This window comes from Humulus lupulus, chromosome 5 (assembly GCF_963169125.1).
Source record: "Humulus lupulus chromosome 5, drHumLupu1.1, whole genome shotgun sequence".
Taxonomy (NCBI): Eukaryota; Viridiplantae; Streptophyta; class Magnoliopsida; order Rosales; family Cannabaceae; genus Humulus; species Humulus lupulus.
Window position 1 is genome coordinate 220,886,644 of NC_084797.1, and position 72,089 is coordinate 220,958,732.

A 72,089-nucleotide genomic window follows, 5' to 3' on the forward strand; every position below is an offset into this window, starting at 1 on the left:
TAATACGATGCCAATACCAGCCCCTTGGGAATTGGATGCTCCGTCAGTATGCATCGTCCACACCCATTAATCTTCTGACTCTAACAATTCTGGCAGAGTGTCAGGGGTGAACGACTGAATTTCAACCAGGAAGTCAACCAGTACCTGTCCTTTTTTAGGTTTTCGTGGCGAGAACTGAATACCGTACGTCCCTAGCTTAATTGCCCATTTAGATAACCTTCCAGAGAGGTCGGGCTTACTCAATACTTGCTTTAATGGATAGTCCGTATATACAATGATGGTGTGGCTTTCAAAATATTGTCGTAACTTCTTTCTTGCCGTAAGGAGTGTGAGTGCCAATTTTTCCATCATACTATAGCGAGTTTCAGCGTCCAGGAGCATCTTGCTGCAGTAGAACACTGGCCTCTGTCGATTAGCTTCTTCTCGGAAGAGAACAGAACTCACAGCGAATTGTGAGACGGACAGGTACAAGAATAAATCTTCATTAGCTATGGGGGAGCTCAAATAAGTTTTCAGTTCTTCCAACGCTTTTCTTTGCTCCGGTCCCCAGGTGGTGTTGGTAGATTTTCTTATGCACTGCAAGAAGGGCTGGCAACGGTCAGACATTCGTGATATGAATCGGCTTAATGCTACTATTTTGCCCGTCAGAGCCTGTATGTCTCGGATGATTTGGGGCTCTTTGACTTCTGAGAGGGACGCAATCTGTGTTGGGTTCGCCTCGATGCCCCTCTGACTGACGATGTACCCCAAGAACTGTCCAGAGGACACCCCAAAGACACATTTAGAGGGGTTTAATTTCATTTTATAAGCATCAAGGATGTCGAAGCACTCGGTCAAGTCGTCAATATGTGAAGAGTTTTGTTTGGACTTGATGACCATGTCGTCAATATAAACCTCCATATTTCTCCCGAGCAATGAGGAAAATAGCTTGTGCATCAGCCTTTGGTACGTTGCGCCTGCATTCTTTAGACCAAAGGGAATAACCTTGTAGCAATATAAACCACCTACTGTTATGAAAGCCGTGTGAATCCGATCTTCTGATTTCATGGGGATCTGATTGTATCCAGAGTAAGCATCGAGGAAGCTCATTCTTTCATATCCTGCCGTGGCGTCTATCATCTGATCGATCTTCGGTAGAGGGTAGCTATCTTTGGGACATGATTTATTTAAATTTGTGTAGTCTATGAATACTCTCTTTTTCCCGTTCTTCTTTGGGACCACGACGGGGTTGGCAAGCCAACTGGGATATAAGCATTCTTCTATTGCCCCTGTGCTCAGGAGCCGTTGGACCTCCTCTTGTATGACTTGATTCACCTCTGGAGTGAACCTCCTCTGCTTCTGCTTGACAGGTGGGAAGTTGCTGAAGATATTTAGGCTGTGACTCATGACGGAGGGGTCTATTCTGGGTATGTCATGTGGAGACCAGGCGAAAGTTCTCATTCTGGTCTTGAGAAATCGTATGAGGGTCTGTCTCTCTTCTCCAGAGAGCTTGGTACTTACCAGCACTGTCTTAGAGGGGTCAGCGTCGTCTAGACCCACTTGTTCTAAGGTATCTAGTGTAACTAGGGGTTTTTCTTGGTCTTCCTCTAGATTGATTCCTTTTAGGCATGCTGGTAGGTCCTGCTATAATTGCTATTTGTCAGGGGAGTTGTTATGGGAAGCAGTGCCAGAGCTATTTATTTATTTCTTTCAAGGTAAGGAAGCACTTTTTGGCCTGCTTCTGGCAGCCCTTGATGTCGACGGTGTAGCGCCCGTTGAGTGATTGACACCGCATCACCTGATGTAGAGTTGAGACTACCCCCTGCATCTGGTGGATCCAATTTCTCCCCATGATGGCGTTGTAGCTTGTGGTGGAATCTATAATGAAAGATTCTACTGGCAGGGCACGTTCTGCGGCCACCACAGTTAATCGAACGACGCCCTTTGGATATACTCTTTGGCTGTTGAATCCCAAAATGGGTGTGGTGGAGGGCCGGATTTGATTCTCCTCTAGCCCCATCTTCTGGAAGGCTTCCCAGAAGAGGATGTCGACCCCACTGCCCCCGTCGATCAGAACTCTGTCGAGCTGGAAATGGTCAACCTGTAGGGAAATGACGAGTGGATCATCATGGGGTAGGTGTACGCCCTTCAGGTCATCATCGGTGAAGGTGATTGCAGAGGCTGGGTATCTTCTGTCCTCTGAAGTGACGAGATTGACCACGTGGCCTAATGATTTGTATCGTTTCACTCGTTCTTCCATCCTTTTATGGATTTTGGTTGTATGCTCTTGATTGTCAGTGAGTTCTACGATCCCATGGATCATAGGGACTTGCTTAAGAGGCTCCTGGGTGCTGTCAGAGGCTGCGTGCACGGGGTCTGACGCTTGTGGAGCGAGGGCAGAAGAGGGATTATGCCGCGAGGCGCCTGGTCTGCCCGTCTCCTTGATGTATTGGGTAAGCCTCCCACTCCTCATGAGGGCTTGGATCTGATTGTTCAAGTTGTGGCATTCAGCGGTCGTATGACCGTGATCTTTTTGGAAGAGACAGTATCTGCTTCTATCCCTTCTGTCAGAAGGAGTGGTAATTTTGTAGGGCTCTCGCCAGATAGGTCTGTCTTTATTTTCTTCATAAATGACTTCTTGCGGGACGGTGTATTCGAAGGACGGGTATCGTGATGACTGTCGATCCTGTCTTGGCCTTTTTCCTTCCTTCGTGTGATCTATTTGGTTCCGCTTCCTCTTGTCATCCCTAGTAGGTGGCGGAGGATTATTTGTTGGTGGAGCAGAGATGAGTGCAGACTTCTTCTGTGTGCGTTCTCGAAATTCCAAGACCCTGAAGACGCCCTCGGCTCGAGTCTGCATGTCTGCCATGTCGTATGGAGGCGTCATGGTGAGATTCTCATGTAAGAGAGATCCCACCTGCAAGCTTTTGACAAAGAGATTTGCTGCGGTGAGTGGGTCGACGTCGTGGATTTGATGCACGAGGTCAATGAAACGCTGTAAGTATGTTCTCGGATGTTCATTCTCCCCCTGTTCAATCCGATAGAGATCAGCCATTGTTCTGGGTGCCTCTCGGTTCGCACTGTATTGCTGTAAAAAGGTCCGTCGGATATCACTAAAACTATTGAGCGACCTGGGTTTTAATTGTCGAAACCATAACAGAGTTGGCCCGGAGAAAGTCGTTGAAAAGACTTTGCACTGAATAGCTTCGTTATTAGCTTCTAATGCCATCTTCTGTTGAAATTGGAATAAATGGTTTAGTGGATCTCTCTTTCCATTGAACGCAGGCAGGGAAAGGATGACGAAGTCTCGAGGCTTTGGCTCATTTTGAATCCATTCCGAGAAAGGCGATTTCTCAGAGGTTCTTGATACTAGGTCCAAATGCTTGGTGGCGTAGGCTGATCGCCCATCTGAGAATTTCTGCATCATTTCCCTTATCATGTCTTCTTTCCAACTGTCCAAGAACCGGATTGAGGGAACCCGACCTTCAGAGGGAGAATCGTGCGTAGCTTGAGGTGTGGTGCGTTGAGGCCGGATTTCGGCTGCTGGCTGAGCGGGTCCGGTGGGTTCTGCTTCCGCCCGCCCATGCGTGTCAGAGGTTGGGGCTCGTCACTCTTCGGCCCTGGAGGATGGCGGGATGCCATGGGATCTTTCATTACCTGGGTTCATGTTTTGATGAGGGGAATTAACGCGGTCGATTAGAACTTCAGATATGCTAGAATCAAGATTGTCGTGGGCTTGGGTGTTGCGAGTTATGTCAGCGGATCTGCGCAGCTCAGCAATCTCGGCTTCGAGCCTAGCTTGGGCTTTGGCCAATGTCTTGATTGCTTCGTCGGACCGCTGCTGGCTCGCTTCCAACATGCGACACATCCTATCAATCCGGTCGCTCACGTCCGCCGGAGGGACGCTCTGTGTGACTGGGCCCGAAACTCCGTTGCCTTTTGGTGGCATGATTTCTGGGTTCATAGTGGATCTTGATTTCTTGGTTCGATGACGTGGCTAAGGCCGAAATGTTTTTCGATTCCCACAGACGGCGCCAATTTTTGGAGTAACAATTTGTCTTTCTATATATGGAGGCTTCTCCCGATAATGGACGATGCACAGTCACTATTCCGGTGATGAAATTTGCCTTTGACTCGTCGGGATCACCTGCAAGAAAGACACTCCGATGCTTAAGTCAGTTCAAAGTTCGATCCATTTCCCTTCTGTGAATCTTATATTTATAGGACAAAATATGCAAAGCAGTTAGTTGGTTCAAGCGAACCCTGGAATGGGGGGGGGGGGGGGAAGAAATAACTGAATTTCCCTCCAAAAATACCGACTTTGAATTTCTCGCTCAGGGGTCAGAGGCTCGGATCGCCTCTGACCCAGAGCTTTTGCCTTCGGAACTTTTATATGCCAAAACGTTCTATTTTGAATATTTGATAAATGAGGAAAGGGTTTTTGGGCTGAAAATTTTGGGCCCAACAATGGGATTTGGGACTTTATTGCCTACTAAGGATCTAGTAGTCTCTAGGATATGGATCAGATCATTATCGGTAGAGGTGGATAGTAGAGAGTTATCAATAGATCTGATTAAACTGGTCATGGATGACTTTGATATGATTATGGGTATGATTGGCTAGCCAAGTATGGAGCAACCATAGACTGTAAGAAAAAGATGGTAACCTTTGAACTTGAGGGTGAGGACCCATTCTTATTTGTGGGAACTGTGTACGGAACTCGTATTCCTAGAATATCAGCATTGAGGGATAGAGACCTATTGCGAGGTGGTTGCATAGGATTCCTAGCTAGTGTGGTGGATACCACTAGGGTTGTGTCAGTTGGACTCGAGGAGACTAGGTTAGTTTGTGATTTTTTGGATGTATTCCCAGAAGAGTTACCAGGGTTGCTGCCCCACAGAGAGATAAAATTTTTCATTGAATTGGCATTGGGGATAGAGCCAGTGTCTAGAGCACCATATAGGATGGCTTCAGCAGAATTGGAGGAACTGATGGTTCAGTGACAGGAGTTACTGGACTTGGGGTTAATCAGGCCCAGTTTTTCACCATTGGGTGCGCCAATTTTATTTGTAAATAAGAAGGGTGGTTCTCTAAGGATGTGTATTGATTACAGAGAGATGAATAAGTTGACTATTAAGAACAGGTATCCACTACCAAGGTTCGATGATTTGTTTGATCAGCTACAGGGCAAGATTGTATTTTCTAAGATTGATCTTCGATCTGGTTATCAACAGCTGAGGATCAAAGATGAGGACATCATGAAGATGACCTTTCATACCAGGTATGAGCATTATGAGTTCTTAGTCATGTCATTTGGATTGACTAATGCTCTAGAAGCCTTTATGGACCTAATGAATAGAGTGTTCAAGGATTACTTGGACATGTTTGTTATAGTCTTCATCGGTGACATCCTGGTTTATACTTAGTCAGAGGTAGAGCATGAGCAGCACCTCCGGTTGGTATTGCAGAAGTTGAGGGAGCACAAATTGTATGCAAAGTTCTAGAGGTGTGAGTTCTGGTTATATCAAGTGACGTTCCTTGCTTAAACAGTTAGTAAAGATGGAATTAAGGTGGATCCTACCAAGATTAAGGCAGTCAGAGATTGGCCAAGGCCAAGGAGTGCTTCAGAGATTAGTAGTTTCCTTGGTTAGCAGGGTATTATCGGCGTTTTGTGGAAAGGGTTCTCAAGGATTGCGAACCACTGACGAAGCTGACACGCAAGAACCTGAAATTTGTATGGTCAGATAGGTATGAAAACAACTTTCAGGAGTTGAAGCGATGGTTGATCACTGCTCTGGTTCTGAGTCTTTGATGCGTGTCGTATTGCGTACCAAATTTAACAAATATTTTATTTACTCTCAAACCAATTATTTAGTATAACGGCAAATAGAGGTCGAACCCAAGGGAACTATATTCAGTTTATTATTCACAAAAGCTTAACAAAGTTAAATTGGAAAGGGGGGTTTTGGAAAGTAAAAGTAAAAGCAAAAATTAAGAAAACAATTGATAGCAAGAAGAGATTAACAACGATTTTAAAGATGGTTAAGAATTATTCTCCACCTCAGACAGTCATGCAATTATATCAATAATGAATATTATTCCGATTCCCAATTAAACTATTAACCCTACAGATAACGCTTAAGCAGTCAATTATCTCAATCTCCCTATCACAATCAATTACGGCTAAGCGCTCAATAATTAATTCTTTTTACCAAACAACAAACCTATTAAGCATACGATTCATTTAATTTAGTAAAAGCATTAACAACAGTGGAGATAGGTTAATCTAGGCAATAAATCAATGAAGCATTTAATTCATTTAACCTAGGTTCTATTCTTCATCACAATCAACAATGTTTTTGACCACATCATCAATTGCAATTTATCACAAACACTTAGAATCCTAAACTATTAGGTGAATAGAAATTCTAAGATGACAGTAAATAATGCAAGCCCTAATTAGTTGTACACCCTAACAAGGAATCACAATATTTCATACAATAGGCATAGAAGAATAGAAACAATTTAACATTATGGAAATCAAGAACAATATTCACATCTCAAATCAAACATTCATGTCTGGGTTTTGAATAACCCTTAACTTAAAAGAAACTTAGCCAACAATCATGATTAAAAACATAACCAGAATCAAAGAATAAAAGAGTTTAGAGAAGAAGAAAACTATTGAAAAGGTTGAATGCGATCCTCCTTCTTCTCCTCCGCTCTCTCTGTGTTCCTCTCTCTAAAATCGTGTATCTAAAACTTAATTCACGAATATGACCTAATCCCCCTTTTATTTCCCGTCTAAAAATTAAGAAAAATCGAATTTGGATTTGAATTTTAACGCGTGCCGCGACATCCATATTTCCTTGCCGCGGCACGAGGCTTCAGATATGCGATATGGGCTTTGCGTGCCGCGGTATTCAACTTTCCTTGCCGCGGCACGAGACTCTCTGTTTCTCTTGTAGCGGCAGGGACTTTTCTCTGTAGCGGCAAGGACCTTTCTGATTTCCCTCGTAGCGGCAGGGACTTTTCCCTGTAGCGGCAAGCTTTCAGATTTCTGTACTTTTGTTCTTTTCTCGATTTTTCTCCTCTTTAACACTTTACTCCAATGGTTAGAATCCTACAAAATCATCATTCAACCAAAAATCATCAAAAATATACAATTATCCTTAAAAATAATAATTTAGATTAAATGAATCAAATTAACAAAACGATTCTAACTATCCCCAAACACACTACTTATGAACACAAAATCTGATAAGTAGAAAGGTAAACTTTATACAAAAATATACTTATCAAATTCCCCCACACTTAAACTTTGCTAGTCCCTTAGCAAACCCACTAGACTCTAAACAAAACTAAAAACTATCACAGAGGCGGTCTCACTGAATACGATGATTGTCTCAGAGAATTTCACTAAAATATTATGCTATAGTGACTTTGAATTTCATAACCATCAGATTTTCAACTCCCAAATTGATGAACCACTTGAAATTTGCCTTAAACCACGAGTTATAACAGTCATACTTACCAGTTCACTTGAATCAAGATGAATTTATACATGTCGTTTTATTCAAATTTTTTTAAGCAAACTAGCCCCTCATCAGAAAATGAATATATATATAAAGGGCAACCACTCCATAGACACTAACCAATTACTCTCCACTAATATAAACACACAGAATCAAGAATCAAAAGGTCTTTATCAGCTTATAATGGATGGCTAGGGTACAGGGTAGATGAGAAAGATACATTTTAGGCTCATATTGCACCATAGCATACCTAATATATACTTTTTCTATTTCTACTTTGGATCTTCTTCAACAATTCCCTCATAAACTTCATACATTGTTGATCTCTCTATTTTCCCCCACACTTATTTTCATGCAAGAAAACAAATTTCTTTTCTTTTTCTCTTTTTGCTTTTAACATATTTCGTGGGGATAAATAGGAGATCTTTACACTTATAACCACATCATATACAGAAACTCTTACTATACTTCTCTTTTTTTTTTTTTCTTTCTTTCTTCTTTTTTTTTTTTTTTCATATAACCTTTCATCCCATAGTAGAAATTTAACTAGCTAAGCCATGGTGCAATGGGTTATCAACACAGATAAAGAAAAACAAAGAAGTTTAGGGTTAAGTAATGAGTTTTCATCGAAAAAATATATGGTCAATAAGGCTCAAAACAGGGAACTAAGGATACATTATTGATAAGGTAGGCTTGAAAGGCTCAAACGATCCAAAGAAATTGCCTTTATCATTTTCCTAATTCTGTGCACTTATGATTTCGCCTCAAGCAATTTACTAGTGTGTTCTAAAGTGGCGGGGGCTAAGTTGAATATATCTATATTTCTTTCTTTTTTTATTTTTTATTTTTTCTCTTTCGACATGCATAAACTATTCCTAACACAAGTAAGTAGCCAATCTAACTGTAATAAATCGCTATTTAAATCACAAATTCAAGTAGTCATCAAAACAGGAGTCAATCACACGAATCATAATCTATCCATCATCTTCTAGCATTCAAGTTTAGTGTCACTCATAAACTCATCATCGACCATTGCATTCAATAAGACCAGCCCAAGACACAAGACAAAACAACACACACACAAACACTTATAAACAAAGACAATTAACCAGACAAACAATTTGTTACCTTTCCCCCACACTTAAATTGAACATTGTCCTCAATGGAGATAAGTACAAATTGAGACAAGAACAGTAAATAAAAGAAAATTAAGAAAAGAAAATAAAAGAAAAGAAAATAAAAGAAAAATAAGAAAATACGAAAAAAGAAAACTCCCTCATCAGTTGCGACTAAAAGTGTCATCCTCATCATAGTTGAACTCCTCTGTGCCAGCTGCTTCATCAGCATCTCCATATTCCTGAGTGTTACTCGGCTGTACTGGAACAGCTGGAGGATAAGGTGGCAACCAATTTGGGGCCGGTGGGAATGCAGACATATCCGCCCCTAAATAGGTTTGCTGCATCCTGAAGCATAGGTCTTGATAAGCAGCAATCTCCATCATCCGTTGGTTGTGGGCCACCATTTCATCATGATATGCTCGCATGTCAATGCGAGCTCGGTAAAGTTCCGTCTCCATGGCGGCAACCCGATCAGTAAGTGACCTGGATCGGCCTGTGTGAGGCTGCACAGGTGCATGTGAAGAAGATGCAGGTTGCTCAGAAGATGTGGCTGCGGGTTTGTCAAACCGCTGAATAGTATTCCTGTCAATGATATGCATTGGGTTTATGACCTCTTCATTATCATTTCAGCGCACACCGGCTTTCTTGCATAAGTCTGTGATTAATGAAGGATGGTAGAACCCGTACTGTGTGCTAGCCATACTCTTCAGAATAGAGGCGTGAATGATCTTGCCAACGTCAATAGTCTCGTTGGTCATAATAGCCCTCAACAAATTCCCACAGGCCAAATCAACTGTTCCAAAATGTTTTGTTGGGAATAGTTTTGCCCCAACAAAACGATGCCATGCCTTAAGTTCATAGTCCATATACTTGGACTCCAGTTTGTGTGACAAGGCATTCTCTGTCGCCCTCCACCGTGCTCCTTGAATGCCAATAGCTTGGATAATGGCATTAGGGTCCAGATTTGATTCAGAAGCATTAAATTCGTCATTGGGAATGTCTGGCAAGCCATAGTAACGGTTAATGGCAGAGGCAGAATAGGTAACGGAAACACCCCTAACCATTACCTGTAAATTCTTGCGGTCGATTGCATTAGCATAGAACTCACGAACAATCGAAACAACCGCGGGCTGTGGTTGGGCACACAGTCTTTGCCAACCCCTCTGCTCGATGATACTCATCAACTTTGGGTAAGGATGATGCATGTCTAGATCAAAGCCCCGTTCTGCCACCCATGCCTTCTTCTTATCAATGGCATCCTTGTAGCTTTCAAATGCTTCTTTAGAAGTGAATTTCTTTGCATCATACTTGACTTTGGCTGTGGTAGACGGGCCTGCATGGTCAGTGCGTGATCTCTTGCTCGACATTATATTACAGGCAATAATTGAGGATTAACGGCTTCAAAGTGGTAATGAGTAATAATTAATGGCACAGCACAGAGTAGAAGATGTAACACGCTCAAATCTGACTATTCAACTCACTGTGGCATTTCATCGAGCATGTAGAGTGCACAGTTTAAACTTCAGAGATCACAAGTTGATGGCTTGATCAATTACCCCCAATATGTAGATACACTCAATATACAAACATTGTCACCACAGAAATCAAAATCAAAGAAGGAGATCCAACAAAACCCGCCCACTCTAATGATCAACACCCATTCTCAATCAAAGAGCAAAATAGAGGAAAATACCTTCAAATGATGAATCCAATCTAGACACTGTAAAATCGTGCGTGAGTTGCCCTTGATATTGCTTTTAGCCCGTGCAAACACTGCTTAAAGGGGTAAGAATTGGTAATGGGTGTTATGGGTGGCCAAGGATGATGATCTTGAGGAATAGGAATGGATGATGGGTATGGTGGGGTTAGGCAATGATGTTGGGTTAATGAGGGTGAGGAAGTTTGAGGATTAGAGAGATTTGTGATGGAGATGGGAGTGATGTTTAGGGATGAGGAGAAGAAGAAGAAAGGGGATTGGGAGAATCGGTTTGTGTTTTGAGAGATGGGTGAGTGAATGGGAAAAATGAAAGAAAAAGGGGTTTTAGGGATTTCTGGGCACGTGCCGCGGCACGCATATTTACGTGCCGCGGCAGGGAAGCTTCGGTTTCTGGGGCTCGATAACGTGCCGCGGCAGGGGATTTGCTGTGCCGCGGCACACTCCTCTCGGCTCAGTTCGTGCCGCGGTAGCCTTTTTCTTTGCCGCGGCCAATGGGTCTCGGGTCTGGCATTCTGGTGCGTGCCTTCTTATCGTGCCGCGGCAGGGCTTTTATGTGCCGCGGCATGGTGCCTTTTTCTTACTCCCTCTTTTTTTTATTTTTTTATTTTTTTTATTTATTATTTTTTTTTTCACGTTTTTCACGGTTTAAAGAGAGAATCAGAGTACATAAAATTGAAATACTAAATGTTCAACTCAAAAATAAAAAAAATTAAAAAAAAATAACTAAAACTGAAAACAATAAAGATGGCTACGTTTAACGTCGCTAGCTCGACTCAGAACTTCAATCTTCATCAACATAAACTGGGTCTTCAAGGTACATCACATGAACTTGCTCCTCCTTGGCCATTGACTCATAATAAGGCTTCAGTCTCTGGCCATTCACCTTGAAAGATTTCCCCGTGCTTGGGCTTACAACTTCGACCGCTCCATGAGGAAAAACCTTGGTAACAATGAACGGACCTAACCAGCGAGACTTCAACTTCCCTGGAAAGAGTTTAAGGCGAGAGTGATACATGAGGACTTTCTGACCTTCCACAAAGCTCTTCCGAAGAATATGTTTGTCATGAAAAGCTTTGGTTTTCTCCTTATAGATTTTCGCGCTCTCATATGCTTCATTGCGTATTTCTTCTAACTCATGCAATTGAAGCATTCTTTGTTGTCCTACAGCAACCGTGTCCAAGTTACACTTCTTTACAGCCCACCACACCTTATGCTCTAGCTCCACCGGTAGATGACAAGGTTTACCATACACCAATCGATAAGGTGACATACCGATAGGTGTTTTATATGCCGTTCGATACGCCCACAAGGCATCATCTAGCCTTGTACTCCAATCTTTCCGGTTTGAATTTACAGTTTTCTCAAGGATCAATTTGATTTCACGATTAGAAACCTCCGCTTGCCCGTTGGCTTGTGGATGATAAGCAGCTGTCACCTTGTGAGTTACACTATAGCGTCGAAACAATGCTTCTATACTCTTGTTACAAAAATGAGTGCCTCGATCACTAAGTATAGCCTTAGGTGTACCAAAACGCACAAAAATGTTGGAGCGAATGAAATCCACTACTGTTTTGGAATTGTCCGTTCTAGTTGCAATCGCTTCCACCCATTTAGACACGTAGTCTACCGCCAATAAAATATATTCATAGCCGAAAGAGGATGGGAATGGTCCCATGAAATCCATACCCCAAACATCAAAGATTTCAAGAATTAAAATGGGAGTTTGAGGCATTTGATCCTTGGCCGTTATGTTACCCACTCGTTGACAACGATCACATGCCTTACAATAAGCATAAGCATCTTTGAAAATTGTGGGCCAATAGAAACCGCTGTCAAATATCTTACGAGCTGTCCTCTTAGGTCCAAAGTGTCCACCACAAGCATAAGCATGACAAAAAGCAAGGATGGAACGAAATTCAGATTCCGGTACACATCTACGAATGATTTGATCAGTACAATACTTCCAAAGATAAGGTTCATCCCATATATAGTGGCGAGCATCATGCTTAATCTTGTTCCGTTGTGCTTGTGTGAGATCACTTGGTAACTCCTTTGAAGCAAGGTAGTTTACAATGTCGGCATACCAAGGAATAACTTCTTGCATGGCAAGGAGTTGCTCATCTGGAAACCGCTCATGCAATGGTAAGAACTCCTCCTCCCGAATCAACCGACTCAAGTGATCAGCCACTAGATTTTCCGAGCCGCTTTTATCTTTTATCTCCAAGTCAAACTCTTGTAACAATAAAATCCACCGAATAAGTCTTGGTTTTGCCTCCTTCTTTGCTAGCAAATATTTAAGAGCAGCATGGTCGGTATATATGATTACTTTCGTCCCAATCAAATAAGAACGGAACTTCTCCAAAGCATAGATAACCGCCAATAGTTCCTTCTCAGTGGTAGAGTAATTTAACTGTGCATCATTTAGAGTTCTAGAAGCATAGTAAATCACATGAGGAAGCTTACCAACCCGCTGCCCTAGGACTGCACCCACTGCATAATCACTAGCGTCACACATAAGCTCAAAAGGCAACTCCCAATTCGGTGGCTGGATAATAGGAGCTGTAGTCAAAGATTCTTTCAATATATTAAAGGCCAGTAGACACTTCTCATCAAACTCAAACTTAACATCTTTTTGGAGGAGCTTGCACAGTGGCGTAGAGATTTTAGAGAAGTCCTTTATAAATCGTCGATAAAAACCCGCATGACCAAGAAACGACCGTATTTCCTTGACACTAGATGGAGGTGGTAAAGACCGAATGAGATCAACTTTGGCCTTGTCCACTTCAATTCCTTTTTCTGAGATAACATGTCCCAAAACAATCCCCTGCTGTACCATAAAATGGCATTTCTCCCAATTCAAAACTAGATTGGTCTCAATGCAGCGTTTGAGAACCAAAGTAAGATTATGCAGGCATTTATCAAATGAATCGCCATATACACTGAAATCATCCATGAATACCTCAATAATGCTCTCAATGTAATCTGAAAAGATACTAACCATACATCTCTGAAATGTAGCAGGAGCGTTGCATAAACCGAATGGCATTCTCCGAAAAGCAAATGTGCCAAAGGGACATGTGAAAGTCGTCTTCTCCTGATCTTCTGGGGCTATGACAATCTGATTATACCCCGAATAACCATCTAAGAAACAGTAATAGGGGTGGCCAGCCAATCTCTCGAGCATCTGATCAATGAATGGTAGGGGGAAGTGATCCTTTCGAGTTGTCGAATTTAGCTTGCGGTAATCAATACACACCCGCCACCCTGTTTGAACTCGAGTTGGAACCAACTCATTCTCATTATTCTTCACCACAGTAATGCCAGACTTCTTGGGTACCACTTGAACTGGACTCACCCATTTACTGTCAGAGATTGGGTAAATCACACCCACACTAAGGAGCTTCAGAATCTCCTTCTTCACAACTTCCATCATTGGTGGGTTTAATCTCCGTTGCGCCTCACGTGTTGGCTTAAACCCTTCTTCAAGTAAGATTCGGTGCATGCACATGGAAGGGCTAATCCCCTTAATATCCGCTATAGACCAACCAATGGCTGTTTTATACTCTCGGAGTACTCTCATTAATTTGTCTTCTTGGCCTTGGTTAAGATTTCTTGCAATTATAACAGGAAGTGTCTCGTTCTTCCCCAAGTAAACATATTTGAGATGCTCCGGAAGAGGCTTCAATTCAAGTGTAGGAGCTTGAATAATTGATGGCTGCAATTTCTCATTAGAAATCGGCAAATCAAGAAATGCAACCTTCTTAAAAGTCTTGTCAAAACCACTATTGAGTGTGGTTATGACATCCATGATCTCATGAGACAAATCTTCATCGGTCAACACAAGATGCTCCCTCAACACAACCTCCAAATCATCTTCACTATGCAAATCTAAAACTCGTTGAGAAAGACTATCCAACACATCAATAGAGTAAACAGCGTGCACATCACTTGGATATCTCATAGCCTCAAAAATATTAAATCGAATAGTTTCCCCATCAAATTCCATGGTCAACGTACCGTCATGCACATCAATTTTAGTTCTCGCAGTTTTCATGAATGGCCTTCCCAACAAAATTGGAGTGGAGCATGGAATAGATTCATCTTCCATATCAAGAACATAAAAATCAGCCGAAAACACCAATTCATTAACTTGAACTAAAACATCTTCTATTACACCCCTGGGATAAGCATTCGACCTATCAGCAAGTTGAATAATCACCCCCGTTTCTTCAAGTGGACCGAGATTCAATGAAGCATAAATGGAGAATGGCATGACATTGATAGAGGCTCCCAAATCCAACATACACCGCTCAATTCTTTTATTCCCAATAGTGTAAGGGATAGTAAAAGTACCAGGATCCTTACACTTTGGTGGAAGCTTCTTTTGTAGAACTGCGGAAACATTCTCCCCCACACTAACTTTTTCATTACCCCTCAACTTACGCTTATTAGTGCACAACTCTTTCAGGAACTTGGCATAGCGCGGCACTTGTTTAATAGCGTCAAGAAGAGGAATATTCACTTCTACCTTTCGAAATGTATCAAGAATCTCCTTGTCAACCTCTTCCTTTTTTGTCTTTTTCAGTCTGCTTGGGAATGGAGGTGGAATGACAATAGTAGGCTTAGGCCTGAGTTGTGTAGGGGTGGTTGGCTTTGGTGGAACATCATCATTGACTGAGCAATCAACTTGTGGCTTGGATGACAATGTACTGGGCACTGGAGGATTAGGTGGATCATATTGCGTCCCACTACGCAAAGTTACTGCACTAGCATTCTCTTTGGGATTCATCTCAGGTTGTGAAGGCAATTTATTTGACAGATGAGCCTCCAACCGGTTATATGATGCCGCTAATTGTCCCACCTGATTCTCCAAACTCTTGATGGAAGCTTGGGTGGTTTGCTGAAATTGAAGAGTATTTGTGGCAAGAGCATTGATTAAATCCTCAGTAGAAGGTTTAGCATTTGGTGGTGGAGCAGCCTGCGGTGGTTGTGATGGTCTAGGTGCATAATTATTTGGAGACCTCTGTTGTGTAGTGAAACCAGGTGGTCTTGCTGCTGTTGGTTGTGGAGCTAGTTGTTGTTGATTCCCATATCGAAGGTTTGGATGATCACGCCAGCCAGGATTATAGGTTTGTGAAAATGGTTCATAATACATCTGACGTAATTGACCAGGAAAATTTCCTACAGCGTTAACACCCTCAGTTTCTCCCTCGACTAGAGTGGGGCACGTATCAGTAGGGTGCCCCACTACTTGACAGATTCCACATGGCCGCACCTGTTGGCCCAAAGCTAGTTGTTGTACCACTGAAGTCAGTTGAGCTATCTGTTGACCAAGTTGATTATCAACAGTAGTTTGCACCTCGTTAACCCTTCTTGAAGTTGACATATGCTCCTGGCGAATACCAAACTGTTGGGAATTAGCTGCCATATTAGAAATCAAGCTCCTGGCTGCTGCAGGAGTCTTGTCCACTAGTGCCCCTCCACTGGCTGCATCAATCATACTTCTGTCCAACGGCAGTAATCCCTCATAGAAATATTGAATCAATAGTTGCTCACTGATCTGATGGTGAGGACAACTAGCACACAACCGCTTAAAGCGCTCCCAGTAATCGTAGAGTGATTCTCCCACAGCCTGCCTGATGCCACAAATTTCTTTCCTTATACTCCCCACTTTAGACGCTGGAAAATACCGCTCCAAAAACAAGGTCTTCATAGTGTTCCAGGTCTCCACAGTACCAGGGGGGAGATAATACAGCCACTCCTTTGCTGAATCCTTTAGAGAGAAAGGAAAAGCTCGGAGTTTTATTTGTTCTTCTGTCACTGAGGTTGGCTTCATACTGGAGCATACAATATGGAACTCCTTGAGATGATTATTCGGATCCTCACCAGGCAGCCCATGGAACGATGGCAATAGATGAATGAGGCCCGACTTAAGCTCAAAATTCACATCAAGAGGTGCATATTGAATGCAAAGCGGTTGTTGATCAATATCTGGCGCAGCCAACTCTTTCAACGTCCTATTTTGTGCCATATCTCTGTAAGATGTAATAGAATCGTCTGAATCTGAGTCGTGAGATGGTAAGGGCACTTTCACAGGATCCACTTGATGAGCAAGACGTTGAAAGAGTGGATTATCAGTAATAGTCCGCGAAGTCCGAGAAGAAGATGAAGTAGCAAGATACTGTTTGATTGCCTCCAACCTATTCTGAGTGTCTTCGCCAGACATATAACTCTGAGATGCCAAGAGAAATCAAGTTAGTAAGCGTAAACCAATATGAATAATAAAAAGAATTAAATAGTTCCCCGGCAACGGCGCCAAAAATTTGATGCGTGTCGTATTGCGTACCAAATTTAACAAATATTTTATTTACTCTCAAACCAATTATTTAGTATAACGGCAAATAGAGGTCGAACCCAAGGGAACTATATTCAGTTTATTATTCACAAAAGCTTAACAAAGTTAAATTGGAAAGGGGGGTTTTGGAAAGTAAAAGTAAAAGCAAAAATTAAGAAAACAATTGATAGCAAGAAGAGATTAACAACGATTTTAAAGATGGTTAAGAATTATTCTCCACCTCAGACAGTCATGCAATTATATCAATAATGAATATTATTCCGATTCCCAATTAAACTATTAACCCTACAGATAACGCTTAAGCAGTCAATTATCTCAATCTCCCTATCACAATCAATTACGGCTAAGCGCTCAATAATTAATTCTTTTTACCAAACAACAAACCTATTAAGCATACGATTCATTTAATTTAGTAAAAGCATTAACAACAGTGGAGATAGGTTAATCTAGGCAATAAATCAATGAAGCATTTAATTCATTTAACCTAGGTTCTATTCTTCATCACAATCAACAATGTTTTTGACCACATCATCAATTGCAATTTATCACAAACACTTAGAATCCTAAACTATTAGGTGAATAGAAATTCTAAGATGACAGTAAATAATGCAAGCCCTAATTAGTTGTACACCCTAACAAGGAATCACAATATTTCATACAATAGGCATAGAAGAATAGAAACAATTTAACATTATGGAAATCAAGAACAATATTCACATCTCAAATCAAACATTCATGTCTGGGTTTTGAATAACCCTTAACTTAAAAGAAACTTAGCCAACAATCATGATTAAAAACATAACCAGAATCAAAGAATAAAAGAGTTTAGAGAAGAAGAAAACTATTGAAAAGGTTGAATGCGATCCTCCTTCTTCTCCTCCGCTCTCTCTGTGTTCCTCTCTCTAAAATCGTGTATCTAAAACTTAATTCACGAATATGACCTAATCCCCCTTTTATTTCCCGTCTAAAAATTAAGAAAAATCGAATTTGGATTTGAATTTTAACGCGTGCCGCGACATCCATATTTCCTTGCCGCGGCACGAGGCTTCAGATATGCGATATGGGCTTTGCGTGCCGCGGTATTCAACTTTCCTTGCCGCGGCACGAGACTCTCTGTTTCTCTTGTAGCGGCAGGGACTTTTCTCTGTAGCGGCAAGGACCTTTCTGATTTCCCTCGTAGCGGCAGGGACTTTTCCCTGTAGCGGCAAGCTTTCAGATTTCTGTACTTTTGTTCTTTTCTCGATTTTTCTCCTCTTTAACACTTTACTCCAATGGTTAGAATCCTACAAAATCATCATTCAACCAAAAATCATCAAAAATATACAATTATCCTTAAAAATAATAATTTAGATTAAATGAATCAAATTAACAAAACGATTCTAACTATCCCCAAACACACTACTTATGAACACAAAATCTGATAAGTAGAAAGGTAAACTTTATACAAAAATATACTTATCAGTCTTCCTTAAGATCAGGAGAAGTCTGTGGTTTACTGCGATGCATCAAAGCAAGGGCTAGGCTGTGTCTTTATGCAGGCGGGAAAGGTGATTACCTATGCATCACGATAGTTAAAGGATTATGAACAGTGGTACCCTACACATGATTTGGAGTTGGCAGCGGTGGTCTTTGCATTTTAGGTATGACGGCACTATCTCTATGGGGAGAAGTGTGAGGTATAAACTGAGCACAATAGCTTGAAGTATTTCTTTACCCAGAGAGACCTGAATATGAGACAGAGGCGTTGGCTGGAGTTAGTGAAAGATTATGATTGTGAGATTCTTTACCACCCATGGAAAGCCAACGTGGTGGCAGATGCCTTGAGTCGAAGAGGTTCGGGACAATTTTTTAGTTTGAAACATATATCAAAGGAGTTGGCAAAAAAGATGACCAGAGAAGGTTTACAATTAATGGTGGGCTAGTTAGCTAACATCACCTTGCAGTCTATTCTTCTAGAGAGAATTAAGGAAGGATAGATGAATGACCCTCAGTTGATGAGGCATAGAGATGATGTCCTAGCTGGAGTGGCTAGAGAATACACTATTTCAGAGACGGGTTTATCAAGATACTTGGGGTGGATTTGTGTTCTGATGGACTTTGATATCAGACGAGAGATTCTGGATGAATCTCATATCACGCCATACTCGCTCCATCTCTTCTATGCATAAAGTTTTGCTGCTAATCTTATTCAGTTTACATATGTGCTTTTATGCATTAATTGTAGGTTTCTTTCTTATCTTTTAAAAGTTTTACTAATTTATATATATGCATTTGATGTACATAATTTCAAATAAATTCTTTGACTTTTGATACACTTGTTATAACATGAAAACATATGTGCACTCTCTGATACTCGTATCATCTTTTCTGCAATTTTCTTTTTGAGCAACGAATTGTTTGTAATGCCGTTTCATTTTTGCTTATTTTTAAGTTAATTACTATTTATTTAAAAAAATTAATTATTAATTTAATAAACAATTTTTTTTCTTTAATTTAGTGAGTTTTTCAGTCGTTTTTAAGCTAGATATTTTATTATGTATTAGTTTCAATTTTTTTATTTTATTTTTTGACGAAAATGTATTAGTTTCAAATTTAAACTTTCACATTAATATTGTTATACATTGATAATTTTCGTTATCATCAAATAGATTAGCTAAAAAATATAATTTTTTTATTATATTTGTTTAAAATGCAGTATGGTTAAATAGATATTTATTATTATTATTATTATTATTATTATTATTATTTTATACTATTTATATTTAAATTCTCAATAATATGTTTCATTTTATTATTGTTCTTTTAACTTTTTTCTTCTTCTTTACTTTCTAATGATCTTTTTTTTAAATACATCCTTTCTCTTTTATGTAGTTTATTAATTAAAAAATTAAATCATAAGAAGTGGACATACACTTATTTTAACTATAATAATAATTATTGTTACTTTGTTGGATGTGTTTCCACCTTGTATTATGATCTTTATACTCTATTATTCTTATCCTTGAGTATTTGGTTATTTGTAAAAAATAATAATAGTATAATAACAATTATTGTTATAGTAATCATATATTGACTACAGTTATACTTGTTATTATTGGTGATTTGGCTTGTTTACTAGGGTTTTGTCAAAACATCATTACAGAGACTAGATCAACTAGTTACATCTTCATAGCCTTCAAACATTCATTTAGGACTCGCAAGTCCTAAAAAGTACAAGAGATGTTTGTTTAAAAAAAAAACTCAAACTTTTAGCGAGTCTTAAAATAAATTCTTTAAGGACTCGCAACACGAGTCCTAAAAGGTCCAGAAGACTTTTTTAGGACTTGCATTTATATGAGTGTCATAAAAATGTGTCCTAAAATGGTGTTTTTGTAGTAGTGAATATAAGTTTTTTTTTAATTCTTTGTTCTTTCTAACTCACAAGATTAGTTTTATTCTAAAATTTATATTGGAAGATTTTTCTACCAATGTAATTTGGTTTATTATTATTATTTAGTAGTTGATTCGCTTCTATTTAATTATTTTGTAGGATACTATTCCATTCGCACATAGAGTCATCCTTCTTAGTACCTAATCTTAATATTGTTGTTGTTGATGTCGTGATTTCAATGTTCTTTTGCTGCTTTTCTGAGTGAGGGCATCCCATATGGATATTTCAATGTTTTGGCCCTTTGGATTCATTCTCCCAAAGAGTACTACTCAACCTATTTCACATATTTCAATCTTTCAATGATTGATTAACTATTCTATCAGTGATTGTCATCTTTCTTAGTAGTTGATACAGTGAACTCAATGTTGTTGATATCGTGATCTCAATGTGCTACCTTTTTTAGTAGTACCACCTTCTTGTCTTTCCTTTTAATCATTTGTTATGGTGGCATACCATATGGTCTTCCAAGCTTTCTAAGTTACACAGTCACTTTTATAGAGGCTAATTCTTAAGTTGTAGTAAATTTTGTCCTTTCTTCCTAAGAAGTTGTTTCTCGAATGGATTGTCTCTTTAAGAATATTAGATCCTTGTTATTTATCTTTTCGGGTGTGTGTCTAACAATGATAATACTACTGCTCATGGATTAGTCAGATATGCCCTACAGATAGAAAATAAGGTTTACTTGGTTGAAAGTGATTCCATCATGTATTATGACCTGCGTACTTAAAAATTCAGTTGGGTCATTTGTAAAAAAAAAAAATCTAACATTTTCGAAGAATCAATTCAAGACAATGTGTGAAATGCATATTAACTCAATTAAAGAAACAACACAAAACTTATAAAATAATAATAATATTAAATAAAAACATAAGTACATTAGTAGTAGTTTTAATTTTATTTTTGGCATTTTAGATATTCAAAATTTCTCGAAAACCAGGAGGCTCGTTATATAATGAACATTATCATAAAAAAAAAATTACAGTGAAAGCATCCTTACGTATCCATATAAGGAGCATGTGGTAAGGTGAAAATAAATTTATTACACACAATCTCCTAAATGCGGATATATATTCTACTTAGTATATATAAATATATATGACAATTCTTCTATAAGGGCTTCACTTTAAGCCCTACCGGTGAGACTCTCAATGTTTTTCGACTCGTGAACAGTTTTCGGCTCGAATTTTTTTATGAGCGTGTATATTGTAGCTATTTAGAGCATCCTGCAAATTTTCAGAAAATTCCGAATAGTTTACAGTACCGAAAACTAGGTTCAAACATGTTGTTTTCCACGCGCATAAAAAAAATTAGTCACGCGTTCAATAATATGTTTGAACTTAGTTTTCGGTACTGTAAATTATTCAGAATTTTTTGAAAATTTGCAGGATGCTCTAAGTAGCTACAATATACACGGTCATAAAAAAAATCACGTCGAAAACTGTTCACGGGTTGAGAACACTGAGAGCTCTATTCCCGATAAAAGTTTATTTATATGCCCACGATGTGCTCACCCTTCCAATGCGCCAAGATGACCTTATGGCAAAGTTATGGCGAAGGTCAAGGCCACATCATTCCTTTCCGCGGTGCTCTTGAGAGTATCAATGTATGTCATCCCATTGATTGGGTGCCACTAGTGGTTTTTCCTGTGTTTTGGTTATGTTGTGCCTTCAATCGTCTAAATTCTGAGGTGGAAGAAGCTATGGGGTTTCTCCATTCAACCAAAGATATTAAAACATCTGGGAATAGTTGCAAGGTATGATATCCTCAATTCTTACTCTTGATTGGTATGACATCGCATCTCTTCTTTTTCTTCGATTCTCCTTTCTGATTTATCATATATATGTTAATAGGTCCAATTATTCATTCATATATGCTAATGGATCCAATTCCTTTTTTTACAAAGAAATCAATCTTTGTTATATATTTTGGTTACTTGATTAGATCAAAGTTTACCTTGATTTTCTGATATTATGTTTTATGCCATGTTATATTTTGTTTCATTTTGTTGTTTTATTAAGTGATTGAACTTTTGGTGATTATGGAGGATCTCTGTGCTACATTATGAGTCATTTACACCGGATAAGTTTTTTACTTATAAAATTTTGAGAGAAATCCTATTATTATGAATATTACTTTTGTTATCTCTAACAATACTTAGTATGCTAACTCACTTTTATTTTTTATTTTGTAGGTAACAAACTAGATGTCATCTTTTTGGTTGTTGATTATTGGCTAGTGGCCATGTGAAAGTGTATTGCATTGGTTATTTTTATGTGGTGTTTGTTCTCTAAGCTATCTTTGATTTTTTTTGGCCTAGTAGCTTTAGAGGATATTACAAGTTCTTTTGTCCAATTTTTCAATAATATCGTTAATTTATGAGTATTATTTATAGATTATTATGCATGCTCTTTAGCTCCATGAAAATCTTGTTTTTTAGATCATGATTTTTCATGAAGTAATACATTATTAATTATTTTCAAAAGTTTATATTTTTTTGGACCCTGTGTTTTTTTCCATTATCTGTCTGGACTTTGTGTTTTGACAAATTACTTTTTAGACTCTATGTTTTGTAAAATGGTTAAAATAGAACTATAAACCCAATTTTGGTCAATGTTTTCTCAACTAAAATCACAAATAATTTACCAAACTAACAATTCATAACAAAAATAAAATCATTCTACTTAAAAATTGTGTTGTTATATTCAATTTTTTCTTTATCAAAATTGAATTTAGGGTTTTATTTTAACCATTTTACAAAATATAAGGTCTAAAAAGTAATTTGTCAAAACACAAGGTCCAAACAGATAGTGAAAAAAAAACACATGTGCAAAAATGTATAAACCTTATTTTCAATGAAAGTGTCATTGCTGCAGAAAAAAAATTCTAACATTTTCTAAGCCCATTTTTGAAGCCCAAGCCCATTTCAGCTAACCCTAATTCCTTTCCTTGTCTCCCTACTCTCTTTGCCCCACTGGCCTCCAGAAACTGAGATATCTCACCCTTTTCGGTGAGTCTCTGTCACTCGCTCTCTATCTTGGGTTGTAGGCAATGGGCTAACAGTCGACGACAACGGGACGCAGCGGGGGTCAACTCTATCGGTGTTGCAGAGGACGGGGCCAGGGACGAACGGGTAAGTGTACTCGTGTGTTCCTTGTTGATCACCAAGTGTACCCGTGTGTTCTTTTACATGTTATCTAATCTACTTACTTGTTGGACATCATGAATTGAATTTCATTATTTTTTAGTGTTGCCTAGTACTGATGATAATCACTGGTATCCTCTGCAAGGAGCATTTTGTTCTTACATGTGACTAAGGAACCTATTCGTGACAGGGAGATTGTTGTTTTTAATGTTCATCTAAGTAGCTTCTCCATTTTCTGTAAATTCACATCTATATATAGTTATTGTAAATTCTTCTTTCTAGTGTGATGTGTTATACTGTAGCTAATGCCACATTGTATAATCTCACAGTAAGATGTGGAAGAATACTATGTATATATTTATATTATATTGTATGCTCTTGTCTTATGTTGTGATTGTTTTGCTAGTTAACCGCACTTCCTGGGTTGGTTAATATTGGTGTAGAGCCTCTACTACTACCTCAAACCTCTACTGCTCGGGAGTAGAAAGTTTTTTCATTTTTTTAAAAATTCAATGGCTTCTCATGATCACCACCATGCTCATGACCATCACCATCAAGATCATGATCATGATCATGATCATCACCATCACCATGGAGATTCGGGAACTGGGTCATGGGTAGGACCCGACGGAAAGGTGTACCATAGCCATGATGGACTGGCGCCACACTCACACGAACCCATTTACTCACCGGGGTTCTTCAGCAAAAGAGCTCCTCCACTTCACACTAGGGATTTCAATGAAAGAGCTTTCACTATTGGTATTGGTGGACCTGTTGGGACCGGGTATATTCCCTTTTTATATTTTTATTGTATTTTATAAACACAACTTTATTCTCTTTTCATGTTGTGTGAAGTGAAGTATTTATCTTTCAAGTTGACTTTTTTTTGGGGTTTTTTTAGCTTTGGCATTGTTTGTTTTTAGAGTTTTGATTGACCCTTCTAAAGGGTTTAATATATTTTAGTAAATCTTTTTTCAGGACATTGGGTTAAAAAATAAAGCTTTTATTTGGTGCAAAGGAATAAATAGATATGATAATTTGGACCTCATACCTTCTTATAGTTTCACCTCAAGATGATAGCTCAATTGGTTAGACATGTGGCATGTGGTTATTCGAGTCTCTTCTCCAAATATCTATAATAATTGTTATAATTTCCAAGCCTAATTTAAAGAAAAATTATCAAATAGTTTCTAAGGACATGATTTTTTTTTTCTTTCATCTTATTATTATGTAGGAAAACAGCTCTAATGTTGGCTCTCTGTCAATTTCTAAGAGACAAGTATAGTCTTGCTGCTGTAAGTGACATTTCCAAAAGAATTACTTATATTTTCTGTGATTCTTGATTTTATGATGTTATAGTACTTTTGAAAGGCATAAAAGGGTTCATAGTCTCACTATTCAGAAAGAGTTTCTATCTAGTCCATTATCAGGGACCATTAAACCTTTTCTTTTGGTTGCATATTCTTCTGTTAAGTTTATAATAATGCATGATAAACATGAACTTTAGTTAGTTTCTTCTATAAGCTCAGGTGACAAATGACATATTCACAAAAGAGGATGGTGAGTTCTTGGTGAAGCATGGAGCACTCCCTGAAGAGAGGATAAGAGCTGTAGAAACAGGAGGTTGTCCACATGCTGCCATTCGCGAAGACATAAGTATCAATCTTGGCCCCCTTGAGGAGCTTTCAAATTTGTTCAAGGCAGACATACTTCTATGTGAATCCGGAGGAGGTATTTTCAAACAAACATAACAGTTTTAGCAGCTCTCATACGAGTAATTTGAGCAGTTTTTATCATGTTGACACTTTGCAACATACTTTTGAATTGCTCTTAAAGAAAAAGTTGGTAGTAGTGATGAAGTTTTGCAATTAGGTCATGTTTGGAAAGTAGGACTAGATTCAATAGGAATGAATAACTTTTATTATGTGATTATGTAATTTATGTTATGAAATAGGAGAGAACATTCAAAAAAATTATTATGTATTTTAATGATAAGCAAAAAAGTTACAATTTTGCATCCAATTTGTTTTATTCTAATTTGTTATTGACAGTTGGTCAACTTATTTATCATTTTATGTTTTTCACTCCAATCTAATCTTAATTTGTAAACTTACTTTAAATTATTCACAGAAAAGGCAACGAATCTTGAATAAGAAAATTGAAAATGAGAGGAGTTTGATGTAGATAAGATTAAAAAATATCTTAAATTTGTTTGGTTTGCAGATAACTTAGCAGCCAACTTCAGCAGAGAACTTGCTGACTATATCATCTACATAATAGATGTATCTGGTGGTGATAAGATTCCTCGAAAAGGCGGTCCGGGAATCACTCAAGCTGATCTTCTGGTTTGTACTTTTCTTTATTCATAGCCTGCTGTTGCTGGCGATTTCATGTTGGATGCATATAATTTGGTGACGATATTTCTGTAGGTGATCAACAAAACTGACCTTGCAGCCGCTGTTGGAGCTGATTTAGAAGTCATGAAGAGGGATGCTCTTCGTATGCGAGACGGGGGTCCTTTTGTTTTTGCCCAGGTTGGTTGGAAACAACTACTGACTAATTAGTTCAAGAGCATTTTGTTCTGTCTTCTGCTGCATGAGTAGATCTTATTCTGTCTATTTTGCTTTTCTGGAGTGGCACAAAGAGAAATCTATATAACATAATAAAGCTAAAGATATAGTAAAAAATATGCATGAAGAGTTTAAGATTTTGAGGATCCTAGAATCCAAGGTGCCATATGGCTTAAACATTTATTGTTACATACACGTACCATGTTAAAGACATCTAAGATTGACACAGAAAATCTTGACGGGCACCTGCGGTGCTAGCACGTTTGACCCTGAGAAATTGGAGGCTTAAGCTAAAGTAAAACTATGGGACTGCAAATAATTTTTTTTTTTATTTTGGTATATATATAAAAATGGTAGTTTTCTAAAGCCTAATAAGTAGTGTCATTTTTAAAAAATTAATAAGTAGTGTCAGCATTCCTGCCCTACTGTAGCTGGAGCTGGCCATGTGCCTAGCACTACACACTAATACAAATAAGTCTCGTAATGTTTATATTAGTTGTGGTGGTGGGTACTAGTAATCTCCTATACCAAATGCTATTCACATATCTAAATGTGTTTACATAGGTCAAGCATGGAGTGGGCATAGAGGAAATAGTGAACCACGTTTTACAGGATTGGGAAGATACAACTGGGAAGAAGCGCCGCTGATTATTTACCATCTCTTGTTCCAAAAGGCTTCTTTCCATTTAGTTTAGTATTTTTTTTTCTTTTTCTTAATCAAATGTCTAGCGCGTAGCTTAGCTTTATCAATAAGTGAGGCCTTAAACTATCTTATGTATATGATATGTACGCTGGAGTCATTGATGATCATCGTTATGCAATTTTAATTTGATAATTCAAGTATGTTCTTGAAATAAGTTCAAGAGTTTATAGGGTAATACAATCTTAGAATGTATGAGAATTTGGTAATATATTTCTTCTATCTTTTCTCCAAATATGTTAATCTAAACTATTTTAATGTTATGTCTCAATCTAATGCGACATAATAACTAAATTAGGAAAATAATTGTATTATAATTACAGAATTGTCATGAACTGGAAAAATGATAACATAAATTCTCTTATGTGGTGTTTGTTTTGAGTAGTTGAGTTGTTTAGGAAAGTGTAGATGGACTTAGGATGGAGATAATATGAAATTCTTGTGTACTAAAGGGTTTACTTTACCCGTAGGTTCCATACAAGTTATTAATTTTATCCTTTTAAAATTTGAACCATAGGAAGGGATTTAGATACCTATTCTTATATTTACTTTACCTCATACCAACCAAACACCTCCTGAGAGCTCTCTCAATTGAACTGCTAGATACCTCAAACACTCGTTGATATTAAAAACACAAGAAGGCAAGAAGGCAATTGTATTAGAATGAGTTGAAAGAAAATTGATAACCATGCTCACTTGATCGCTAAAAGTAAAAAATAAATAAAAGCCCTGATTTGTATCATAAGAACACATTTTTATACAGAGTTACAACTTTTTTTTTCATACTCCCCCAAACTCTGGTATTCGTTTTCTTAGCTTTTATTTATTTATTGTCTCGCGGAGCTTCTGGTCATTTTATGATATTCCTCCATATAGAAATTAGGATTAATTACATCCAATAACACAATTATACATTAAGAACAGAAACTGAAAAAAGAAAAATGCACATGAGATACCTTGTTCATAGTAGCAAATATATATCATAAATGTGAATTGGTTTGGCTCACTTCATCGTTCTTTTCTCAAGGTCAATAAAACCATATATTAAACAAACTATAGTTCATTAAGACATCTATCATAAGTCAATGACTTCTTTTGACTTTGTAAGCAGAGTATTTTGTGTGAAGCAAACTAGTTTCTAGAAGCAGATGATGTCCTCTAAGATCTAAAAATAAAAATAATAAGTCAATCCAACAAAATGAAAGTGCAAGAGTACAAAATAATAAAAGTCAAAATGTAATAGAATGGGCAAAACCATTCTATACTAGAACAGCGTATAATAATCTCAAACCCATAAAACAAGTAAACTAAAAATTCATAAAAGTCATTAAAAAATACTCTTGTATTCAGTTAAGCATTCCATCAAACACTTGGTGTAAAATGTTTAAGAATCATTCAAAATCAGTTCCTTCACCTTTTAACCTAAATTATAACCTTTTTCTAAAAAAAAAACAAACTTTAAAGAAACTCGTTCTTAGCACCTTGTTTCCTCTAGACAAATCACAACTTCACAAGTATATTTTTTCACTTATAAACTAAATCAATTGACTCCAAATGTTTGTAATGTAATTGGATACTTGGATGAGATTATCTTTATATAGTCTCATAAATAATATGTAAATATGTATTTTTTGTCTAAAGATTTACGTGTAAACAAATTATTGGATCAGAAAACACCCTTACTCGTGGGGCTTAAAGCAACGCCCTCACAGCAAATTTTTCTATATATATAAATCTATATTGTGTATATATTTGTGAATAAGTTCCTCAAAGTTCTCCACTTTTGTGGTTGTCTATTTGTTTTATTCAATTACCTCTTAACACGATTTCTTTTATTCTTTCTCTCTTTCTTTTATTTATTATTTCATTTTTTGAAAAGTAAGTAAAACATTTATTAATAGGTGAATCATATATAGTCTATTATAAGAAGATAACATTTATAGAGCAAAATCAACCAGCATAAACATACCAAGCCGTTTATAATAATTAATAAAAAGAAAACTCTAACATAAATTTTAACTAAACGTATAATTAGCCACAAACAATTAAGTTTCTAACAAGTGCGAAGTAAATTAGGTTTCATTTCCAAATTGTCATATGATAAATCAACACTTTCAATAAAAGACATGAGATAACAACTTCATTATTCAATCTATGAATAAAGAAAATAAAATAACTATCAACCGTGTGTTCATAAACCCAACATTGAGATATATATTTTTTTTATTATTATTGTAAATATTTTGGTAAGCATGTTAGTTGATTTTACTCATTATCTTTATACTATATTTAATTGGACTTATTATTAATGATTATATCCGACTTTTTTTTTTACCTAATGTACTATATTGTCAAAGTAGTGTAAATATTATGTATTTTCATACATGGTAGAGGAAAAAAAAATTATTGTCGAAAGTAAATTATTAAATTATTTTTGAGAGAAAGTAATATATAAATAAAATAATAATTTTTATATTATAAGATTTTTTTTTCTTTCTTTTGTATTTTCTTTCTTTCTATATTTTTTTTTATCTCTTGATTTTCTTTCTGACAAACGTAGTGTTAATAAATGCTATACTCTTAGAGTTGTCGCTATGTAATAATTAAATTTTCAATTTTTTTTATATAATTATTAAGAAATTTGATAGTAGCGTGCCATTTTACTCCCTACTGATAGTGGTTTCTGTGTTCCATATGTTAAAAAATTATAGTCTGTTTTTTGTAAAGATAGTGTACATTATATTTATAGCAGGTATCTATTAATTTTTAAAAAATTTGAAATAATTTATTATATACAAATTGAGTTCAAACAATTAATTTTATGCATGTTTTTTTTATACGCGTTTAACTAACTATTTTGAACTTTAGTTTTTGATATTATAAAGTATTTAGATTTTTAAAAAAAAAAACTAGTGGGATATCTACTATAATTATAATATCCACATCCTATAAAAAAAATGTGTGTTATAATTTTTATACATCCTGAAAACAAAATGCTCAATAATTATTTCCTAAATCTATAAATATTATTAAAATAATATGCTGCATAGTGTTTTTCGCAAGTATAACTTCAGAATAAAGAGTTAGACTATAAATAATACATGTTATAATTATTTTCTTTTATTTATTGTAATATTATTATTTCATGCTTAGCAGGACACGTACGATGAAACCTCATCATGTACATAAACGTGGTATAGATAAAATTTGAATAATTAAAAAAATATTATAGAATTTTCTACATTATGCAATGTTTCATTATCAGAAATTTTCCTTCATCAGACATTATTTTCCACAAGAACTTCGTTAAGCACCAACTGAAAAGACTATGGAAATTTGATTATTTATGCATTACGGAGTCTTAAATAAAAAAATTCTATGATATATATACATGACTATTTTATGTTATTATTTCTTTTGTTTTAAAAAATGTCTCTAATATACTTTGTCATTTACTATTCTCTATCTTTCTCACATTCTCTCCTCCTTCTTCTCCCCATGACTGACACCTCCATCACCACCCAATCACTTTCATTTTCATCTTAATTTTTCCTCTCTTTTCTCTCAATTTCCCCATCCCAATTTCTTTTCTTTCTTAAGTTATCCATGGATACTAAAAAAAATATCCACAATAGTTTTTGATAATTTTGAACTTAAACTTACTAAATGTTTCATTAAGACACCAATATATGCATTTCGAACAAATTTAGACATAATTTTTGGATTTTTTTTTTAATTTTTTCACAATTTATTAGATCTGAAACATAAAATTGTGTAGAAAACCTAATATACTTCGATGTAACTCGATGCCCAGCTTGATGAGCCCTTAAAAACTATGATTTTCATGAAAAAATATCATTTGCCTCAACACGCCTCGATGGAACTCGATACAATTCATAAAAAATGAGTAACTTTTCATTCAAGTGTCTCTTTGATGCGATTTTTTTTAATTCGGGTATTTTTTTAGATCTACATATTTGAAATGTGTACACACACATTGAAGTTGAAAGCTTGAAAACACCACAAAGTTCAAAACAATACCCCTATATTTTCAAAGTTGTGTATGTTTTTAAACTTTGAACATTTCAAATGTGTGTGTACACATCTCAGACGTGTAGATCACAAAAAAAATATCCCCACTAAAAAAAATCACATCAAAACGGACACCCGAGTAAAAAGTTATGCACTTTTTATGAATTGCATTGAGATCCATCGAAGTGTGTTGAGATAGATGGTTTTTTTTTTCTTTTATGAAAATCATAATTTTTATAGAACCATCAAGTTGGTCATTAAAGTATATGTGTTTTCTGCAAATTTTTACGTTTCAGACGTAAAAAATTATGAAAAAATTCCAAAACATAAAATAAAAAAATCATGCATAAATGCATATATTAGTGTCTTAATTGATCATATGGATTTAAACTTAATTAATCAACTGAACCATGCTTGCTATTGATAGCATCTAGGGCCTAACTCCTAAGAAAATTAAGTAAAGCATGTGAGAGTGAGACATTTCAGCTCACTGTTTATGTACTTGAGTAAACTTCTTTGATACACCAACTTTGTTTTTAATGACTAATGGTAATTAGACAAATTCAATTATAGTTTCAATGATGGATTATCCTTGAACCTTATCTTATTTTTGTTCAAATAAACAATTTATGCAGATGGAAGGAACTTGTATTTTCATTGCAGATTCCAGTCCTGGTAAGCTTGCAATATCAAATGATCATCTTCCCAAACGTTGCGGTATGTCTCTGGCCGTAAACTGAAGCTGCTAATAGCTGCAAATAGCATTTCTTTCCTCCATTCTTCAAGGAATTCACACTCACACTGAACAGCAAGCCAATTACAGTACTCAAACTGCAAAGTTCCAAAATGATCATAAAAACAAACAAGGCTCAATGACTTATTTGCAGCTTGTTACACCATATATATAAATATGTGTATGGGAAAATAGAAAGGTACCAGAGATTCTCCCATCCGATGAGTATACCGCTTTGGCAAGCCAGAACTTTCAAGCATAGAGTAAAAGGATTCAACATCTTCCATCATCTCTTCTACTGATGGAAGCTTGATTCGATTCGAAAGAACACCTGCTACCCACTTGCTCTGGAACTCAAAAACGGGAAAAGGAGGAAGCTGCCACAACAAAACAAATAGAAAAGATATCTACTTTCATCACCAACCAAATTACTCACTCACATCATGAACATATTAATCACAGTACGTTTTTTGAAACCAATCGAGCTTACATAAAACTATAGCAACTACTATGTGAGTAGCATTCGAGAGAGGGACTTAAATATCAGATTTTGTGCGAACAAACCTGTAATGATCCTATTTCAAACTTCTACTGAAGCTAGTCAATTGGTACCAGCTTGGCATTTAAGAACCTGTTAAGGTAGAGATTAAGAGTTCAATAACTGAACTACAAGTTTGTAGACTAGGCTCAATAGAAGCTTGAAGTGGGGTCATTACAAAACCATGCACATGTTAGTGTCTTAACGAAGAAGAGAGGATGATATACCTTCCATGGTATTCCGACAAAGGAGAGCGAGGGAGCTAAGTATGGCGGGAAAATGTGCTTATAAAGTGGTCCAACGCGGTTGTCATCCACAGTAACAATGTCATTGGTTTCAAGGAAAGGATAATGATATTTATACCTTCGGGTGTGAAATTTGGGTGAAAGTTAATACTAATTGATTGCTTTAACCTTAAATAAGAAGTTGAAAACTAACCAAAAAGCAAAATCAGCTGATAGCATATTTATTTATACCCTGTGCAGTGAATAATGGTATCAGCAAAGACAACAGTACCATCCTCAAAAGCTACACTACCATCTTGATGGACTCTTTCAATCTGCATTGGTTCGAATATGTCAAGGATGTTAAAGTCAGTTATAGCTGCCCAAATATGAGTGAAAGTTTTTTACCATAGAATGTAGCCATATGTTGTCATATCCTGGTCGCTTTGCGGGTGCAGTACCAGCGGCAATCGATCTTGATGCGATGTGGACTTCTTTGGTAACTGCAGCTAACTCTAGAGATATATCAGCTGCGCTTACTGATGCTCCAATCAAAACCACAACCTATAATATATATATTCCGAGTAGGAAAAGGTAAAAACTACATGAGATGATGATCATAACATGGCCAAGTGATCAACTATACTCAAAATAGATTGCTTTGCTTTGCTTTGAATGCATACATAGACCTGACCTGATGACGAAATGGCTCTGGAATACGGTAATTGTGGCTGTGCATTTGGCTTCCTGGCCATGCATCAATGCCTGCAACAACATGATCAAGTTGACATTAAATGAAATGACCACTAATATATATTCATCTTTGCATGCATAATAAATATGGCCATGGATTCCATCGGCATAGTACAACTGTGGGTCTCTCACATCAATATGTTTAAATTCTGTGACAATTCTCTCACGATCAAAATTAATATGTAGTTACTATGGCATCTGGCTCATTACCTGTAGGCTGTGAGATTCACAAGGATTATGGTTCATCACATCATGACACTCATTCAATTTAAAAAATAAAAAAGTTAAAAATAAATTACCTTGAATTTGAGCAATACTAGGTTCTGTATAATGGCCAACGCAGACAACGACAGCGTCATAAATCTCCTCAACTTCAACAAACTCTTCTTCCTCATCTTGATCACGATCTCCCTTCTTTAACTTTGACTTTGACCTTACTTTCCAGAACTTGCAGCCCCCTTCAAGTTCCACCATACCTGCATAAACCACCTCAGTCTGAAACCTCACCAACTCAACAATCCCAAACTCATTGGCAAACTCTGTTAAGTACTCCAAAACCTCCCTGTGACCCGGAAACCTTCTTCGATCTCTTTCTTCGGACTCTTTGACCGAAAACGGGTAAATCCGAAAACCCATCGCCTCTCTGGGGAGGTTGGTGCGAAGGGAGCGATAGAGGCTGGTGTGGACCAGGTTCCGAACTGGGTCAACCCCAAGTGGGTCTGACTCGGTCACTGGAGTATAGACCCAGGTGCCACCCACTTGGTTTTGCCGCTCAAAGACCACCACTTTGTGACCTTCTCGGCGGAGCACATGGGCGGCGATCAGACCAGAAGGTCCGGCTCCGATGACGGCCACGTTGCGTGACAATGACATGGGTGGGTTGAAAGTTGACAAGACGCTGCTATAACTTGGTCATCTCTTGTATGCAACACTATTTATATTTATATATACACTGTTTCGTTTCATGAAAGACAAGAGATTTCACATTGACAATTCAGTTTAATTTGACCTTTATCTTTTGATGTTTCGAAAATAGAAATGTAGTTTTCCGAGATTTGGTTCGAAATTAGTTTGTTTAAGGCTATGTTTGATTGGGTGGTTTGATTGGATGGATGGAGAACAAGGAGGATGGAGAAGAGTGATAATTTTTTTTTGTTTTTATGGTATTTAGTAAGAGGGATGGGGTAGTAAAAGGATAGATAAATATATATTTATGAAATTATATTTTTAATCTTATAATTATATTTTAATAATATCTTTAGAGACATAATTGTAATTTTAAATAAATTATAAGAAGTATGAATCCTTCTATTCCAAAATTTATTTTCTTTTTTCAGTCTCTCTTATAAAAAAATGATTTACTATTATCTCATCTATCATCTTCTTCTTTCTAATCTTCTTACCAAATAAGCAATTTGTTTGTTAAGGATGGAAAGTGGAATAAATAAACCATTTGGAGAGAAAATTGGAGAAAAGATAAAAAGAATAGTAGTTTGGTAAGAAAGAAAATAAGGAAGGAAAGAAAAACAAAGAGAAAAAAAGTAGTGGGGTCCACAATAAAATTTTTCTCGGAGAGAAAATATAGAAGATAAAATGTTGTAGGATTTGTATGACCATAATACCCCTTACAAATTGACTAAAAAAATTTAGTAGTATTTTTTTAATATATTATTGCTAAAATAAATATTTTTAAATTATATTTTTTATCTTAAATATAAAATATTTCAACACATAAATACTACTTAGGTTTATTTAAATGTGTTCTTAGGTTTGTTAAATTATTATCATTTTAGCTATAAAAAATATTTTTATAAAATCACACATTATCAACAATGATAAATAATATTCCATATGTAATAAAACATACACGTACCATCCTTATCAATTATTTTATAATTATAATTATATGTATTGTCAACTATTTACTTTATCTTTATAATAAATTTGAAAAATTATTTTTATTTATGTTATATGTGACAAAAATATATATTTTTAAATATACAAAAATATATTTTATTAATAATGAGTAATACATAAATACTAATATAAGGGTATAAATATCAAAAAACATTTCTTTCCTCTCAAATCTAACTCAAATACCAAACAAATGAAATAAAACAAGTTTCTTTTCTTTCTTTATACCAAACAAGAAGAAAAGAAAATGCATTTCTTTTCTTTCCTTCACTTTTTTTATATTCTCTATTTTTTCTCTCCTTCCTATTTTCTTTCCTTCATACAAAACATAGCAGAGTATTTATAATATCCTCTCATCTCTTTCCATCCTCTTTTCTTCATCCATCCTCTTCTCCCTCCAATCAAACATAGCACAAGTGTTAAATTTTATTGTAAATAAGAAAATCGTACCCTGCCACGGTACATACCCGAGTTCTAATTTAGAAGGAAATAGTTAATTATTTAAATAACCAATAACCAAAGCCTACTCAGTTTTTTTTGAGTAATTTTTATGGAGCTTAGGTCAAACTTAAGTTCTTAATTTGTCAAAAAATGAAATTATTGCAACGCGAGGATTAAAAATGCTAATGGATCACTCTGCAAATAAGAAATATTGTTGATGTGGGATCTCCCATCATTATAGCATTGTCTCAAAAATATTCTCTAAATTATCACATTTTTATCCAAATTAACTAATGGTGTTGAGATCAACAGAATTGTTGGATTTTATCTCAATTTAATAGTGATAATTAATAATTGTTAGCGTTGGTCTTTATGCTTATAATTTTTTAGTATCGGCGTAAAGTTATGCTGAGTAATTACGATAGTCCAATTTGATAGTAATGACATTATTATTAGCAATTATAACAAAATATTTACTTGTTATGGAATTTTTGGAACTAAATACATTTAGATTCCTATAGATATAGATAACTGGATATACTTGAGTAATAAATAGTTGGTGTTGTTAAAAAAAAATATTTAGACATTTGAGAAGAATACAAGACCTATATAGTTTAGTACTTAGTAGCTGTAGTAATATTAGTAGTACATTAAAATGATATCTTGTTTTTGTGTGAAATGAAGCTCAAAAAGAGATAAAAATATAAATGAATATATATATATAAGTTTTTTTGTGCAAGAATACAAGACCTATATATATATATAAATGAATATATATAGAAGCGTTGAGTTGGTGCAACTTCACATCTCGCCAGCTAACCTTTTTGATAATGTGATGTTTCTATCACTTCTTTTTTTGGCTTTTAAATCGAATCATTTTGAGTACATTCATAGCCCCTAGCTCCTCATTTGTTCTACTCTACCACCATTTATTCTAATTATCTTTTACTTATTTACATAAACAACCCCCCCAAAATGTTAATTTCATTCTCCAGTGCTCTAGCTTAATAATTAGCTTGATTAGTAATTAATTGTAGCATATTAGCCATTGACTTTTTTTGTTTTGTTTTAGTTCACATGAATGAATCATATAGTGCGATGCTATATGCTATCATTGCCATTTAAAATGTGTGGTGTTATAATTTTGAGTGATATTCACAAGAATCATGAATTAGAACACTTTCTTAATACAAATATATAAAAGAAACAAGCTGGTATTAATGCTTATTCCCCTTATTATTATCAGCTACTTTATCCACAAGGAGGAGCCCCATTCCCCCTTTTGAATAATTTATAACACTGAATTCAACCATATTGTCTCTGGATTATTCTTGAAATTAACAAATATTTTTTTAAACCTTGAAATGCTAAAAGAAAACAAAACAAGGGGAAATTCTAAACTAGGTAAAGGACATCATTTCAAGAAATTTTTAGTGGATTATCATTGGTTTTTGGTTTTGGTAAATAATTTGGCCATTTTAGCCATTTAGGTGGACCAAGATGGAGGCCCTGTCCTTCGTTGATATGTCACCATAATGAAGGACACAAACCCAAACCCTTGGTCAAAAAAGAATCTTAAATTACATTTTTTTTTAGTTATAAATAGATAAATATATATATATATGTACACACACCCCAATTGCAATTTGCAAACCCAATGATATAAAAAAAAATCTTTAAATAATCAAAACTTCTTTCCGATGATTCAACAAAGTTCAGTGATATTTTATTGCATAATTTTGGTACACATATCATTATTTATGGGTATGCGGAGCGTGAGTTAAGCAGTTTGTGTAGATTTTTTATTTGACAATTTTAAAAAAATGCAACCCATAATTATTCAACAAGTGTGCTATTTGGACAATTTTTTTTGTAAGCGGATTTGCGTGATTTTATTGCAAGTTGATTTGATTTAAAATTCAAAATTATAGACTTCTGATATTTAAAAACAAAAAATTGTAGACTATAAAATATTTATACATTTTTTACTCATTAATGCTATCATGAATAATGACTTGATAATATATTATCATATCTTAAACTTGAATTTAAGATTTCATAAAAAAAATTATAATAATTAGTATAATAATTATCTAAATTATACAAATTATAAATGGTATTAAACTTATCAATTCATACATTGATAATTTTAACAATTTAAGTTTTATTATGAAAAATTTCACTAATATTTAAACCATCAATACAAGTAACATTATTTATTTTTTTCATCTATTTTTCCTAAACAAATTTTATATACAATTCATAAGTTATTACCATTATTCTCATAGCAACGGAATTTTTCATTAAAAAAAGTTAAATATTTAGACTAATATAAATATGTAAATTTTTTCTATATAAAAAGTGTGTAGATAACAGAAATTATTGATTTTAATGATTTTTTTTTTGTTAACTTTAACAGAATATTCTAAATATTTAATGAAATACATCTTTAAAACTAATTAAAAATACATATTTATTAATTATATTAATATAAATTCAAATATTATAAAATATTGTTATGATAATAATATATAATATATAATCCTAATTTTTAACAAATTATATTAATAAGAATTTAAATATTATTATAATAATATTATTTTAATAATATTTAATATTTAATAATAATATTATTATAATAATATTTAATACCAAATAAAATATTTAATACTTATTTTAATATAAATTTAAATATTATAAAATATCATTATAACAATAATATATAATACATAATCTTAATTTTTATAAAAAAAATGATCATTTATATTTAAAAATGTCATCATATTATATATATATTTTTAAAATCATAAATAATGTTTTGGTTTAATTTTTCTTTTAATATATTTATGACATTATTTTATATATAATATTGTTTATTTATTTGACAATGATACAAATTTAATAAAAATAATTAATAAATTCTGTAAATAAAACTAAGCAAATGTGTCTTGTACGTTACTTATATCTAGAATATATATGTATAAATATAAAGAATATAATAATTTACATCTCAAAATCTAATATTAAAAGAGTCACAAACTTTATAATTTTCAACAAATCTTATATTTTTTAGTTTAGATTATTATAAAAAAATATATAAAACAAAATAAAGTAATAGGTGCAGGTTGAACTCATTTTATATTATTGTAACTTGTACCCACTCCAATCTCGACAGAATTTTTAACAGGCGGATTCAAAACGGATGAATTTTAATAAGTTGGGCGAGTGGGTCAGATTAACAATTTTTTTGTGTACCGCTAACTATTCTTCAACAACAAAAACAATAAAGCTAGCCAAATCCATATAAATATATATATATATATATATCCAACAAAACTTATTCTCAACTATCTTGGATCCGTTTAGAAAAGCAAAAGTTAAAAATAAAAAATAAATAAAAGTTGGTAAGAAAGAAGAGAGAAATAATAAAGTCCACAACTTCTTTCTAATAAGAAGAATAAAAAAAATATTGAGAGAGAAAGAGGCTAATAATAATAATAAGTATGACAACCTGTTAGCCAAATTAGAGGTTGGACATATGGCCCTACTTGTATTTAATTACATAGAATCTAGCATCAACTCTCTCATATTTCCCATCAAGAAAAATATAAAAAAGATAGGATCATATTTAGTACCACACACCACACCAACACATCTCTACATTTAACACAAATATAAATGTGAAAGTGATCAACCAATCTTTTCACAAATATCCTTGAGCAAAAAATTTATTCAGAAATATCGTCATTATAATAATATGTGTATTTTAAATTGCTTTGTATTTTAAGTAACATAACATATACTATAGCATAATCTGTATATTCTGTGGTTACATGTTATAATAATTAAAATGGTACAACAACTCAATCAATTAAAAAGTTCACAGTTGTTTTTGTCTTTACAAATTTACAAACAGTACAATAAGTTGTGCTTTTAACATTTAATAATGAAAAATGAAAAGGAAGAGCTCTGTTTATACTCAGTAATAATGGAGTTATGTGACTGATCTGTTTTGGACAGAGTAAATAGTTTGTTTTGAAGAGAGAGAGAAAGATATTTGAGAAAACCAATGGGAGAAGCTTTAGCTTAGCTTTTTGCAGTCGAAACTGTCGCAGCATGTCTGACTAGTCCACCTTAAATCAGAAATCTAAGTTGGGTAAGAGAGAGAAACAAGGGAATCCCAAAGAAAGACTCTTTTGTATACCCTATATATATATACACATACACTTATAGAGAGAGAGTGAGAGAAAGAGACAGAAAGGTAATAAAAATGAACAGAGAAGAGAATGGATGATGTGGGTTAAGTCTCAAGTGATCCGACGCGCACCATTGCGTGCATTATTACTAGCCATTTCTCTTTTATTTATTTTTTTTCTCTTTCTCTCTCTCTCCATATCGTTCTCTCTTTCTTCATCTTCTTTTTCTTCCCCTTCTTTTTCTCTCTTTTCTCCCAAAACCCATTTGGGTTTGGAACCTTTCGATTCTTATTATGTTCTCCCTCTCTCTCATGATATTTATGTAAAAATCCATTCTTTATTGGAGAAAAGAAGAAGAAGATGTTAGTCTCCCATCAGGTAAACACACTTACTCTCTCTCTCTCTCTCTCTCTCTCTCTCTCTCTCTCCTCTCTCTGCATTTGAGATTATATACATATACATGCGACTTCTATATATTTTCCTTAATGGGACTTCCTTTTTATTCTCTGTGATCTTGTATTAGAATTATAGGCTGTTAAGACGTAAAGTTTTTATTTTTAATCGCCAAGTTCATCGCTCTCTCTTCATTTTCTTTTTCTCTTGTTATATATTTTACAATATTTTCGGCTTTTTTTATTATATTTCAGCTTTATTATCAACTAGTAGCCTTTTTCTATTCTTTATTAGGCATTAACTATATTTAAATGCAAATAATAATAATTTCAATATTTTATTTGGAAGTATATGAAATCCCATTTCTTGGGTAGAAGTTTCAATTGTGGCTCAAATGAGAAGATTGATGTTTAACAAGTTGGTATTATTATTATTATTATTATTATTATTATTATAAATTAGAGATTTTTAATATTGTTTTATTGGGTACTAAAGTGTGTTAAATTGTCATTTCTAGATTTAGTTTGTTCATACTTTATGAAATTGTGTTTTTCTGTGACCTTAAAATTGATTGGAATTACTTTATCATAGGGAGAATTAAACAGTTTATAAAATCAAATGTAAATATATGCAAAGTGGTAATAACAAAACCTACACAATGAAATTGTTGGAAGATACTAATACATTTGGAATGTTGATGTTTTTGGTCTGAGATTGAAGCTTATAAAGACATGTTTTTGTTTCAGGTTTAACAAAAAGGCCCTCCTATATAGTTTGGTAATATCAGCATTACTCGAAAAGAGAGAGAGAGAGAGAGAGAGAGAGATGTGGTGATGTACCATATGAAGTTTTGTGTGGAAATTTTTTCCAAGAGCTGGTGTGCTGCTTAAAAACAAAATCTCTTGTTCATTTTTTTACAGAACAGGATGTTAATTCGTCGAGATTTCGACCTGAATTCGGTAGACATGTGTACTGACTCGCCCCATGTCTATACTGATTCACTAGTAGAAGTTTTCAGGGATACTATGCTCAAGCAGGAGATTATATTTCGAAACCAGGTATGAACAGAACACACTCTTAATTTGGTCTCTAAGTTTCGCAATCCACAATGTGTGTATCTAAGGAGAATACTTGTTATTAATATGTCCTTCAGGTTCATGAACTTCATCGCATTTATAGGATGCAAAAGACACTGATGCAAAATAAAATTCAGCAGAGGCCTCTTGGTCACCATGGACTTCTTCATTCCAAGCAATACATAAGTAGTGTTGGTAAGATCACCAAAGAAGTAGAACTATACTGATCACTTGAGAAAATCAGTTTGGCTGATGTATTCTCTTTTTCATGGTAATATTACAGATTCAGCGGATTTGAAGCTATCCCTGAGGGTTAAAGAAGATATCGGAAAACATAAAAGTGGCAAGAACACTTGGTTTGATGTCAATATACATCCCTACGCTGAAAATTTTATTGATTTAGAAGAATCGAGTGCAACAACATCGAACGAGGATTCAGGAAATGCACCTCCTAGCAGTGTTACCATGACTGATCCAATCATCACAAGTAGTCTGAAGAAAGATCAATCACATGAGACTGTAGAGAATAGTTCATTTCTAGATAACCAAGAAAAGAGCTCTTTTGATCAAGGTATTGCAGTTTTTCATAAAGAGAATAGCGGTAGCATATCAATACTATTTTGAAATTCTGAGACTAGTCTTGGCACATACATCTTAAACCTGCTTGTTGATCCTTTATGCAGGTTTGAAGGAGTGTGATAGTAGTAATGTCTTGAACCGAAAACCATCAACCAAGATGGAGCAAATAAGTACATATGGGAAATGGGAAGTGGACCTCAACAAAATTTGTTGTGATGACTCCTCTTGTTATTCAAATGATCCTATGCTGACTCATCCTTCAACAGCCAGCTCATCACATACTTCCATCGGGCTAGTTGGCACGGTAGAGGAGGGTAATTCTCATTCTAAAGTTTGTCCTAAAGAATGTAACAATTGCTCTGATGAAACTTCTGGAATTACTCATCCAGATGATTCTGGAAATTTTGCATTGGTGGATTTAAACAGTAGTAGTGAAAGAACGGAGATATGTGCTAAACATCTCAAAGTTCATGAATTGAGTGGCAGTGAAGTGGTCCTTGGTCCTTGTGAAGAGTTTGGCTGCAACAAGAATGATTCTGATGATGTAAATATAAAAAATATGTTGGAGATTTCAAAGAACCAAACTAATACATGCATAGCTACTATAGCAGTAAACCATGAGAAGGGGAAATCAGAAAATGATTTTTTTACTTGTTCAGATCATAGTAAGGATGTGATCCAAGATGGACATGGCAATACGTCCTCAGCACCATGCAAACCTTGCCACATTGGTGATAATGAATCCAGTAATGCAGAGACTACGCAATCTGAAGTGGAGTTTTTGAATCCCTTGCCAACTGATAGGCTTTTAGAAAACAAGAAGCCAAGGCCTTCTGACAGCAGTGAACTCACTCATGAGTGCCTCCTCAGCGAAGAAGAATCAGATGAGGTTGATGTTGATGTTGATGTTTCGATCCGAAAGGCAGCTGAGTCACTTATCCACTTCTCGTTGGAGAGTTCAGCTGTTTATGAACATTGTTCTATGAAAGATGCAGAATCAATTGACATGGAAGCTAATGAGAGAGCAATACCACAGTCTTCTTATGATTCATTTGAACTATTCACTCTAAAACTTAAGGAATGCAGTGAAGATGACTTTTGTGTGTCATCAAAGCCTTCTGAAGTAAATTTTTCAGAGACAAAGGATTATGGTTTCAAGATAAGAAGGGGCAGGAGATTGAAAGACTTCCAGAGAGACATACTTCCTGGCATGGCATCGCTGTCAAGACATGAAATCTGCGAAGATATTAACATTCTTGAGGGAGTTTTAAGGTCAAGAGAGTACAGGAAAAACCAAGCGAAGATGGGAGATGGACACAGCTGGTGCACACCTGCAAGAAGCAGGCGATCACGACTCAATTACACTGGACGGAGAAGATTCTCATGAGGCCTCATTTTAGTTAGGAATGACATTAGACATGAACATAGATTTATTCTGTGTAAACCTTTTATGATAATATTTAGCTAATTTTTTTTGGAGCGTGGCTATAGAGTATATATGGATGTGATGCTTAATACCACAACTAATGAAGTTGTCGGATCTACGTGAGAATTTAATATTATATGGTTAGCATTTGGTATCCAATGCCACATCAAGTACCTCTTAGTATTTTCCAAATCTTGTGTCTTATAATCTTACACTTGCTATCAGAGATGTCTCTGTCTCTTGTCGTTTGGATGTTAGAATCGTCATCTTGTTCATGGATTGGGATTGGGCTAGAGTTCTGCTAACTTGGTGGTCACTTTGGCTTAGATGCCACCTTTTCTTTTTCCTAACCTAATACACCCTCAATTGAAGTTTTAAGACAAACAAAGAGTCAATTTGCAGCGAAATCTGGGGAATCTTAAGTCCACCAAATCAGCATTAAGACCTGGTGATATCAGTATGCCATATAACAATTTTTTCTTCTACAAGATCAGCATTAAGACCTGGTGATATCAGTATACCATATGCTAATTTTTTCTTCTACAAGATTTGGGTTCTCCAACTCTTTCTGAACTTCCATTATAGATAGAAATCTTTCAAGAATATTGAAGCAACAGAGCTATGACATAACCAGTATATAGCGATACTAGTTGAGCTACTTCACCGAGCTTCAGATCATTTAGTCAATACTGCCACTGTTTTGGACCTTTTTATTGTCTCTACATAAAAATTACTTGTCCCCTTCTGATTTTCAGGAAGAAAGAGTACAAAAACTTGTATACTACACTTTGCACTACTTTTAAAGTCAAAAAGATTTCAGGCAAAGAGGCACAAGGTATCAGCAAGGTGGTCCATGATTGTGTATTTTGATGAATTTTAGCTGCTATCACATGCCTATATATAAATCTCATATCTGATCTGTGCTCTCATTCAGACTGTTTTTGGTCCAGCTTTTTAAGTCTCTTTCTTTCTTGCTTCTGCTTCCAACTATAAAGACATCACAATCAAATGCAGAGAAAATGCAACCAAATCTTTAGGAACTCTCAAGCCATCCTATAGTTATTGATGACTACAAATCGGTTGCTTACCTAAAAAGATAAAAGAGTCCCGGAACCAATAATTGGGTTGGAGTATTGGACAACTTGAGCTTTTTATTTATATTACAAAAAAAGAAGTGTAGAAAAATCTTTTTGCCAACCATTAACAGCTTCAGTGCAACTTTTTCTTTCTGTGATCCTTGGAATAAATATCTGGGTCCCAACCTCTGTCAAATTCAGGAGTACATATCAGTCTGTGTCATCCTACAAAGCAATAACATTATATGTTTATCATCACAAGGATATTTGTACTATTATATAGTATAATACAGCTTTAGTTCCTCTAAAGATATTTTAACAAATGAAACAAGGGAAGGAGTGAATGCAAAGACACTAAAAGACAACTTTGAGAAGAAGCATGCTGCTGCCAATGTCCAAAATCCCTTTGTTTGAGATATAGGCCTGCTATGCTAGTACTGTTGTTGTGTGGTGGGTTGAAGCTTTGTGCAGTCCTCTTCTGTACTTGTAAATTAATTACAACATACCCCACAACAACCCACTAAAATAATCAAGAGATAATAGCCTAGAGATTTAGTTGATATGGTCTTTTGGTTTTCATTAACATTATAATATTATTCGGTCAATTATTTATTTTTCAAGTTCCTTGGCTCTTGTTTAATGTATGATTTACATACCAACTCGTTCAAAGTTGCCACCTTTCTTAATACGTGTGCTATTGTTTATCAGTATTGTTATTATATTTATCTAAGAGTCTTTCCAATCAAACTGAGGCTTGGACTTATCTGTTAATATTTTTTTTATAAAATAAATAAATAGTAATGAAATGAGTAAAGCCTACAAATATTGAAACGCTTGCATGCAATTACAGTCACCTCACCTGTTTCTAACTTTCTAGTGATCTTGTCCACAATTTTCAACTCTCTCTCTCTTTCTCTCTCTTCATATTTTAAGATTATTTGGATAGGCATGGGATAGTGGGTTGTGAAACTTAAACCACCATGGACTATCGCAAGAAAGATAGAATCCACATGAGCTTCTATCAAAAAACTATGAAATCTCCACAAAGTGGATTTTGAATACTTTTTGCCCACCAAAACCAATGAAGCAACACCATTATGATTCCATATATGGTGGTTTCTAGCACTTAATTTGTAGCAGTGAACCATAGTAACTTCACACTTCATCTGATCAAAGTTGTTTGAATAATTATTCTTAATATATTCATCTTTGGTTTGCCACCATTGAGGTTCTTTGCTATGTTTAAGCTATAAGCAATAACTGAAATGCTTGAACAGAATTGGTAGTTATAGATCAATGGATCAAATGATGGGAAAAGCTTCAGCCGTCTGTGTTTCAATGAGTACTCCTCCAAGATGGGATTTGAAACTTCATGAAACTGCTCAGAGTAGTTTTAAGAGAGCCTATCACCTCTTCAATTGTATATCAGATAAAAAGAGAGAGAGAAGTGTTCAAGAAGTGACTCTCATAGCTCAAGATGCCATTGATGAATTCAAAAGGCTGCTTACTCTCCTAGATAGTGGATCAGTGCTGTCATCGTCAGATAAGAAGAGGATTAGAAAGGGTCCCTTGCCTAAAACCAATGATATAAATCATGTTGAATTGATGGATAGTCCGAATTCTTCATACAAAACTTTGGCATACAACTCAACCAGACCCTTCATTGGTAGACAGTTTCTCCCTCCACAGAATACTAGTCAAGCCACTAGTTCTATTCATAGAAGCAGTCTTAGCTTGAGTACTTTGATTCTTCCAAGTAATTCAATCATGGGGATGACCCAATTCTCTCAACAACCTAGCAGCTCTTTGATCAGTATGAATGGAAGCAGTATTATTAAAACACATGTAGTTCAGCAGCATTCATCATCGGATTTTTTAGCTTCTGAGGTCAGTTCTTCTATATTTTCTTCTAAATGGAAGTGTGGGGAGAAAAGTGAAGATACAAGTATGAAATGTGTAGCCTCAACTGGTGGATGTCACTGTTCAAAGAGGAGGTGATCTGATCTATACTCTTCTAATCTATCAGCGAACTGTGTGTTCTGTTCTGTAATTTTCTAATCAAGCATAACGTGTAAAATCTTATTGATATAATTCACATATTATGTAACTTCAAAGTAGTGATGGCCATTGGTTCTTTCTCTTCATTTTGCCTTTGCAGGAAACTAAAGAAAAGGAGGAGAATTCGAGTTCCATCTGTTAGCAATAAATTAGCAGATATACCTCCCGATGACTACTCTTGGAGGAAATATGGTCAGAAGCCCATTAAAGGATCTCCATATCCAAGGTACAAAAAACTTCCTTTCTTTCTTCATACAGTGCTGCTATTAAAAAACAAATAAGATCCTTTAAGTCCACTTGTTTGGAGGTCTAATATCAGAACTAACATAAGTACAAATACCATATTCCTATCATTTGTTGATTGTTTTCCAAGAAAAAATCTTCCAATAGAAACAAGACTCTAATGTTTAGATCTATTAGAAGTGATATAGTTTCTTCCAAAGAGAAGCAAAGAGATCTAAAGTGAAATATGGGAGTTAGTAATTCTGTGCTCTAATGTTGTGTTTGACTGATTGTCTTCTAAGTTTTAATTTTCTTGCCTTCAAAGTAAATTTGGCCATTAGCATAGGTATACAAGATTTATTTATTAACCAATTTTATGCATTATTTTTCCAAAGGAGCTATTACAAGTGCAGCAGCCTGAAGGGGTGCCCTGCAAGAAAGCATGTGGAGAGGTGTTTGGAGGATCCTGCCATGTTAGTTGTCACATATGAAGGTGATCACAACCACTCAAGAATCACATTTCAAGCACCCAATTTGATGATTCAAGTTCAACAATAAACTGAAATTTAAACCATGGGGACCAACATTTCCTTATGGCTGGCTCCTCCGATGAAGAATCGTATTCGGTATTTGCCTTTTTTACTTCTGTGTATACAAAAAATTAAAAAAGTTATCTGCTGGATCACTTGTGTACACTTGTTACAGATTCCAATGCTCTTTACTTACTTTTAGACAGAATCAAACCAAGTCTGAGTTTTAGAATTGAACTATTTGGTACTCAAACTAGCTAAACAGCTACGAATTTGTGCAACTAATAGCATCAATAAGGCTTTGATTTTTGTGACAAGTTTAGTCCTTTCCTTATAACAGTAAACAGATTTAGCCCTGATCCTTAGATGTGAAGCAAAAAAAATGCTTTGTTCAGTGTTATGCTTATGAAATTTGTAGTTGAGAAGAAGAAAAAACAACTTTAACCTTATCCTAAAAGTTCTGGTAAGAACCAACCTTTGCTGCATGGGAAACTTGTCTAAAAAAAATGAACCAAAATGCATGGAAGAATATGCCAAGACCAGACCACTCTCTTTATCACATTTAAATGAACAAAAGCTACATTAAAATGGATGACAAATAAGTTCATAAGAAATCCTCTTTAATAGTATGCTTTGCTTTCAAAACCTAACCATCTCACATTACAATCTTCATTATTCTTATCTTTATTTCTTACTACAACCAATTTACTTTTCTAAATATAAATTTCTTCCAAGCCAAAAGTTGCAGCTGCTACAGCTATTGTAACATTTTCTTTTTTCATGTATTAAAAATAGCTGTGTGGCTCAAAGTGGGCTCCAACATTTATCCAAGACTGAAAAAGGGCTGTAAATAATATAATGAAATATATGATGACAAACATGGCCGACCATTACCAACTCGAAAGAAGACAACTTGTAGTTTGCTCATACTCCACTCTGCTAGCTAGCTAAGACTATTTCTAACACTCACTCACTCACACTCACACAAAGAACAAAAAGAAAATAAAATATGATAAAAAAAACTCTACTGCATTACATTATGTGCCAGGCTAAATAAACTTAATTAGTCATTTTAGGCCCAACCTGGGACAGCTCCCATATCTTTTGCAAACAAAACTCAATAGACCCACCACTTTGTCCCAAGTGAGCTCTTTTTGGCTGAGAGTGTTACCAACCATTTCAACTTGATTAAAAATATAAGCATATATGAGCTAGAAAGAAGAGGGAAAAGGGGTGCTTTCAGAAACTATGTAGTGCAAATAGAGCAGCTGTTATATATGCTTTTAAAGGTTTTATCTTTTCTCTCTTTTGATCATCTCACTTAAAAAGAAAAATCTTTATTGGGTTATTGTGGGGTTTGTGATTACAAACAAAGTGGCCATTGATTAGACTTTGCAGACATTGGATACCCTTATAATATTAATATTTGGATAAATGTAGACCTTAAAAAAAAATCTTGAAATGAGAATTTTTTGAAGATCCTCTTTATCATTATATCTTACACTGAATTATGAAGGTCCTTTAAGTAATATTATGATTTGTTGAGTAGTAGCAATGGCTTTATTGCCTTGTATCAAAATCAAATGATGATGGGTACTCTACTCTAGATTGATTGCATGAGTGGGTGATTGAGTACTAGCAATAGTAGTAGGAGGTATCATATAAAGTTAGGCACCATCATGTGTGTTTACTTCTTCTCAACCACTAGTGATGCCTCTGATTTTATAAGGTGGTAGGCCCAATTTTTTCACACAAGTCTTCTTTGATCTTCTTCTTCATCTTCTTTTCTTTTTTCTTCTAACTAGCAAAAAGAAGAATGAAATTATGACATGGGGGGCCTCATAAGGGAAACTCCCTCCCTTCAATTGTGGCAAATGGAGAAAATCTCCTCATTCTCTACAAAAACCCAACATGATTGTATCTTTTGAAACTCTTTCTTTCTCTCTTTCTTCTTTTTTCTTCAAAAAGATTGCTAAGAGATTCACTTCTCTAACCAGAAGCCAGCATGATTGTGATCTCTACTTTCTCATCTCTTTACTACTCATCCTCTTAACTAGTGTGTGTCTGTATATGTGTGTGTGTGTGATATACATATCATATGCTTCTGCAAATTTCTGCATTTACTATATATATTGCATGGCACATAACACGTGCATATCTCTATCATGATTGAAACAAAGGAGAAAGTATCACATGAGAGTCAACTTGTTTGTTCATCATTCATATATATATATATATATATATATATTCAACACTTTTGTGTTGAGGAACATGATGAAACAGTTGAACCCAATGTAGATCGATCCAAGTGAATTTTCTCAATAATAACAAGTACTAGTAGCTTTTTCTCTTCAAATAAGTGTATTGTTTATTAGTTTTTAACCATAAAAAGAGCAATTTATTATCAAATATTTAAAAATATACATTTATGACTTGCCATTTTTAATAGGATGGAGACCCCATCTCTTCCTAATGACAATCATTTCCAAATAGACATGAAAAAAAGGATCAATACATATATATATATATATATATATAAATGCCAATAATCTCAGCTCTGCTTTATGGTTCAATTTTCCCATCATTTTGGTAGAAAACTTTTCCATCTAAAAGTTGAATAGCATTAGCATGTCCCCCAACCATTTTTTTCACATAAAAGGAACCACATTTTATCACTTTTACTATATCTTTTTTATCCCTATTCTACTCCAATTTTCGTCCATCCATCTAATATGGTTTGATATAGTTACTAAGATAGATTCATGGAATCATGTTCTTCATAAACCTATCCCATTTTAGTAAAAAATTTCATGCATGTGTAATTTAACAGAGACTATAATTTCATTTATAATTAATATAAATTTATAATAATTTATTTAGGGTCCAAATATTTAATTATATATATATATATATTCTTGATCAGCTCCCCCAACCAGTGATATGTTGACAATTAAAGAAAAAAGGTTGGTTGAAGTTGACACTTTACAATTTTTAGTTAGAGAAAGAGATAATAATGTTATATAATCTTATGTTATTAAATATAGGAGTAATGAGATCTGCACCCAAATATTATATAGAGTGATATAGTATTTTATTCTAAAACAATGAGTCCAGTTTAGGTAAATGTGATTGGTAATTACGTCACATTATATAATATTTAGGTGTATATTTTTTTGTCGACATATCATTACTCTAAATATGTAGATGGTGACATGGTATAAGAATATGAGAAATTATATTGATTTTTATCTTAATTTCACCAACCAACTTTAGTGTTAATATTAAGCTCAAATTGGAATTGGGTAATTAGAATGAGCAAATATTCTCAACAAAACAAGTATATTTTTCCTTTTTAAAAGTACTGAATTTAATAGAAAGATATTACTATGTTTAAATTTAATAAGATAAGGGTGTGACCACAACAAGCTTAGATTAGATAATTGTAACTAGTTGGCACTTTTAACACACTGCTTATAATATAATTTTCAGTTTCTTTCAAACTAAAAATAATCATAAAAAATTTACATAAAGTAAAATAAACAATAAAAAAAAATCCAGCCTTATCTGCAGAGGGGCCTACTCTTCACTTTGGTATGATTAAGATTAACCCTTTATTTCCAAGCCAAAAAAATACAACTCAATAGTGAGATCAGTTCCAAGCTAGCTCACCACTAGAAGAAAAAGAGAGAAAAAAAAAGAAGTTGAACCTTGCTACCTTGATCAAGCTAGCTCATGAGTAATTGGATTTTGACTGATTTTGGTTTTTTTTATTACAAAAAATAATAAATAAATGAAGTTGTTATGAAAATATATAATAAGAATAATAATTTATTAAAGAAATTACACTTGACTTAAGTTTGGAGGGATTCTAGTTCCCATTGTATAAAAACAAAATACTCTGTAAATATAAATACAAAACTAGCTTAATACAAACTCAATGAGTTGTGAGATAATCTCTTATTTTTCCTTATGAGCAAAATAAATTACAATTACTTATTCTTAATTTTTTTATGTATGATTAACAATTTTGATGGCTTAATATTTTAGTATATATATTCATTTGATTATTACTAAGATTATTTAATGTAAAAATATTTTAATTGAAGAAATACAAATTATTGATGATGAAAATTATTAAATAATTAAATATTTTTATCTTTATAAAAATTATTTTTATAATTTTATTTACACAATATTTTGATACATATTTTATCACACCATAATATTAATAGGGAAATTTCATATTATATGCATAATAACTTTGTAAATTTTTTTAATATGCCACCATAATTTGCTATCCCAAACATATGACAATTTTAAATTTTTAGACAAAAATACCCCTAACATCGAAATTGCATCGAAAAAACATCGTTTGGGATAATAATAAAGTTTTCATGATTGCATCGAAATAGCATCGATGTAGCATCGATTTGGCATTGATTTGGCATCGAAGCACCATCGGCATCGATGTAGTATCGATGTAGCATCGAAATGGCATCGAAAAAGCATCGTTTGGGATAATAATCAAGTTTTCATGATTGCATCGAAATAGCATCGATATAACATCGATTTGGCATCGAAACACCATCGGCATCGATATAGCATCGAAATGGCATCGAAAAAGTATCGTTTGGGATAATAATCAAGTTTTCATTATTGAATCGAAATAACATCGATGTAGTATCGATGTAGCATCGAAATGGCATCGAAAAAGCATCATTTGAGATAATAATCAAGTTTTCATGATAGCATCGATGTAACATCGATTTGGCATCGAAACACCATCGGCATCGATGCCAAATCGATGCTACATCGATGCCGATGGTGTTTTGATGCCAAATCAATGCTACATCGATGCTATTTCGATGCAATCATGAAAACTTGATTATTATCCCAAACGATGCTTTTTCGATGCCATTTCAATACTACATCGATGCTACATCGATGCCGATGGTGTTTCGATGCCAAATCAATGCTACATCGATGCAATCATGAAAACTTGATTATTATCCCAAACGATGCTTTTTCGATGCCATTTCGATGCTACATCGATGTCGATGGTGTTTCGATGCTACATCGATGCCAAATCGATGCTACATCGATGCTATTTCGATACAATCATGAAAACTTGATTATTATCTCAAACGATGCTTTTTCGATGCAATTGCGATGCAATTTCGATGTAATTTCGATGTTAGGGGTATTTTTGTCTAAAAAATTGAAATTGTCATATATTTAGGATAGTAAATTATGGTGGCATATTAAAAAAATTTACAAAGTTATTATGCATATAATATGAAATTTCCCTATTAATATTCCTTTTCTTTCGTAATATTAATATTCTAACTCATGATACTTCTTAATCATAATTTACTAAATGGTCAATAATTTCATGCTTCAATAATTTAGAAGTAAAAGATGCTTATGATAAGAGTTCTTATTTTTTCTGCTAAGAGCTTCTCTAATGAGCTGGCAAAGATGGTTATGGGAATACCATATTTTATTATTTTGAAAAGGGAAAAAATATTATACAATACATTGTTAAAAGTTATGTCAAATTTACACAAATATAACATGTATAATATTTGACATAACTTACTATTAATGAAAACTTTTTAAATTTATTTATTCAAAATTAATAATTTCAATAAATATTTAATTGGTTTCTATTTTTTTGTTAGAGGTTTCATTTGTATTTTTATTTTAAATGAAATTATGTACTAGAGCACAATACTGAAATATTATGCTAAATATAATAGGGTTTATATTATTTTGGATTCATTTGTTTTAGTTTAATAACACGGTAGACTTTCTGTTTTAAAAAATATAATTATGGACTACGTTTTGTCAAATGTTAAATGATCCCTTAAATCTGAATTCGGTCAAAATATTTTTACCTTTGGGTTTTCGTTTCCGGATTATTGACTTAGGAAATGTGTGGATCTTTAACAGATATGAATCTGTACAGAGTTATATTTAAAAATATTTTAACTAATTTTAATTAAGGAAACTTATTTTAACCATTTGACACTATAGGGTCCAAAAATATATTTTTAAAAAACAACTGATCTTTGATCTATCGTGGAATTAAGTTAAAACACATAGACCCAAAATATAGTATTAGATCCAATATAATATTTGATTATTTTTATGCCAAATTTCACACTTTGACACAAGCATTTGGAAAATGAGCTATTAACTTATACCAAATGACAAATGATGTGTTGTGATTTCAGTGTGTATGACAAATAAAACCACACTAATGAAACTTGTGAAGTTGAAAATACACCCAATACTACACCATTTACCGTTTAATGCAAAAAAAAGAAAAAAAAAACCTAAATTGAAATCAAAAGCTTAATAACCAAACAAACAGATCATGAAACCAATAAAAAAAGTTGGTAGTACTTGGATTGTGAAATAAATATGGGATGTAGTTTTTGGGTTTGGCCTAAAAAAATGAGAAAAGGCACATTTGGTGGTTCGCATGGATTGCATTTGCATTGAATTTGCATTTGGCATTGATGGATGGGGAAGTGGGGACAACAAGATCTTTGGCTATCTCCCAAGAAGATACCCTCTCTCTTCTCTCCTCACTCACTTCACTTCACCCTTAAAACCCTCAATTTATTATGTTCCTACCAAACACAACTCTTCTCATTTTAACCTTAAGTAATCTCTCTCCTTTTAGTTGTACTACTTTAAAGAGATGTTTGGTATGAGCTAAAATAAATGTGGTAATAAAAATCTAAGGGTTTGATTGGTTCGCGATTAGAAAACTGTATTTTTGAAAAGTGAGATTCTAAAATGAAAATCTGAATTTAGTGACTAAAATCGTGTTTCTGAAAATGTGATTGGTTCAATGTCAGTAAACTGTTTTTGAGTTTTAAAAAAATGAATCTGTGATTGGTATTAAATTTGAAAATATAATATAAACTAAATATGTGATTGGAACAGCTGAATTTGAATATTATTTTAATTTTATATATTTTATATACATAGGTTGTATAATATTAAATTTTGATTTATCAATAGATTTAATTAAATTTAATTATATTGATAAATTAAAATTTAATAATAATTATTGATTAAATTTATAACAATATTGTATTGTCATCTATAAAAATACCAGCACAACTTATTTTTGAATTGTGCATAAATGTCATAAAATGTGTCATAAACACCTTATTACTAGTGGGAACATACTCAAGTCATAAAAATTGGCAACAAAAAAAAAAAAAATACAAGCAATGATACAAATGATAGGAGTAAAGAGAACAAACAAATCATGATTTTGATTTTAAGTTTTTGGAGAAAAAATCACAAAACAGAGAAAACGCAAAATTGTTGTTTTCTAAATTACAACACAAAATTAGAATTATGATTAGGATATAGTTTTCAAAAACAATCTACCAATCAAATATTTTGGTAGGTACCACAAATTTTAAGTTTTCAAAATCATAAAATCATTTCCAAATCCCCTATCAATCACACCCTAAAATTCTTCCTATATTTGGTTCAAATTTTAAGAGGGTAAAATTAATAATTTGTGTGAGTCCCACATGTATTTTAAGGGTAAAGTGAACCATTTTGTTACATCCATCATAAATCCCTCTACACTTTCCAAGACAACTCAACTACTCAAAACAAACACTCCTTAAATGTTACCCTACCCTACCCTACCCTACACTTCTTATGTATCTTCTACTACTACTATTTCTAACACCTCAAAACATATGGCTATTTGACATCTTAAGTTGACATTTTACGAGTGATTAGCGGTTTCTAATATTACTTATTAAATTAAAATATGGGGGAGCCGATATTTAATTGCATTAATAATTGTATGATATTTCATGTGGTTTTGAGCACCACTGGTACCTCTTAGCAATTGACTAAACCATTTATTTACACTAAGGTTGTAGGTACTCGTGACGTTGAGTACTACATCTAACACAAATGAATATTGTTATGGGGCACCATATAGTGCCCAACACTAATTAATTTAACGCTTAGTGAGTGATGCAATTTAATATTGGGTCTCACATGTTATATTATATTGGTGTCCAATAACAAATGTGAGACTCGTATAAGTATTTAATGCTGACACAATTGTATTAGTGCAATGCCTAACACCTCAAATACCTTGCATTAATGCTTTTCTACTTAACCAATAAATATTATATGATATGCATTAAAACAAAAGTTTGAATTATCATGTATTAAGACTTAAATGAAAGCCATAAACCCTAGGCTCCATCTCTTCTCCTCTTTGGAAAAAAAATTCGTTCACTTTGGTTGTTAAGCTCAATGGAGGTGGAGAGGAAACTCTCGTGTTTAAATTCAATTTACTCAATTTTATTTTATTTTTCTTTATATGCTACTTTTAATAAGTCAAACACTTAAGATTCATTTGGCATGCAGGGTTAGATTATTAGTTATAATTAAATCAGATTATCTAAATATTGTATTGTATTTGATGCAATGTAAGACTTGATGAAGTATAAAATAATTTTTTAATATAATTATAATATTATCAAATATAAAAGTTTTTATATAATAAAATAATAATGTTAAATATGATTTTAATATTAAAGATTTAAAAAAAATTATATCAATATTACAATAAAAGATATTATTATTATTTTTTAAATGAAATATATAAAACACACATATATTTTATGTGTATGTATATACTAGTTAAAGCCACGTGCAAGACGTTTTAATTAGTTTATATTTAGAAAATGTATTAATTATTTTTATTATATTTTTTTAATTATCATATAAATTTTAAATAAATAAAAAATGTTATATATATTTTAAAAGAATGATAGAAACATACTAAAAATAAATTAAAGCAAAACATTGTCTATAATTTTAAAAAATAACAAAATTATTAAACCAAGAATCTGTTAGATACATATTTTTTATATATAAAAATATAGTGCATTCTAGTTTTAAAATTAAATATATTTTTTAATTTCTTTCTAGAAAAAAAAACCTATGAATTTCAATATAATAAAATATTAAAAAAATTCTAAATTAAAACTATAAATTTAAAAAGTTTATTTAATCAAATTTTAATTATTTAATTTAAAAAACTTTAAACAAAAAGTTATATCTAAATATATATTATTTAATTAATGGCTAGAGTAATCGGTAAAATAAGAAAATATGTATATTTATGTATTATTTCACTATTACATATACATTTGGATAAACAAAATAGTTAAATGACAAAATAAATAACTAATAAAAGAAAAAAAATTAAGCACATAAATATTTTTTTGTTATATTTTTAAAAATATATATGATTGGTAGAGTAATTTAAATACTTTAATATGAAATTTTAAAATATGTGATGATAAATTATTATGACTTATTTATTATTTTTTTAAATTTATTTACTTTATTTATATGATTTTATTACTTTTTAATTTATTTACCTTATTTAGATAACTTTAATCTAACGGTGTTAAAAAATAATAAAAAAAATGAAAATTCTAATGGAAATACAATAATTTTGGTTAAACTCACATTTATAATATATAAATATATATTTAAAATCAAATAATAATTTTTTGAACAAAATTAAAAGAAGAAAGGAAGAAAAACAACAAACTTGGCATTATTTTAATCCACCTTCAAAGAGCCTCTCTAACAAGACTCTAGAACTCTAAGTATAGAGTATATGAACAAATATGGAGTCTCATCTATCTCTTGTTTTATATTTATAGTTGTATATAGTGTGCACCTTCGTGACTTTAATTAATTTATTTAATTAATATATAAGTAATTTAATATATGTAAATTTTAGTTTTTAAATTTAACTAATAAAATAAAAAGAGTATTATATTTTTTTGTAAGAGAATATATCTTGTTTAGCGTGATACTTAGACTATTAGGTTGAAGATTGTTGATGCAACAATTTTGCCTTTCTATATCTGGAGGTATTTGCTGACGAATTCTAATTCTCCGATCCTTCTTCGGTGATGAAGTTGACTTTGTCAATTGTTGAATCGTTGGGGATACTTGCAAGAAAGACACTCCGATGCCTAAGTCAGTTTTTCGATGCCTTCATTTGAATAAGAGTTCAGCATTTATAGAACAAAAATGTGAGGTGGTTAGTTAGTTAAACTGAGTCCCTGATTGGTGGGGGAAATAATTGAATTTCCCCTCAAAATGTATTTGGTTAAATATACAGAGGTCAGAGGCGCAGATCGCCTCTGACCCACGGCTTCTGTCTTCAGGGTCTCTGCAAGATCAAAACGACCCGTTTTAATACACTTAAAACGGAAAAGGTTTTTGGGCCGAACATTTTGGGCCCAACAGATGCCCCCCAGCCCAAGCTTCGAACGGACGATGCACGCCTATTCACTCGAACCTTGGGTCGACTCTTCAACGCCAAAGATTTCACCAAAAACCGTCACTTCCCGTTAATCGAGGCGGGTCGCAGGCGCACGATCACATAAATCCCTGACATGTATCATTTAGAATTCAATGCAAGCACATTTGTTGAGTATTGCACTCAATTAAGGCATTTTGTTTCCCATTTAGTTGGTCCAATTCAAATAACTTCATTTCAAAATTTTCAAACTTCATTTTAGCTTTTCAGAGAAGAGCTCAGAGAGAAAAACCTTAAGATTGTTCGTCCTTCTATTCTCATAGCCAACCTCCCAATTCTCCTAACCATGTCTTCACGTTCATCCCCTGAGCCTGGTGGATCGTGAAGGATACGAAGCTACATATGAACGCATACACAAATCGTTTGACATTCCATATAATATCACAGTCCGAATGCTCACGGATTCTAAGCTAAAGGAATGGTGATTCAAAGATGTGGTCAAGCCCAGCGAGATCGTCATGAGTTTGAGGCACATAGAATGGCTTCATTTTCCTCTCCCTGCTCTGCTAGTGCAGATAATTTCAAATTTCGGAGCTCACATTTCTCAATTTCTCCCAAATGCTATTCAATCCATAGTTGGCGCCCAGATGATTAGAGCTTTTAGGAATGTTGACATTCAATTAGATGACATCTATACATGCTTTACTAAGTCGACTAACAAAGCGATAGAAGGTAAACCCTGGAAGACATTCTATCTTTCCTATAAAAAAGACCGAACAATCTTCACTGATTTCGACAGCTCCCATAGGAATTGGGACAAATATTTCTTTGCAATTGGAGGCGCGTGGTACCCTGAATTTCTGCCCCAAGAAATTTTTTCCTTGGCCAGGTTTTCATAAAATGTGAGTTCTGTCTTTACTTTATTCTCTCTCTTCTTTCGTGTAACAATATTGCGTCTGAATGATTGTCCATTAATCTGGTTCTATGCGTCGCCATTTTATTTTATGTACCAGATTTCGCGTGGCCTCAGGTCAGCATGAGTCCCGAGAGACAAAGCTTGCTGACGAAGAAAGGGCTCCTTCATGAGTCCAAAGGAAATTCCATCAGCATCAGAGGGGTAATGAACCCCTACTGTATGCAAATCATGACTCGGCTTTGCTTCATGGATCGAACCGATGTTGGTGCTATGTGGGTCAAGACACAGAAGGGCGACATGTCCCTTGCCAAGATCACGGTTACGTGTGCAAAGCAGTTGGGAGTGTTCTTGAAAAGGCCCCCCCCCCTGCTTCTTTGACTCTGTCATTATCAAAGACTGAGTATGAGAGGGTGTACTCAGAGACCTTCGCCGCGTGTGCCAAGCACCAAGGGATCCCTGAGAGCAAGAAGAGAGATGGCTCTGACTTAGCTCCTACTGCAGAATCGTCCCCTCACAAATCTGCTTTGGCACGCAGGTCTTCTCGTATATACGGGCGGTCCACTACGCCTTCTGATGCTCTGCAGGTCCAACCTCTCCAACAGGTGCCTCTGCCAAAGAATGCCCTGGGAAAGAGGAAGTCTTGAGAGGAGTCCTCTGATGAAGACTCGGACGACAGAAAATGCATTTCGTCCAAGCTTCGGATTTCAAGAGGCTTTGCTTCTGCTGCAAGAGGCTCGTCTCTAACAATCCCCAAGCTTACACCAGGGAAGTTACCAATTGGACAAGCTCTGTCGTTACCCAAGAAGCCTCTGGGGTCTGCCTCCATTGATTCTTTACCTCCATCATCCTCTTCTTCTCCTGCACCGGGGTCCTCCCTGGGGGAGGGTCCGAAAGGCGTTATGCCCCCTGCAGCTCTGCCTCCTGCAGCGGTCAAACCGTCAGAGGTGGCGTCTATTACTGGGGTGCATGGTGACTTGCCAGTTGAGGCGAGATCTCCTAGCACCCGTGCGAGATCATCAGAGGCGTTGCCCTCTGCCTCTGCCTTGGCTGGGGGGTCTGACGTTGACCACAGGCAAGGATCAGAGGGGAGACGCCCTTCTTCTGCCTCCCATAAGAACTGTATTTTAGAGGATGCTTTCGAGGGAAACTCTGAGTTTATGGGTAGTCCTTCTCGTCCAGTCAATGCAGGCCAAGTCATTACTCCGGAGACCCTCTCCGTATGTCAAAAATCAGGAGCTTCTGAGGTCGCAGGTAGCCATAACTTGGGTGTTGATGTTAACACGACATCTCCTGCAACTTATGGGCCTCATTTAGGAGAGGTCATCATTATATCCTCGGAGGGTACAAGTAATTTTGAGTCGCCAAGTGCCTTTCTAGAGCAACTGACGTCTTCTGCAGTACAGACGCCAGTGTATCTGCCAAGTGACTTAGGTGACGATGCTGGAGAAGGGTTGCTTGTACGTCCATCCATGCCACATCTTTCTGAAATGGGAACAGATGCTTTGACATCTGATAGCATTATGGTGTCATCTCTAGCGAGAGGCAGGGAACCAGTTGCCCCCGTTGCTTCTGTTGCTATGCTAGCAGGGAGAGAGGCAAATGACAAAGTAGTAGGTGTGCCAGAATATGTGTCTTTTGCGTCAACAGAGGTGATGGAGGAGATGCTGCGCATCAGTAGACCTCATCTTCCTGCAGAAGTTGTTGGGTCGTTGAGTGGTCAAGGTGACTTGCTTCAACAAGTGTCTGACCACATATGGATGGTAAGTTTGTGTAATATGAGCATGGGTGCCATGTATGTACAAGAGTGAGTATCATATGGTGTCTGTCCTGTTTGATGTGTGACAAGTGTAGTTAATGTTTTGCAGAGTTATGTATGCACTTCTGCTGCTAGAAGGGAGTATGCAGCGGCTGTTCAAAATAGCGCTAGGATGGTTGAGCAGGCAGCCATGCTTGAAGAGGAGCGTGCAGGGAGAAGGATGGCCGAAGCGAACTGTGATGTGCTCGTGGAGGCCATAAAGAAGTTAGAAACGCAGCTAGCAGAGGTGAAAGAGAAGGTGGTGGCCACAGAGGAGAAATTAGTAGGTTTTGTTGGGCTAGAGCTAGAGCGTGACAAATTGAAAGCTAACCTAGTGGCTATGACTAATAAATGGATGGAAAAGAGCCAGTTCTGCGCGTAGCACGAAGCCCGAATGGAGAAGCTCGATAACATGATAAACGATTTGCAGGAAGATGTAGTGTCGTTGCAAACAGATAAAGAGATATTAGAGAAAGAGAAGAAAAAGCTGCAGCAAAAAGTGGGGGTGTTAGAAATGAATGTTGCAGATACACGGAAGTAGAAGCTGGAGGTAGAACTCCATTTAAAAGATAAATTAAAGGAGAAAGAGGGAGCCGTTGCTAAAATTGAGGGACAGTTAAGGGAAATGGCTGAGGTATGTGCTTTATATATTGGTATGATGATATTATGGTTGAGTGTTATGTTACATGTTTTGATTAGGTGATGGGTTTGTTTTGCAGAAGGCAGAAGAGACGGCAGTAGAAGCCACGAGGCAGCGCATCCGAGATTGTGAGATTACTGAACGCAAGTTCGTGAGGATTGCCGAGGTAGACACTGCAAAATACATGGATCTTGCACTTCGTAACAAGAAGCAAACTCTAGAGGAGAAATGGGCTAAACTGGAGATGTACTATAAAAGCATCGATGTTAAAGTTGGAGAGTATAATGTCGACCAGTACCTCAATGAACTCGGCGATGTACAAATCACCTACCCAGCACAGTATCTTGAAAAATTGAAGCTGAAGGGCGACGCCTTGGGCTCAATTTACACTGCAAATGGGGAGCCTGTTGAAGAAGGTGATTTTGCAAGGCAGGTGTCCTCTGTTGTCGTGTCAGAGGCCGAATAGATGGTGATGGAGCCTGCTTGTAATGCCCCAAATTTCCTAATAAGGGTTAGGACCTTGATTAGGAGGCTGGGAGGGCCATAATTAATTTATTATGATATAAAATGAATATATGCATGTTTATGTGAATTATATTATTATATGATGATAAATGCATGCATATGGGTGTAGTTATAATTATAAGGGCATTTTGGTAATTTGGCCTGTTGAGGGCATATTTGTATATTTGGGTGCATATTGTAATTTGTGAATGAGATTCCATTATTATGGAGATATATTCGAGCTATTCGACATGAGACGGTCATATATAATGGATTAACGGTTTTGTCATAATGAGGTCAATTATGGGGTAATAAGAATATTTATTAGATGATAAATTGGGAATATTTGAGATCAGGATGAAATTTCGGAGGTTTTGACTATAATATCCTCGGGGGTGTTTTTGGGACCCCGAGCACTAGGTTTTATTTGAGGTTACTTAAGCATGAAGTAGCTTGTCAGATAGAACGTACATTAGAAAATACTTTCCTCTCTCCCTTGTTAGCTCATTTTACCGTTCGAAGCCTTTTTGAAGAAATCTTGAGTTCTAGGAGTCGGAATCAAGCGAGGGTCGAGGCATAATGATCCCAGGAAAGATTAGAAGCTTCTTAACCGAAGGATTTGATGGAAAACAACTCAATCGAAGGTAATCTAAGTTTAAGTTTTGAGTTTTTTTCGAGTTTTTAAGCTTTGAATTAGATTTTGTGAATCGTTGAGTTTTTGGTTTGATTGAACCTTGGGTTTTGAGGGTTTTGGAGCATTGGGAAGCTTGTGAACTTTGATTTGATGATTGTGGAATGTTTAGGTATGATTTTGGAGGCTTTGGAGTGTTAAAAATGAGTTTAGGAATGGCCCAGGGTTGGGGGGCCGCGGCCCTGTTCTTGGGGTGTCGCGGCCCTAGCATGAAGAAACAGGTGGGGAAGAGGAACTTTCTGGGCACCGCGGCCCTTGGCTCAGAAAATTCTGGGGGCCGCGGCCCAAGGTGCTAGGGCCGCAGCCCTTGCCCAATTTTCACCCCGTTTGCATGTTTTGACCCCGGGAACTTAGTTATAGGCCTCGGGAGTGTTCTTACAACTTGGATTAGTTTGGATTGATCTCCTGGAGGCTAGATATTGGTTTGGAAACCTATGTTGATCATTTTTATTGATGGTGTCCCGTATTTGGTTATGACTAGGTGACCGCTAAAGGACTAAAAGTTGATCGTTCTCAAGGGTTGTTCTTTTATTCATTCTAGCTCGAATCTGAGGTAAGAAAACTACACCCTGTGTATATGTGACATGCATGGTTATTCTTGATGCATGTTGGATGTTTAAATGTAATGCATATGATGCACGAGAAATATGTGATTAGGGCATGCCGTGAGTATCGATTATGAGATTGGTCAGAGCTTGAGCCTCTGTGTTTATGCATGGTCCTAATTATGCTGGTAGTGGTTAAGTAAGCATGCGCAATACCTTATATTTGAATATTTGACATATGATATATGTTTGGTAGCATTGCTTGCTTATGTGTGGCACTGACTTATTAGTCAGAATCGGCAATGGTGTCAAATCCGTCTGTGAAGCTGTGACTTATTAGTCAAGTTCACAACGGGTTGAGCACTGGTCGTGTTTCACTTACCTGAGAGTCAGGAACGGCATAAGTGTCGAGGACACAGAGCCAAATGAAGATTAGATCTAATTGATATCAGCGTTGAATGACTCATATGGGGTATTAATGCTGGACCGACCTGAAGGTCGATGAAAATTATAAGCGCTTGGCTAGTCTAGGACTAGTTACTTAGAGCTAGGGCCTAAGGCCTAGGTGACTGCTTGTCACATGGCTAGGGAACAGTGTTCCATAGTTATGACTCTAGGGTCATGAGGAAGGTTATGTTGGTGACTAATCATCATGCACCTATCCTGTTCAAGCTAGTGAAAGGATCACTTATTTATGAAGGGAACGGATCCCACCTTAGTGACTTGTACCACTGTCACTCTTTTATTCAGGGCTATCAGCCCGGTATGGTTACCGGAACCACTAGTGTTAAATCACTTATCTGATTGAGATTGACTTGATAGTCATCCACTCAGGAGGGTAGGATTTCTTATCCTGGATACCCATCATTACGTGGATTTGTTGCCTGCCTGATTAGGGCTATATCTGCTAGGCGTGTGCCTTATGATTTGATGACATGTTATTACTGTTCATGAGCATATTGAGTTTTCTTCCTGGGCTTCGGCTCACGGGTGCTATGTGGTGCAGGTAAAGGCAAAAGAAAGTTGGACCATCCTTGAGTTGGAGAGCTTAGGTGATGACGTGTACATATGCGGCTGCTCGACCACCACACGGCCGAGGGTTGAAAAAGGAACTAGGGTTAAACCCTGTTTTGCCGCTTAGATCGGCATGTTGTAAATATTTTCTGTAATAGACATCTAAATTATATTTTTGGGATCCCAATGTATATAATAAACATTCTAATGAAACGTTACATCTTAACCAAAAATTTTAATCCCTAAACCGCTAATCATACTTAGTTACACGTTTTTGGCCAAATGACTCGATTAGCGAGTTTAGCACTGGTTACAAGGCACACTGTAACGGTCCCTGGAGTTTGGGGCATTACACTGCTCCAGTGACAGAGGCAAGGCCAGCTGGTGAAAGACGTGCCATAGAATGACCGACACAGTTTTTTTATGCTTGTATATGCATGTTTAGTCTTCTTTATTTGTTACTACTTGGACAATTGTAGATGTAATGTGCAAAGTATCAATACAAATTACAAAAATTCATTTATGTTCTTTGCCTGGTTGTTAGTGGATGTGTTTTTCTTTAAATATTGTAGTAGGTGAGGGTCAGGTAATGTATTCTGATAAGACGCTTCATAGACCCTTTAGGCCGTTGCACGTGAGATACAGTAAGAACTCGTACAGATGGTGGGAGAGAATGTCCAGTCAAGTGTTGCGTGAGTGATTTGGCATAATGTTGAGGCGATTGTTTAGTGTTGATGACATTTCTGTTTCAGGTGAACATCGTGATTGGGTAAATGTGTCATTTTTAAGGCAGATCTTTGATAAGCCACAGTGGTTGTACTCGACGTGGGCGTTGAATGAGTTAATAAGAAGTGGAATCCCGTATTACATATCGTGCGAGCGTTATGGATTAGGTCATTTGAAGCTGGAGAGTGCGATGACAGAGTATACGCGTCGTATTGAATGAGATTAGATACTCCTAAGATGTGCATTTTGTAAACAATTGGGAATCATTATTAATATAACATATTTTGTAAATAAAAGCTATTGATTACTTGTTTCTATTGACAATCTATGGACATCTGACTGTCTGATTTACAAGGTTTACATTGATTTCGTGCGTTTATTGCTAAGAGAGTCGAGCGCGTAGGTAATTTCTCTCTTATCATCTGCTAAAGATCATAAACATGGTAGTTTTGTGCTCTATGAGGTTTTTTTGTTGTTTTGCATTGAAGTCTTTGCTTTGAGAGATAGTTGTGTTGCATTCTTATTAGAATTAAGTCGTCCCCTTGGGTGCATGAAACAGCAATGTAGATGCTTTACCATTTGCGAGAGGGAGTGACGTGGTTCAGCTCAGACGCACGACGCAGCATGCGAGGCTGGACGTCGAGGCAGAGCTAAGAAAGGCAGAACCCTAGATCAGACATCTTTCCAGTGCACCCATACCGAGATGTATGTGGCAAGGCTTGCTTGGGTAGGCTCCCAATCTGACAGAGGCAGCCGTTGTAAAGGATGTGGGTGCGACTGCGAGGAAAGTTCCTCCTAGCCTTGGATTGCTAAACCAGTTAGTGTGCCCCGGGGGTAGACTCGAAGTGGGGTGTCTGATAGTTCTGCTGCAGTAGTCAGGGCAGATTAAACTACATGGCGGAGCTCCTCGGAGCAAAGTAAGAGGGCATGGTAGGTGATGAAGTGTACCCTGGATGGTCAGCCAAATTCGCATAGTCAGGCCAGATTAGACTGAGAAATGGCTGGCCTTAGCTCCCCATTAGCTTAGTCAAGTCAGATTAGAATGCCTTTAGGTGAAAACCCATAATGTTGTGGGCAAGATATCGAGTGGAATGACAGAGGCAACATGCCTCCGTATGTATCCTGCGTGTTCGAAGTTACCTCTTGCTTCTTACCATGCACCACTTTCCACATGCTAACAAACATTCCTTTTTTACTAAGGGACTCTTAAGTTTAGGAAATGGCTACACGGTTATTAGAAATTCTTGATGCGTTTCAAATAAATGTTAAATTGATGAAAAACTTATACTCACAAGTGACCCAATGGTCGCTATTTATAGTGTGAGGTGGTAGGTAGAGTTTAGTACACGTGAATAATGTTGTTTCTCATATGGGTAGGTAAGGATATATTAAAATATGTATTTACTAGTAGCTCTTAGTGTAGAGCAAGTAAACTGATAGTTGTCACATGCCTGTTCTGTTTTTTGGCATGATAGGAAAGATTCCTCGTGCAAAATTGTGTCAGCAAAAGCTGACTATGTAAAATATATTAGAGTGATGCAAAAAAGGAAAGTTGTTTTATTACTTTTGAATTATAGAGTACAACTATGAACAATAATATTGTTTCAAAGACATTGAATTCCAAGTACGAGGTACATTTTTGCCACTACGTACATTTTTAAGAGTATAAGATCATCACTAACACTTCTCTGACTTCAAAGGGTCCATCCCAGTTCGGCTCCAGCTTCTTTGGGTTGCCAGTGACTTTACGCAGAACCCAGTCTCCCTTCTTAAACATGCGAGAGTGGACCCTCTTATTGTAATAGCGTTCTGCTGCCTTTTGGTAGGTAATAATACCCCAAAACAAAATACAAAAACATTTTCGTGTCTTATTTGTGTTGTTGTGCATAACTCATCCAGGAGATCGAGTTTGTGTGTTAATTGTACGCTGTTTGTGGTCAGATCGGAAGCTACTTCTGTCCGAAGCGTCGGTAGGCCCACTTCTGTTGGGATGATAGCTTCTGTTCCATACATCATGGCGTAGGGAGACTCGCTCGTAGAGGACCTTTTTGTCGTTCCGTATGCCCATAGCACCTTTGGTAACTCTTCTACCCACGTGCCCTTTTTATCTTCCAAGTTCTTCTTGATGTTGACAAAAATGACTTTGTTGGAGGCTTCTACTTGTCCGTTGCCTTGGGGGTAGGTGACAGAAGCAAAACTCAATTTTATCTTGTAGGTGTCACACAACTCCTGTACCTTTGTGTTTTGAAATGGGGTTCCATTGTCCACGACTATTTCCCATGATATCCCAAATTGGCAGATGATGTGTTTCCATATGAAGCTCATGGTGTCTGTTTTGCTGACCGTGACGTAGGCCTCTGCTACGACCCATTTAGTGAAGTAATCAGTAGTTAACAAAGCGTACCACTTTCCTCCAGCAGCTCTGGGCAGTTTCCTTACTACGTCCATCCCCCACTTTGCAAAAGGCCAAGGTGCGATAATGGAATGCAGAACTTGAGCAGGTTGATGGATGGTGGGTGCAAATCGTTGGCATTTGTCACATTTCTTTGCATAGTTGCGCGCTTCTGCCATCATGTACGGCCAATAGTACCCTGTTGTGAGTGCTTTGTGCGCCAAGCTTCGGCCCCCTGTGTGGTTCCCACATGCCCCTTCGTGGATCTCCTCTAATAGTTTTTTAGCTTCTGAGGGACATAAGCATCGAAGATAGGGGCCATTAAAGGATCTGCGGTACAACGTTCCATGGATGATGGAGTAGCGTTGAGCTCAAAGGCACAGGAGCTTCGCATCTTTTGCATTGGCTGGCAATTCAGACTTGGTCAAGTAGCGGATGATTGGATCCATCCATTACTCTAGTTCTGATGAGATTGAGAAAACTTTCAAAGCTCCTGGTGAGTGGCTTGTGGAAATTGCGGAGTGCCGATAACATTCTCTCGCAGAGGCTAGTTTGGCGAGGGCATCGACCTTCTGATTTTGTTCCCTCGGTACTTGTACGAGCTCAAACTGATGGAATTGTGACTTCAATTCAGATGCTTTTTTCAATAGGCTGGCCAGGTGGGGTGCCTTGGTGTCGAAATTGCCGACCACTTGCTCTATCATTAGTTTTGAATCTCCTCTGACTTTCAGGCGTCTGATGCCCATGTCTCGTGCTAATTCTAAGCCATAAATCAAAGCCTCATACTCGGCCTCGTTATTTGTGGCAAATTGCTCCAACCGTATGGATTCCTCAATTTTTAGTCCAGAGGGTGCCTCCAATACGATGCCGATTCCAGCTCCTTGAGAATTGGAGGCTCCGTCTGTATGCATCGTCCACATCCATTCATCCTCTGATTCCATCAGTTCAGGTAGGGTGTCTGGGGTAAAAGATTGTATCTCAACTAGGAAATCTGCGAGTACTTGACCTTTCTTTGCTTTTCGCAGCAAGAACCATATATCATATGTCTCGAGCTCAATTTCCCATTTGGATAATCTACCAGAGAGATCGGGTTTGTTCAAGACCTGCTTCAGTGGGTAGTCTGTATATACAATGATAGTATGGCCTTCCAAATACTGTCGTAGCTTCTTCTTTGCCGTAATTAGCGCGAGGACAAATTTTTCCATCATGTTGTAGCGTGTTTCAGTGTCTAGTAGCATCTTACTGCAGTAGAACACTGGCTTCTATCGACCTTCATCTTCTCGAAAGAGCACAGAACTCACGGCGAAGTGTGAAACAGACAGGTACAGGAAGATATCTTCGTTGGGGAGGGGAGAGCTTAGTATGGGAGGAGAGCTCAAATAGGCTTTCAATTCTTCAAGTGCTTTATTTTGTTCTGTCCCCCAGGTGGTGTTGGTAGATTTCTTGATGCATTGGAGGAAAGGCTGGCAACGATCGGACATGCGGGATATAAACTGGCTTTGTGCTACAATTTCGCCTGTCAGAGCTTGGATGTCTCAGATAGTTCTAGGTTCCTTGCTCTTTGAGAGCGAGGCAAGCTAGGTTGGATTGGCCTCGATGCCTCTCTGGATGACCACATATCCTAAGAACTGGCTAGAGGACACCCCAAAAGCACACTTGGTTGGATTCAATTTCATTTTATGGGCGTCGAGGATGTTGAAGCATTCATTTAGATCTTCCACATGTGTAACACCTCGTCGAGATTTGACGACCATGTCATCGATATATACTTCCATGTTCCTCCCAAGTAATGAGGAAAAAAGTTTGTGCATCAGCCTCTGGTATGTTGCCCCTGCATTTTTTAGTCTGAATGGCATAACTTTGTAACAGTATAGACCGCACTCTGTGATGAAGGCCGTATGGATTCGGTCTTCTGCCTTCATTGGGATCTGATTGTATCCTGATTAGGCATCAAGGAAGCTCATTCTTTCGAACCCTGCCATGGCATCTATCATCTGATCAATTTTCGGGAGAGGGTAGCTATCCTTAGGAAATGCTTTGTTTAAGTTGGTGTAGTCTATGCATACTCTCTTTTTTCCGTTTTTCTTTGGGACCACTATAGGGTTGGCTAGCCAACTGGGATACAGGCATTCTTCAATTGCTCCTATGCTCAGAAGCTGTTGTACCTCTTCTTGTATGGCCTGGTTGACTTCAGGAGCAAACCTCCTCTGCCTCTGTTTGACGGGCGGGAAGCTATTTGATATGTTGAGGCGTGATTCATGACAGAAGGGTCTATTCCTAATATATCATGCAGAGACCAGGCGAAAGTCCCAACTCTAGTTTTCAGGAACTGGATTAGGGTCTGCGTTTCTTCCTCGGGAGGCTTGGCACTTACCAGCACTATTTTGGATGGGTCATCATCATCTATACAGATTTCTTCTAGATCATCAAGGGTGGTCTGGGGCTTTTCGCGATCTTCCTCTACATCTAGAGACATGCTGGTAAGTCATTCTTTGATTGCTATTTGGTGGGGTTGTTGTAAGAGAGGAGGTGCCAGAATCATTTATCTCTTTCAGGGTAAGGAAGCATTTCTTGGCCTCCTTCTGACACCCTTTTATGTTGATTGTATAACGGTCATTGGGTGAGTGGCACCGCATAACTTGGTGCAAAGTGGAGACCATTCCGTGCATTCGGTGGATCCAACTTCTTCCCATGATGGCGTTGTAGCTTGTGATGAAGTCCACTAGCAAGGTGCATTCTGCGGCGACTACGTTTAATCTAACGGTGCCTTTCGGATATACTCTTTGGCTGTTAAATCCCAAGATTGGTGCAACAGAGGGCCTGATCTGACTTTCTCTGAGTCCCATCTTCTAAAAGGCTTCCCATAAGAGGATATCAACACCACTGCCCCCATCGACCAAAACTCTTCCCAGCTGGCAATGGTCGACCTGTAACAAAATGACTAAAGGATCGTCATGGGGTAGGTGCACTCCCCGCAAGTCATCTTCTGTGAAGGTGATTGCAGAGGCTGGATAGCATCTGTCTTCCAAAGTGACAAGGTTGACTGTGTGGCCTAATGATCTGTATCACTTCACCCTTTCCTCCATTCTCCTATGAATTTTGGATGCCTGTTCTTGTTCCTCGGTGAGCTCCACGATCCCATGTATCATGGGGATTTGTTTGAGAGGCTCTTGAGAGCTCGTGGAGGCCATATTTAGGGAATCTACTACTGGTGGTGTCGGGGCAGAAGCGGTGTTGGGCTGTGAGACGCCAGGTCTGCTTGTCCCTTTAATGTACTGGGTTAATCGTCCACTTCTCATGAGGGCCTGGATCTGATTGTGGAGGTTGTGGCACTCTGAGATTGTATGGCCATGATCCTTGTGGAAAAGGCAGAACCTGTTTTTATCTCTTCTTTCACGGGGAGTGGTGATTTCATACGGCTCATGCCAGATGGGTCTGTCTTTGTTTTCTTCGTAGATGACCTCCTGGGGGACGGTATATTCGAAAGAGGGGTATCGTGGTGGATCTCGATTTGATTTTGGCCTTTTTTCTCCTTTCATGTGATCCGTTTCTTGTCTCTTCCTCTTGTTGTCCCTTGCAGGTGGGGGAGGAGGGTTATTTGCTAGTGGAGTGGAGATAAGTGCGGACTTCTTTTGCACACGCTCTCAAAATTCCAGGACCTTAAAGACGCCCTCAGCGCGGATCTGGATTTTGGCCATGTCATACGATGGTGTCATGGTGAGGTTTTCGTGTAAGAGAGATCCCACCTGTAGGCTTTTGATGAAGAGGTTAGCCGCGGTGACTGGTTCGACATCGTGGATTTGATGTATGAGGTCGATGAAACATTGTAGGTATGACTTTGGGTGTTCATTTTCTCCTTGATCGATTCGGTAAAGATCTGCCATCGTTCTTGGAGCTTCGCGGTTAGCATTATACTGTTGGAGAAAGGCTTTGCGAAGATCACCGAAACTATTGACAAAACCAGGTTTCAAATGCCTGAACCAAAGCAGAGCTGGCCCAGAGAAAGTTGTGGAGAAAACTTTGGATTGTATGGCTTCATTGTTGGCTTCCAAGGCCATCTTCTGTTGGAATAGGAATAGGTGGTTGAGCGGGTCTCCTTTTCCATTAAATGCGGGCAGTGGAGGGATTACGAAGTCTCGTGGTTTGGGCTCATTCTGTATCCACTCTGCAAAAAGTGATCTTTCGGTGGTCCCGGAAACCAAATCCATGTGTTCAGTAGCGTGAGCAGACCTCCCGTCAGAGAACTTCTGCATCACTTCTCGCAGCATCTCTTCTTTCCAACTTTCCAAGAACCGGATGGAGGGGGTACGGTCCTCGACTGTTGTATCATGCGTGGTCCGTGCTTGGGTCTGCTGGGGCCCCTTCTCAGCGTCTGGTTGGGGTGGTCTCGTGGGCTCTGCACCGGCTCGTGCATGTGCTTCGTAGCGTACCGCCCGTTGCTCCTCAGCCCCCTAGTGAAGACAAGTTGGAGAGGATGGCAGAGGACCTTGTGACCCTTCCCTGACGTGGTGTGTGCTTCTCCCAAGGGAGTCGACCCAGATGATTGGAGCTCCAGTCCCTTCAAGATGGAGATTCTCTTTGTCTTGGGCCCTTCTTATGGCTTCATTTGCTTTTCGCAATTCGGCGATCTCAGCTTCTAGCCTGGCCTGAGCTTCGGTCAGTGTCTTGATAGCTTCATCGGATCTTTGCTGACTAGTTTCCAGCAGTCGACACATCCTATCGATTTGGTCGCTTACATCCGTTGCTGGGGCAACCTGGGCGACGATACCTGGTGCTCCGTTGTTCTTTGGCGGCATGGCTTTTATGTTCGGGTGAATCTTGATTGCAAGAAAATATTTCTTGATTTGACGATGCGGTTAAAGAGGGAATAGGGCTTCCCACAGATGACGCCAATTTGTTGATGCAACACTTTTGCCTTTATATATCTGGAGGTATTTGCCGACGAATTCTAATTCTCCGATCCTTCTTCGGTGATGAAGTTGACTTTGTCAATTGTTGAACCGACGGGGGTACCTGCAAGAAAGACACTCCGATGCCTAAGTTAGTTTTTCGATGTCTTCATTTGAATAAGAGTTAAGTATTTATAGAACAAAAATGTGAGGTGGTTAGTTGGTTAAACTGAGTCCCTGATTGGTGGGAGAAATAACTGAATTTCCCCCCAAAATGTATTTGGTTTAATTAAATACACAGAGGTCAGAGGTGCAGATCGCCTCTGATCCGTGGCTTCTATCTTCGAGGCCTCTACAAGATCAAAACGACTCGTTTTAATACACTTAAAACGGAAAATGTTTTTGGGCCGAACATTTTGGGCCCAACAAAGATGAAAATAAAAATATAGTAGGAACATTGTGAAAATGATACATGAGTCATTTGGTATAATGAGTTTGTAGTTTTATATTATTGAGAAAGTTTAATAGGGTAATTTAATAGTTTAGAAACTTATATTACTATGTTTTGTTGTGCATTGAAATTTTATCTCTAATTTTTAGAAATATCAATATCTATATTCGGTTATGTAGAAGAATCTATTAATATCTAATATTTCCATAAAATTAATATAATTATATATTTTATCAAAATAATATAAACTATAATTATAACTAGTAAATAATACTTTAAAAAATTACCAAATTTGATGCAAGATTTTAGTTTGTAAACAATTTTACTCTTGAAATCATTTTTTAATAAAATTATAATATATAATAATTAAATATAAAGTTTAAAAACACAACGCTTTCCTAAATTGGATTATTAATTTCTAAAAGCGATCTTTTTTTCAAAAAA

General features: G+C 36.1%; 4 protein-coding genes across 5 annotated transcripts; 3 read left to right on the top strand and 1 right to left on the bottom strand.

Annotated features, from left to right (window-relative positions):
- Nucleotides 1-23,095: 23,095 nt before the first annotated feature.
- LOC133778210 (urease accessory protein G) lies at nt 23,096-26,781 on the top strand. The gene is made up of 7 exons (XM_062218079.1): nt 23,096-23,264; nt 23,683-24,060; nt 24,511-24,571; nt 24,806-25,007; nt 25,500-25,621; nt 25,706-25,810; nt 26,411-26,781. The coding sequence occupies exons 2-7, from the start codon at nt 23,789-23,791 to the stop codon at nt 26,492-26,494; spliced, it is 846 nt and encodes a 281-aa protein (XP_062074063.1). The 5' UTR covers nt 23,096-23,264; nt 23,683-23,788; the 3' UTR covers nt 26,495-26,781.
- Nucleotides 26,782-31,045: 4,264 nt separating this feature from the next.
- On the bottom strand, nt 31,046-33,998 carry LOC133778211 (flavin-containing monooxygenase FMO GS-OX-like 5). 2 transcript variants are annotated; one of them, XM_062218080.1, is made up of 7 exons: nt 33,126-33,996; nt 32,768-32,838; nt 32,482-32,637; nt 32,326-32,408; nt 32,077-32,212; nt 31,515-31,688; nt 31,046-31,409 (listed from the first exon to the last, which is right to left on the bottom strand). In XM_062218080.1, the coding sequence occupies exons 1-7, from the start codon at nt 33,697-33,699 to the stop codon at nt 31,233-31,235; spliced, it is 1,371 nt and encodes a 456-aa protein (XP_062074064.1). In that variant the 5' UTR covers nt 33,700-33,996; the 3' UTR covers nt 31,046-31,232. The 2 variants fall into 2 exon arrangements, with proteins under 2 accessions (XP_062074064.1, XP_062074065.1); XM_062218081.1 differs by lacking the exon at nt 31,046-31,409 and adding an exon at nt 31,876-31,942 and having other exon boundaries at nt 31,556-31,688; nt 33,126-33,998.
- A 5,463-nt stretch (nt 33,999-39,461) lies between these two features.
- Nucleotides 39,462-43,021, top strand: LOC133778212 (uncharacterized). The gene is made up of 5 exons (XM_062218083.1): nt 39,462-39,755; nt 40,517-40,828; nt 40,924-41,041; nt 41,130-41,417; nt 41,530-43,021. Exons 2-5 carry the CDS (start codon nt 40,697-40,699, stop codon nt 42,810-42,812), a joined length of 1,821 nt encoding a protein of 606 aa, XP_062074067.1. The 5' UTR covers nt 39,462-39,755; nt 40,517-40,696; the 3' UTR covers nt 42,813-43,021.
- A 1,740-nt stretch (nt 43,022-44,761) lies between these two features.
- Nucleotides 44,762-47,098, top strand: LOC133778213 (probable WRKY transcription factor 15). Its single transcript, XM_062218084.1, has 3 exons — nt 44,762-45,921; nt 46,086-46,211; nt 46,603-47,098. Exons 1-3 carry the CDS (start codon nt 45,224-45,226, stop codon nt 46,763-46,765), a joined length of 987 nt encoding a protein of 328 aa, XP_062074068.1. The 5' UTR covers nt 44,762-45,223; the 3' UTR covers nt 46,766-47,098.
- The last annotated feature ends 24,991 nt before the right edge of the window (nt 47,099-72,089 follow it).

Coding starts and splice junctions, on each gene's coding strand:
- LOC133778210 (XM_062218079.1), top strand. CDS start 23,789: ATGGCTTCTCATGATCACCACCATGCTCATGACCATCACCATCAAGAT. Junction 24,061..24,510: donor GGTGGACCTGTTGGGACCGG/GTATATTCCCTT, acceptor ATTATTATGTAG/GAAAACAGCTCTAATGTTGG. Junction 25,811..26,410: donor GTCCTTTTGTTTTTGCCCAG/GTTGGTTGGAAA, acceptor GTGTTTACATAG/GTCAAGCATGGAGTGGGCAT.
- LOC133778211 (XM_062218080.1), bottom strand. CDS start 33,699: ATGTCATTGTCACGCAACGTGGCCGTCATCGGAGCCGGACCTTCTGGT. Junction 32,839..33,125: donor TAGTATTGCTCAAATTCAAG/GTAATTTATTTT, acceptor ATGTTGTTGCAG/GCATTGATGCATGGCCAGGA. Junction 32,638..32,767: donor CAGAGCCATTTCGTCATCAG/GTCAGGTCTATG, acceptor TATATATTATAG/GTTGTGGTTTTGATTGGAGC.
- LOC133778213 (XM_062218084.1), top strand. CDS start 45,224: ATGGATCAAATGATGGGAAAAGCTTCAGCCGTCTGTGTTTCAATGAGT. Junction 45,922..46,085: donor TGTCACTGTTCAAAGAGGAG/GTGATCTGATCT, acceptor TTGCCTTTGCAG/GAAACTAAAGAAAAGGAGGA. Junction 46,212..46,602: donor AAAGGATCTCCATATCCAAG/GTACAAAAAACT, acceptor ATTTTTCCAAAG/GAGCTATTACAAGTGCAGCA.
- LOC133778212 (XM_062218083.1), top strand. CDS start 40,697: ATGTTAATTCGTCGAGATTTCGACCTGAATTCGGTAGACATGTGTACT. Junction 41,042..41,129: donor GCAATACATAAGTAGTGTTG/GTAAGATCACCA, acceptor GTAATATTACAG/ATTCAGCGGATTTGAAGCTA. Junction 41,418..41,529: donor AAAGAGCTCTTTTGATCAAG/GTATTGCAGTTT, acceptor TCCTTTATGCAG/GTTTGAAGGAGTGTGATAGT.